General features: G+C 47.0%; 3 protein-coding genes across 6 annotated transcripts; 1 reads left to right on the top strand and 2 right to left on the bottom strand.

Annotated features, from left to right (window-relative positions):
• Positions 1-2,257: 2,257 nt before the first annotated feature.
• Positions 2,258-5,681, bottom strand: Ube2c (ubiquitin conjugating enzyme E2 C). Its single transcript, XM_036185821.1, has 6 exons — positions 4,786-5,681; positions 4,390-4,417; positions 3,790-3,876; positions 3,059-3,263; positions 2,894-2,953; positions 2,258-2,494 (listed from the first exon to the last, which is right to left on the bottom strand). Exons 1-6 carry the CDS (start codon positions 4,884-4,886, stop codon positions 2,436-2,438), a joined length of 540 nt encoding a protein of 179 aa, XP_036041714.1. The 5' UTR covers positions 4,887-5,681; the 3' UTR covers positions 2,258-2,435.
• A 100-nt stretch (positions 5,682-5,781) lies between these two features.
• On the bottom strand, positions 5,782-28,822 carry Dnttip1 (deoxynucleotidyltransferase terminal interacting protein 1). Of its 2 annotated transcripts, none has more exons than XM_036185486.1 (13): positions 28,648-28,822; positions 28,036-28,106; positions 27,057-27,153; positions 24,443-24,541; positions 18,420-18,488; positions 18,147-18,200; positions 17,536-17,594; positions 16,350-16,398; positions 11,832-11,890; positions 11,678-11,738; positions 7,943-8,014; positions 6,507-6,562; positions 5,782-6,408 (listed from the first exon to the last, which is right to left on the bottom strand). In XM_036185486.1, the coding sequence occupies exons 1-13, from the start codon at positions 28,750-28,752 to the stop codon at positions 6,270-6,272; spliced, it is 990 nt and encodes a 329-aa protein (XP_036041379.1). In that variant the 5' UTR covers positions 28,753-28,822; the 3' UTR covers positions 5,782-6,269. The 2 variants fall into 2 exon arrangements, with proteins under 2 accessions (XP_036041379.1, XP_036041380.1); XM_036185487.1 differs by having other exon boundaries at positions 6,051-6,408; positions 16,350-16,395.
• A 64-nt stretch (positions 28,823-28,886) lies between these two features.
• Positions 28,887-43,909, top strand: Wfdc3 (WAP four-disulfide core domain 3). 3 transcript variants are annotated; one of them, XM_036183035.1, is made up of 5 exons: positions 28,887-29,029; positions 30,667-30,749; positions 40,741-40,872; positions 42,976-43,161; positions 43,724-43,909. In XM_036183035.1, the coding sequence occupies exons 2-5, from the start codon at positions 30,671-30,673 to the stop codon at positions 43,738-43,740; spliced, it is 414 nt and encodes a 137-aa protein (XP_036038928.1). In that variant the 5' UTR covers positions 28,887-29,029; positions 30,667-30,670; the 3' UTR covers positions 43,741-43,909. The 3 variants fall into 3 exon arrangements, with proteins under 3 accessions (XP_036038928.1, XP_036038929.1, XP_036038927.1); XM_036183036.1 differs by having other exon boundaries at positions 28,887-29,021; XM_036183034.1 differs by lacking the exons at positions 28,887-29,029; positions 30,667-30,749 and having other exon boundaries at positions 40,035-40,872.
• Positions 43,910-69,853: the final 25,944 nt, after the last annotated feature.

Here is a 69,853-nt window from a genome sequence, read left to right on the forward strand (position 1 = left end):
TCCCACACAGTTCCTACCAAGCCAGAGCTAATAGCCTGTAGGACATTTGCCTGAGAGTCAGGTTCCTTGGGTTTGAATCCTCACTGCCTGTGACAAATTCTACCAATCTGTGCCTCAGTTTCCCCATCTGTAAAAATGGAGATAACGAATATTTATTGGGGGATAGGTGTTCTAGAATGCTTGAGTGTAAAGTGCTTAGAACAGCTCCTGACACTTAGCAAACATCATTTAGTAAATGCTGGCACTTACTTGGTTCTGGAGATGGGGCCCAGATGCATGCTAGGCAAATGCAGTGCCACTGGCCACATTTCTAGTCCACTGCATACAGCATATGTATCTTTACTATTATTAAGATCACCCTTATTGCCTCTGAGACAGGATCTCTCCATGTAGTCATGGCTAGCCTGGAACTCACTCTGTAGCCCAGGCTGGCCTCGAACTCACAGAGATCCGCCTGCCTCTGCCTCCTAAGTGCTGGGATTAAAGGTGTGTGCCACCATGCCCCACCTGCCACCACTCTTGAAACTTATTGTTATTTTATTCATTACTGTAGCTCACCCTCTCCATCCCTGTCCTGTCTTCTCCCATGGAAACATTTGTATTCTTTATGTAAATGTTTTACCTACATGTGTGTCTGTGCACCACATGTATGCTTGGCACCTGAGGAGGTCATAGATGGTATTGAATTCCCTGGAATTGGAGTTATAGATGGTTGTGAGCCTCCATGTGGGTGCTGGGAACCGAACCCAGGTTCTCTGCAAGAGCAACAAGCACCCTTAACCACCCAGTCTTCTCTCCAGCCTCTCCACTTTCTTTCTCTTTCTTTTTTCTTTCCTTTTCTTTTTCTTTCTTTTTTTTTTTTTTTTTTTTTTTGGTTTTTCGAGACAGGGTTTCTCTGTGTAACAGCCCTGGCTGTTTCTGGAACTTGCTTTGTAGACCAGGCTGGCCTCAAACTCAGAGATCCGCCTGCCTCTGCCTCCCAAGTGCTGGGATTAAAGGCGTGCACCACCACCGCCCAGCCACACCTTTTTTCTTTGCTAGAATTACAGGCAGGTGCCATCATGTTGAATTTACACCTTTTTTTGTGTGTGTGTGAGATAGGGCTTTGATATATACTTCTGCCTTAGAACTCTATATAGATCACTCTGTCCTTAAACAATCCTCCGGCCTCTGCTTCCAGGTGCTGGGATTACAGGGGAGTCATTGCCAGCACCTGCCTCAGTTCTCCTCCCCTTTCCTAGACAGGGTATATCTCAGACTGGCCTCTATGAATCCAGGATGATCTTGATTTTCCTGCCTGTACTTCCCGGAGTGCTGGGATTACAGGCACACAAGGTTAATGTGGTTCCAGGGACTGAACACGGTCTAATGCACAATAGGCAAGTACTCTACCAAATGAAACACATCCTTTGCTGAACACCTTGTATGTTAACTAGACCACAGCCAAAGTAGCCTGGGGCTCACGAGAAATGAAATCCCTCCCAACTTAAGACCCCAAGTGGGTTTGCCCACATTACTATGGGCAAACATGACGGATAAAGCTCTGTGCCCAAGAGAGATGCTAAGCATACAACTAGCTTCTGAGCTGGCAACTCAAGGTTGTTTTTCCACGCATGGCTGTAGGGAAGGGCCCGGGACTGAGCATATAGGCTAGCAGTAGTTAACAGGAGCTGGCTCTGCCTCTCCTCCCTCTGCTTGCAGAACTGACAGCTCGGGCGGAGTCTATCACTGCAGGGAGAGAAGGTGAGTGCTCCCCAACCCTAGCAGTCTGTGGGGGCCTGGGTCCAGAGCTCGGGCCTGGTGTACAGCAACCGAGCCTCCCCATCTATAACAGGTTATAAAAGTAGGTGTCTGGTACACCCCCCCCCCCCACATTCTAAGTTTATGGGTCTGGCTTGGCCTCATCTGTGACCCAATTGGCACTGTGTATTCACAGCTCATGCTGTAACTCCTTGGAAATGGACACTAATTCTGGTGCTGGAATTGAACCCAGGACTTCACAGTTATTTGAATATGCTCTCTGCCAGGAAGCTGTACCTCCAGGCAAATAAGCATTATTGTGACAACAATTTATTTTATTTTAATTTTTGGTTTTTCGAGACAGGGTTTCTCTGTGTAATTTTGGTGCCTGTCTTGGATCTCACTCTGTAGACCAGGCTGGCCTCGAACTCAGAGATTCCACCTGCCTCTGCCTCCCGAGTGCTGGGATTAAAGGTGTGAGCCGCCCACCCCCCAACTTTGAGGCAGCAATTTATACAAAAACAACCAAAGTGTGTTTATTTAATATACATTGTAAGGGCTCAAGCAGACTTAATTTAAAACAAAACAAAACAAAAAACAGATAAAACAAAAATAACAGCACAGCTTAGAAATCAAGGAAAAGACAGACCATCTAAGGAAAAAGATGACACAGGAGAGAAGTTGGACATCTTGTGTCAGGGCTCTTGACTGGAGACCTGCTTTGAGTAGGTTTCTTGCAGGTACTTCTTAAATGCTGGAAGAGAACATGCAGGTCTCATGTGAGTGATGGGGTGGGGAGGTCGGCAGGGCCAGTTCTCCCTGTACTGTAGATAACCCCACCCCCTGCTATCTAGTTGGCTCCTTGATAAACTTATTTGCAGAGTTCAGGAAAGGTACAGGAGACAGGGTTTCTCTGTGTAGCTCTGGTTGTCCTGGAGGAACTCTCTGCAGACCAGGCTGGCCTTGAATTGAACTCAGAGACCTGCCACCTCTGTGTGTACACCCCCCTCCCCACTCCTCACTCCTCCCCCAGGTCAGGAGACACTATCCAAAGATCCCTTAATCTGTCAGAGTTTGGAGGAAGCAGCAGGGTGGATGCTGCAGGAGCCCAACCCGTCTGGAGGGCGCCTTTGAAGGCTGGAGAAGGACCTACCTGTGGGGTTTTTCCAGAGCTCAGCAGCATGTGTGTTCAAAGGGCTATCAATGTTGGGTTCTGTGGAAGGAGTCAGAACGGTCAGAGGGATAAAGAAGGTTGATTCAGGGGAACCCTAGCATTCCCAAGGTGTGTTGTGCAGGAGTGGGTGGTCTCAGAAGTTACCTCCTAGCAGGCTCTGGATAGAGAGCAAGATGGTTCTGACGTCATAGAGTGCGGACCACTTGTCCTTGAGGATGTCCAGGCAGATGTTGCCCTGGGTGTCTACGTTGGGGTGGTAGCAGGGCGTGAGGAACTTGACAGTGGGCGCATTGTACGGGTAGCCACTGGGGAACTCGAGTGACAGCTTATACCTCAGGTCTTCATACACCTGGCATTTGGGGAAAGCAGGGCAGAGGAAGTCCCTTGCTCACCCTGTGCACCCTCCCCCAACCCATCCCATCCAGCCCCACATTTCATCCAAGTCCTAAATAAGGGCCATGCAGGCAGTAACTTTTGAGTCTGAATCTGGCCAGCAGACAATGTGTTAAGTTGGTCCCTGGTGCTTTCTTCCTATCTGGGGGATATCAGTGACCTTCTGGTCAAAGGACGGAGACATGGCATCCTAGCAGAATCGTGCGATTGGTATCTTAGTCAAGAAAGTGAAAATTCAGATTTGGCTCAGATCCAATTTCTGATGTAAAACCAGATCTGCAGCACTGGGAAGCCGCCTGTTCTACCTTCCCACTAGCCAAGGCCTCCCTCCAGCCTTGTGGTCTACAGAGGGTGCTGCCTCAAGAGCCCTCTCCATCAAACTCAGAGAACATGGGCACAGGGAACCGAAGCCAGCCAGTCCTTGGAGTTCATCTCCTCTGCCACACTCAGCCAAGTGGCACCCACCCCAACACCACACTTACTGTGCCGGCTGCTCCATGGATGGTCCCTACCCATTTGAACAGGTTGTCTGATTCAGGGAAGGCGGAAATCCCTTTGTCACCAGACATCTGGGGGAAGAAAACACTTTCAGGCATAGCAAAAGGGATCACTGGGTGAGCGCCTGCCCTAGTATCATTATTGTCAGGCCCTAAACAGAGCAGCCAGAGAGCCAAATCACAGGTTGATCACTAGGCAGGAGGAAGGGGTGGAGCAGGGCAGTACATGGAATTAAATTTAATAAGGCATTAGAACATGTGGATTAATATTTAGAGTAATGTAGCAAAGGACCACTAGAAGTGAGAATTCCAAGGTCTGATGGGACTAGAAATTCTAAGAAGGGTGGGGATGGGTGAGGTTATAGCTCAGGCCCAAAGTAGGTAGGGAGAGCCCAGATAAGCCTCCTATGGGGGGGAAGGCAGCTTCTGTGATCAAATGAAGGTGAGTGTTTAAAGGATTTCCCATAAGAGAGTAAGTTACACCCATGGGATTAGCAAGGAGCCTGAAGTAGGAAAGAAGGCTACTGATAATTGGGTGGGGGATGGGAGGGTGGGCCAATTGGTCTTAGAACATGCCTCACTCACCATGAGGGTCATCAGCTCCTGCTGTAGCCTACAAAGAGAAGCAGAGGTCACTTGAGGGTATGGATGCTGCCGAGGTGCTACATCACCTACCCGCCCCCCAACCCTGAGGAGCAGCTGTCACGGAGGCCCCCCTCCCCCTTTCTTCAAAGGCAGGTTAACCTCGGGCACTTATCATCTGCTGCATGTTAACCCCAGCGCTCCTAGGGCGTCTTCTGAGAGCCGCCTGGCAGCGACCCCAGCCTCTCATCTATCTCCTGCGTTCCTGGTGCCCCTCTCGTGTCCCACGTCTCACCGGCGACCGGGGGAGAGGTGTCCCAAGTCTCACCGGCGACCGGGGGTAACGGGTGAGGTGTCCCAAGTCTCACCGGCTACCGGGGTGACCTCCGCATTGCTCACCTCTTGCCCACAGGGCCCCGGGCGGCGCCCCCGCTGGGCTCGGCTCCCTTGCGAACGGCGCCGACGCTGGCGGCAGCTGGGTCGCGGTTTTGCGAGGCCATCCCGAGACGCTGGGACCTGAACAGGAGAGTGAAGACCAAAGGGCAAACTGCGGGGCTGCGGGCCGCCGCCCGCGTTTGAATCGCAACCCTCCCGCAGCCAGAGCCAATCACAGGCTCGCTTGGGTTTGATCCAGCCAATGGGACGCCCCGGAGCTCTCTGCCTCCGCGCAACCGCTCGGCCACCCAGTAACGCGCCGCGATTGGACGGCGGGGGCCTATGTCGGACAGGCGATTGGCGGAGAAGGCTGCCACTAACTAATGAACCGGTAGCGGATTGGTGGTCTTTGGACGACACCGACCATTAAAGGGCCAAGGACTCGTCCACGTGGACACCCCACCCCCAGCCTTTTTGGGACCCTGACTCCTGTTGCTATTCTGTAATTAGGCTGCACAGCCAGGTATGAACTTGACTTCTTGATCCCTCTTGCCTTCACTTCTCAAGTGTTGAGATTACATGAATGAGTGCACCAACGCCGGCAGTGGCTGGACCTCTGTCCACACCCCTGGTCCCTCAGGCACACGCCCAGCAGGGCTCACTTTTTCCGGAAAAGGGTGTCTAAGAGCTTGACAGTGTTGTCTTCCCCCAAGCCAGAACTCTTTTCTCTTCACCCTAATAAAATAACTTAATGACTTCTGTTTGGGTCCCAAGAATTTAAAAAGCCTAGGAAGGCAGGTGAACAAGGCTGCCGGTTGGAGCAGACTCCCTATTAGAAAACCTGGGTTCAGGTGGTGCATGCCTGCAATCCCTTGGAAGGTGGAGACCCTTAGGTCATCTCTAGGCTAGCCTGGGCTATATTAGACTGTGTCTCAAAGAAACAAAAAATGCCTTTAATCCCAACACTCGGTAAGGAGAGGCAGGCATATCTCTGACTGAGTGCAATGTTCTCTCCCCACATGTAATTCATATTATGGTTCTCCAGCAGGTTTGCTGTGCTCTCTGCAGGTCAGTGTGTTAGCCTGTAGCAAAGGATAACAAAGGGCAGTGCACCTGTCCTTTGGTAGGTCATCAGACCCCCACGGGGCTAGCCAGCACACTGTGCAACATTCCTAATTGAACAAGGACAAGGGAGACGGGCAGGTGCTCCTTTCCTGGTGTGCCTAGTACTTCAGCCTTTGTTCCATCAGCCCCCACAAGGCAGTTATTACAGCAGTTCACCGTCTGTGTTTATTACAAACTGTTTAATTGCTTCTTAGTCCAATAACTTTAAAAACATAGAACCACATGCCAGTCTGGGTGCTCTGCAGTGAGTCACTACAAACTAGGTCATGGACAGCTTAATGCTGCTAAGATCCAACTAGACCCAGTCCCCAGATGGCCTCAGCCTGTAGGGGAAAGAGGGTCTTGCAGGCAGGCTGCCAAGTGTAGTAATCAGAACACCTGGCTCAAGTCTGGGGAGGAGCTTCAGCAGCTCGATGCTCATTTTCAGTCCGTAGTGTCTCCATGTACTTCCGCATCTTCTCAACCATCCAGGATGGCAGGACAAAGGATTTCAGCTCCTCCAGCTTCAGGTCCAAGCATCCTCTAGGAGAGACATTGGAGAGGTGTAAGGGAGGGTGACGCCTCATCTGTGCCTACTGGGGCAGATGGCAGGATAGGGAAGGGCCCTCCGGTTTTTTTACCTGTAGTCATCACTGGCAGCCAAGTCTCGAATGTCCTCCTCAATGAGAAGGTAGGCCTGGAGGTGAGGGAGAGTCATTAAGGCCTCTGAGTCATTTCCCACCAATTCAAAAACACTCTATTAATGTGTAAGGCCTGCTACTAGGCTGACTCGGGATGCAGCTTAGAGCTTGCCTGGGAAGAGTACGTAGGAAGACACGGGGGAAGGCTCCTTGAGAACATTTTACTCAAACAGGAACTTTACAGGGGAGGAGTAGATACCAGTGACTAAGGAAAATAAGTTGCTCAGGCTGTCCCTGAACTTCATGACTCAAAATGGACCCTGCCTCTTCAGTCTCCCGAGTAGCTGGATTTCAGGAGTGTGTCATGGAACGCGCGCGCGCGCACACACACACACATGACTTGATGTGGTTTATAACAAATGGTGAGAGCTAGCAGAATATGGAGGAGACAGGAGGAAGTGGCGTTCCCCCTGGGGACTCGGTCAGCAGCGCTGCTGTGCAGTGGCTGTAGCACTAAGTCTCCCTGGTCTACACAGTGCCAGTCTTCGCTCCTGGTGCTCACATACAGTATCTGTTTTTGTTTCTGTGGCTGGGATTGGCCTGGAACTCAATGCAGTACTCCCGCTTTATCCTGGGAGTGCTGGGAGTACAGCATGTGCCACATACACAGACAGACAAAACACACACTAAATAATGGGATCAAAAAGTTTTGAATTAATATTTGGGATTAAACTGGGTGTGTCTGTCTGTCAGTCTGTCACACACACACACACACCCCAGGCAAGCACTCTACCCCTGAGCCATATCCCCAGCAGCCTGCCTCATCTCCTTTAATTACTTTTTTGAGATATAGTTTCATGTAGCCCAGGACAGCCTCAAAACTTGTCAGCTAACAGAGGCTGGCTTTAAACTCCTGATTCTGCCTCTACCTCTCAAGTGCTGGGATTACAAGTGTGGTACACCATTCCTGGCCTTTTGGAAACAAAACAAAAAACAAACAAAAAAACTTATTTAAAAAATTTGAGACAAAGCCTAGCAGTGGTGACGCTCACCTTTAATCTCGGCACTCAGGAGGCAGAGGCAGGTGGGATCATCTGCCAGCCTGGTCTAGACAGCAAGTTCCAGGACAGTCAGGGCTACACAGAGAAACCGTGTCTTGAAAAACAACAAGTCTTGTAAACAGTCTTTCCTATGGGCATCTGGTCTGACTGCAACCTTGTTGGAGTGGATGAGAAGGTGAGAGGGAGAGCAGGAGCCCTAGGAACAGGACTCTCAGTCTGCTCTCCAGCGTGGAGAAGGCTTCACAGATCTCCCTTTCCATATTTTTTGCTCTTAGGGAGTCTACCAAATTCGGAGACAAGGTGGCCAAGAGCTGGACTCGTGGTTCCTGGGTTGGGTGGGTCTCTGACAGTGGTACATGTGAAAACAGTGCTCACCATCTTTCCGCCTGTCGCTCTCATATGGTGCTGCTCAGCTAGCCAGTGCTTGTCCTGAGGATCTGCTGCATACTGTGAGGGGTAAAGTTAGTGGGGACACATTAGCTCTTGGCCCTCTACTAGTTCTTACAACAGGACTGTCTTAATTGATGTAAGAGACACCACAACTATGGAAGCTCTTAGAAAGAAAACATTTAATTGGGGTGGCTTGCTTAGAGTTTCAAAGGTTCAGTCCATAATTATGACCAGGAATATGGCGGCATGCAGGCAGATGTGGTACTGGAGTTGAGAGTACTACATCTTGCAGGCAACAGGAAGTTGGTCACACAACAGGAAGACAGTCACACTCAGGGAAGCTTGAGCAAAGAGGTTTCAAAGCCTGCCCACATAGTGACACAAATCCTCTGACTAGGCCACACCTCTTAATAGTGCCATCACCTTTAGGGGCCATTTTCTTTCTTTCTTTCTTTCTTTCTTTCTTTCTTTCTTTCTTTCTCTCTCTCTCTCTCTCTCTCTCTCTCTCTCTCTCTCTCTCTCTCTCTTTCTTTTTTTTTCTTTTTCCCCCTTTTTTCCAGAGCTAAGGCAAGTGCTCTACCACTGAGCTAAATCCCCAACCCCTAAATGGGATTTTTGTTGTTGTTGTTGTTGTTTTTATTTTTCGAGACAGGGTTTCTCTATGTAGTTTTGCGCCTTTCCTGGAACTCACTTTGGAGACCAGGCTGGCCTTGAACTCACAGAGATTCGCCTGGCTCTGCCTCCCGAGAGCTGGGATTAAAGGCGTGCACACCACCGAGGCCCATTTTCTTTCAAACCACTACAGAGACCCTGTCCTAGACAGGTGTGTATGCCCAAGGACTCTTAAATCTCTAGAGAGCAGGCTGAGCCAAGCCCAGAAAGCCAGGGGTTGCAAACTAGTTGCTAGAGATTGGGTACATGTCCATTCTCTCTTAAGTCCCTGAGATAGTTTAAACCTCTTAACTGTAAGCCAGCACCAATGAAATGTTTTCCTTTATAAGAGTTGCTGTGGTCATGGTCTCCTCACAGCAACAGAAACCCTAACTAAGGCAGTCCCCTTTCTTTCTTCCTTCCTTCCTTCCTTCCTTTTTTTTTTTTTTTTTTTTTTGGTTTTTTTCAAGACAGGGTTTCTCTGTAGCTTTGGAGCCTGTCCTAGATTAGCTCTGTAGACCAGGCTGGCCTCGAACTCACAGAGTTCTGGGATTACAGGCAACATAGCATCCCTGGAAACAAGTGACAGTTATTTTACTCACCACTTTGTAGATGATAGAAGTCTGGGTGGTAACTTCCTCCAGACTCAGTTTCCTCATTTGTCTTTTGTTTTTTGTTTTTCGAGACAGGGTTTCTCTGTGTAGTTTTGGTGCCTGTCCTGGAACTCACTCTGTAGTCCAGGCTGGCCTCGAACTCACAGAGATCTGCCTGGTTCTGCCTCCCGAGTGCTGGGATTAAAGGTGTTCGCCACTACTGCTGGGCCTCAGTTTCCTTATTTGTAAATGGAAAGTAGTACAACCAAGCACGGCTGTCTTAGCTAGGGTTCTATGGCTGTGAAAAGATACTGTGACCATGGCAACTCTTAGAAGGAAAACATTTAATTGGGGTGGCTCCTTACAGTTCAGAGGCTTAGACCATTATCACAAGGGCAGGAAGCAAGGCAGCATGCAGTCAGACATGGTGCTAGAGCTGAGTGTCCTTACATCTTGACTCAAAAGCAACAGGAAGTAAACTCTTACTAGGTGTGGTTTGAACATATATAAAACCTCAAAGCCCACATCCACAGGGACACACTTCCCCCAACAAGAACACACCTCCTAATAGCGCTGCTCCCTTGGGGGGCTATTTTCTTTCAAACCACCACAATGCCTGTAAGCCCAGTATTAGGAGGAGGCAGGAGGATCTGGAGTTCAAGGTCATCCTCAACTTTATGGTGAATTTAAGGTCAGCCTGGGCTAACTAAGACCTTGTCAAGAGAGAGCCAGTATTTATTTTACAGGGTTCTTTTTGTTTTTTCCAGACAGGGTTCCTCTGCGTAGCTCTGGCTGTCCTGGACCTTGCTCTGTAGACTCTGTCTCCTGGGATTAAAGGTGTGGGCCACTACACCTGGATTTTCTTTCTTCCTTTTTTTAAAAACAGGGTTCTTGTTAGGAACAAATGATAGTGCAAAGTAGTCAATGCAGTGTGTGACACACAAATGCTCTGAAGAGCTAGGTCATAAAGCGGGCAGGCTGTTGAAACAGAGAGGTGGGGATCTCAGCTACATGGCTGCTCGCTTGGAGGTGGGGTCTTGCTAGATGGCCCAGGTTAGCCTGTCCAAGAATTTATGGCAATTCTTTTACCTCTGCCTTTCAAGTGCCTGGGCAACACGAGACCTACGGAAAAAGTCTGGAAAAAGTCCAATATATTCTATACCATTGTTAAAAGTAAGATGAAGGAGATCTCTTCTAGTATAGATTAGCTACTAAAATGTCATCCATCAGATTGACAAGTTTTTCTGTAAAAATACCAGTCAGTTGCCAGGTGGTGGTGGCACACACCTTTAATCCCAGCACTTGAGACAGGTGGCTCTTTGTGACAGCATGGCCTACAGAGTGAGTTCCAGGACAGCCAAGCCTACACAGAGAAACCCTGTCTCAACAAACAAACACCCCCACGCCAGTCAGTAAGTAATTTAGGCTTCCTAGTCTCATCCTTTTGTCTTTTTTTAAAATTTTTAACTGGGTGGTGGGGGCACACGCTTTTAATCCTCAGCAATCAGGAAGCAGAGGCAGGAGGACCTTTGTAAGTTAGAGGCCTGCCTGGTTTACATAGTGAGTTCCAGGACAGTCAGGACTACACAGAGAAACTCTGCTTCAAGAAACAAAACAAAAAAATATATATATTTGAGACAGGGTCCCAGGCAGCTCAGGCTGGCCTCCAGATCACTAGGTAGCTGAGGCTGGCCTGAATCTCCTGCTGCCTCTTCCCAAGGGCTGGGACTTTAGTCATGTGCTACTAGACTCGCTATTTTCTTGTTCCTCCTTTTTGAGACAGGGCTACCACCTTGGTTCTACTCCATTCATTGCTTTATGTCCAGCACTGTATGAGTGTTCAGCACTTAATATGCACTCAATACATATTTGCCCAATGTTTGTAGCAGAGCATGACCTTGAACTCCTGATCCTCCTGCCTCTGCTTCCTATGTGCTAGGATTACAGGTGTATACGTATCATCATACCAGGTGAGAGGGGTCTATATTTCCATGATTAAAAACTAAAAGCAGGGCCAGACACGAGTGCACGCCTTTAGTCCCAGCACTCAAATGGCGAAGGCAGAAGGGTCTCTGAATTTGAGGCTAGCCTGGTCTACAGAGCCAGTTCCAGGACAAGTGGACAGACAGGTCTACATAGAGAAACCCTATCTCGAAAAACAAACAAAACAAAACAAAACCCTACAAAAAACTAAAAGTAGAAAAGAAGTCGGGCAGGGTGGATCATGCCTGTGTTCCCAACCTTAGCTTGAGTACTGGAGTGCAGGCTATACTATTATTTCAGGGATATTCTCATCAATCAGGCAATGGAGCTCTCCAAACTGGGCTTGGCACAGCTGGGCAAAAGGTGCAGGAGATGGCTAAAGGAAACTAGAACCCAGATGTGTTGACTGCCAGGCCAGTGTATGTCCACGCTTCTCTGTGCCTTGTGGTTTCTAAGCCATCTACAACCATGCAGTGTTACGCCTCTGTCCTACCTTAAAGAGGTGTGGGTGCTTGATGTAGATTCTCCCTCTGGTGCCTCCCATCCCTAAGGCCCTGAAAAACGAAAGATGAGTGGCAGCAGATGCAGATCCTGCTGATGGTTCTTGAGGTAGCCCTCCCTGTTAGTACTGAGGGTCTCAGACTTACTTGTTGGCTCGAGACCCCAAAACAAAGGTGGTAGATTCATTCAGCCGAGCTGGGTCCCACTGAAAGAAACAGGACAGCAAGGTGGGGGTTTAATGTGCTGTGCAGGGCAGACCCATCCTTCCCCCCTTTCCTCCTCCCTCCTTGTCCACTGTCAATAGCTTACTGTTGGAGTAATGGAGTACTTACAATATGTTAGGCCCTTGCTAGACATCGAGGATAGAGAGGTGTTAAGATACAGACTGCTCCCCAGGAGTCCCAGACACACAGACTGAAAGAACAGTGTCTGATGGGCCATGACACGACTGGGCGCACGCCATGAGAGGTGTCAAAGGGACGGATGGAATAGCCACAAAGTCTCTCTTGAAGAGACAATGCCTGAAGTTACCTCTGGGAAGGTGAGTGCAAACCAAACAGGGAGCGGGAGGAAAAGGCACCCTAGACAGTGTGGTCCATAAAAGCTGACGAGTGTCAGTCTGGAGTACTGGAGGGACTGTACTTCTGTGTCTGAAGGAGAAGTGAGCGGCAACTGAAGAGGCCGGAGAGAACAGCCCAGAGAACTGGAGGCCCTCGGCCACACTGATGTTTGTGTCGTGTGATCCAGAGCCTGCAGGGAACCACGCAAAGCGAGAGCCTGGTGTCCTTTCCTGACAGTTTACTCTTTCAGCAGTGTAGGGGATGGGCAGGAGTGCTGCTGGGGCAAGTCAGAACTTCCAGTAATTAAAGGCCCGAGCTTCGGCAACAGTGAGGAGGAGAAGAGGGGACAGGACTGCAGTACATCCACAGGGGAAGGCTTGACTGCATGCAAAGAGGTGAGGGAAGACAGCAGGCAAAGATGCCCAAGATAAGGAATAGGAAACAAGATTTGGAGAGTGGGCTGGGGGTGTAACTTAGCAGAGCACTGTTCACAAGGCCCCAAGTTCAATCCTTAGCACAATCATCACCACAAAAAGTGGAGCCTGGCATGGTGGTACACATCTATAGGCCCAGAACTGGTGAGGCTGAGAAGGATCCTGAGTTCAAGGCCAGCCTGGGCTACAGTGAGATCCTATCTCAAAATAATAAAACAACAAGAAGAACCATTTTTTGAGGAAAGATCCTCATTACAATTTTTCTTTTTTCTTTTATTATTATTATTTATTTAATGTGTTGTCTGTGTGAGGGTGTTGGATCCCTGGAATTGGAGTTATAGACAGCTGTGAGCTGTTGTGTGGGTGCTGGGCATTGAACTCAGGTTCTCTGGAAGAGCAGCCAGTGTTCTTAACTGCTGAGCAATGCATTGTTCCAACCCCTCTTATTACAATTTTGGGTCTGCTGTGTTTGAGAGCTTGTGGGGGGCATAGTTACTGAATGACCTCCCTCTGCCAAGGAAAGTTGTCCTCTTGAAATGAGAGTGCAGCTTCAGGAGGGGTGCACATGGAGTGGTGAGCATGGTATAGGCCAGCCTGCCAGATCACTTCAACTCCAGTGACCAATGGGGTGACATATGTTATAGCCAGATTGCCCTTGCATCCTAGATAAGCTGTGTTTGACACACCCATGCAACTTCAGGCAGAGAGGACTAGCAGACAGGAAGATACACAAGGTTTAAAGCAGACGGGTATGAGAAGGACAAAGAGACTTGGGAGATATAAGACCTGGTCCTGAAAACACAAGTGTGGATGATTAGGACCCCTATGCCCACCTGGAAAGATGGCTCGGGGTTAAGAGCACTTGCTACGTTTGCAGAGGACCAAAATTAGAATCCCATCACTCATATCAAGCAGCTCACAATCACCTATAATTCCAGCTTCAAGGGAATATAACACCCTCTTCTGACCTTCATGTGCATCCATGTACATACACATAAAAATTTATACTAAAATAAAAAAGATCCAGGGAGCCAGTGAGATGGCTCACTGGGTAAAAGCACCTGCTCCTTGTCTGATGACCCGAGTTTGATCCCCAAGACCCACAGAGTGGAAGGAGAGAACCAACACCCTTGGGATGTCATCTGACCTCCATATGATCATTTGTGTGTACACTCAGTAAATAAACATAAGTCATACAGAGCAGCTTTGGGTGAAGTGGGCTAGGGAGACAGTTCTGGGGATGCCTATTATATAGGTCATACTGAGGAAGAGCTCCTCTTAGGACCAAGAAGGGGGGCTTAGAGAGGACAGATTCATGAGAATGTAGTATCAGCAGCTCTAAGTTTTAGAGTTCTAGAAATTTCGTTAAGATTTTAGGAGAAAATTCATGACGACTATAGGGAAGTAAAGGGCACACGAGGCGGCTGTGTCGGTTAGTTTAATGTCAGCTTGACAGAGGTTAGAGTCTTTTGGGTAGGGACTCAAGCTTTGGTGCCTGTCCTGGATCTCGCTCTGTAGACCAGGCTGGCCTTGAACTCACAGAGATTTGCCTGGCTCTGCCTCCCGAGTGCTGGGATTAAAGGTGTGCGCCACCACCGCCCAGCTGGGTAGAGGGACTCTTTAACTGAGAAAACGCCCCTATCTGCCTACAGAGCATTTTCTTAAGTAGTGATTTATGTGGGAGGGCCCAGCCCACTGTGGGTGCTGCTGTCCCTGAGCAGGTGGTCCGAGGTGCTATAAGAAACCAGGCTGACAGGCGTGGTGGTGCACACCTTTAATCCCTGGCACTTAGGAGGCAGAAGCAGGTGGCTACTTGTGAGTTTGAGGCCAGCCTAGTCTATATGGTGAGTTCCCAGAAAGGCAGACCTACATAGTAAGACCTTGTCTTTAAAAAAAAAAGCAGGCTGAGCAGGCCACAAGGAGCAAGCCAGTAAGCAGCACCTCTCCATGGCCTCTGCATCAGCTCCTGTCTCCAGGTTCCTGCCTTGAGGCCTGACTTCCCTTTGATGATAGACTGTGTTGTGGAAGTATATGATGAAATTAACCCCTTCATCCCCAGGTTGCTTTTGGCCATGCCATTTTACCACAGCAATAGAAACCATAATTAAGACAGTAGCTAACTTTTTTTTTTTTTTTTTTTAAATAAAGTTCTAAAAAGGAAAGGGGATACCTTTACCTCCTTCATTAGGTTTCCACATTTCAATAAAGAATTCTGATCATAAAAGGAATTGCAAAAATATCCTGGAGCTAGTAGAGGCTAAAGGTGTCACCAGATTTTGGGTCTGAGACTTGGCTCTATCACCCAATAGCTGTATGACTAGGCAAACCTCAAGTTCGTTGGGAGGACGAGATAACTCTAGAAAACAAGATCACTTCTGCCCATGGGGTTCTCAGGAAAGGAAGCAGAGGTCCAGAACAGGAACACAATCTGTATCTCCAAGACCATCAAAGAGAGTAAGTGAGATGAGAGACAAGGGATTCTGGGTGGTGCCCTCACACACGAAGTAGTGTTGGTGGCTGAGTGAAGACTCGACCCTCTCACTCAGAGACTTCGTTTCCCCCTTGAACTTGCAGTGCTCCCCTGCCTCTGCCTCCCATGTGCTGGGATTATAGGTATGCAGCACTGTGCTGACTTTTACATCAAACTATGGGCCTCATGCATGTCAGGCCTCCAGCCCAGCTTTTTTCTTTTCCTTTTTTTATTTTTTTTTTGTTTTTGTTTTTGTTTTTTGAGACAGGGTTTCTCTGTGTAGCTTTGCACCTTTCCTGGAACTCACTTTGGAGACCAGGCTGGCCTCGAACTCACAGAGATCCGCCTGGCTCTGCCTCCCAAATGCTGGGATTAAAGGCGTGCGCCACCACCGCCCGGCCTTTTCTTTTTTTATTTATTATGTATACAGCATTCTGTCAGCGTGTATCCCTGCAGGCCAGAAGAGGGCACCAGATCTCATTACAGATAGATGGTTGTGAGCCACCATGTGGTTGCTGGGAATTGAACTCAGGACCTCTGGAAGAGCAATCAGTGCTCTTAACCTCTGAGCAGTCTCTCCAGCCCCAGCCCAGCTTTTTAGTTTCCCTCTAATTCCAATAAAGAACGAAGTCATGTCATCTGCAGGAAAATGATGCAGCTGCAGCTTATGACATGAAATGAATTAAGTCAGTCTCAGCAAGATAATACTTCATGTTTTCTCATGTGCAATTCCTAGATTTCTATATAGATACATCTAAAATGATGTAAGTATAAATGACATGAATGTAGAAGACAAAGTGCTTAGGGGAATAAAGGGGCTACTGGGGAGGGGTCGGACAGAGAAAGGCAAAGTAGCAGAGTATGGAGAGGGCATGTTCACAGTGTATCACACATGTGTGCAATGGGTAAAAATAAAGCAGAACAAAAAGAACTCTATTTTCTTTCCTTGGCCATGCTAGGGATTAAACCTAGGGCCTTCCATATGCCAGGCAAAGTGCTTTACTACCAAGCTATCCCAAGCCCAGCTCTTTATTTTGCTTCTAATTCCAGTTCCTCCTTGGAATACTGTCTGGAGGCCACGGTGGTTAAAGGCAGATGGGGAAGACGGCTCGGGAATGGTGTGAGCATATCATGTATCACCTCCAACCTCTTTACCTCACTGGGCCCAGAGCCTCTTCACTGTCAGTCAGAAAAGCATACCTTGGGACCTTCTCGGCGAATTGGTTCACAGGATTTTGGTTTCCATCTGCTTGGGAGGAAAGAAGACAGGTGAATTCTCCAAGAGATGGAGGGGGGGACAGAGCCTGGAAGTTTACTAGGGGTGATGATGGCGCACTGTTTTCTGGCAACTCATTAGAAATATATTTATTATAAATATATATATAATAAAGCCTGGACCAGAAACCACTTTAGAACCTAGTGATGGGCAAGGTCAGGATTCCCCACATTGCAGCTTTCTCGTCTGTCAAAAGGAGATAAGGGCAGCAGCTGCCCTGCCCACTTTGTGTTCAAGAGGATTGAAAATGCCTGGTCTACTTAGTGAGTTCCAGCTCAGAAAGGGCTATAGAGTAAGACCCTGCCTCCAAGACAGGGCAAAAAGGCTTCAGGAAGGATGCTGTAACTGGATACAGATCACGCTAACTTTGTGCAAACTCAGACTCACAACACCAGGATTGAACCCTGCTGTAGCCCATAGGCTGGATGATGGTGTTAAGACATGGTAAATCCATCAACTGTGACAAATGTGCCACTCGGTGTCAGGTGTTGTCAAGGAGAATCTTTACACATGTAGGGGGCAGGGAGGGTTTCAGGTAGCTCTGTATCTTCTACTCAGTTTGTGATGTATCTAAAATGCTCTATAAATAGAATTTAAAAGTGCTTTTTGATAATGACCAATCTGTAGTAATGCTTTGACTTTTAATAATTGTATGACCTTTTTTCCATGCCCCACTAGGGTATATAATCTGCTAATTGAAGGGGTTGGGGATTTAACTCAGTGGTAGAGCGTTTGCCTAGCAAGCGCAAGGCCCTGGGTTCCGTCCTCAGCTCTGGAAAAAACAAAACAAAAAAGATCCTCAAATAATCTGCTAATTGCCCTGTTCTTTAGAGACTAGCTATGAGCTGGTGCCTAGACCAGCTCTAAACAGTCAAACATGAATCAGGTCTGGTACTGAATCAAGCTGGAACTGTTCTGGGTTGTGAAAGCAGCATAAAACAAGTCCATCTTGCAGCCCCCGTCCCTAACCTATATTGGGCAACCCTCTCCCACAGTACCTTAGACCAATGGACCTGCGTCCACCACTTTCACCTCTGGCCTCTTCCCACTCATGGTCACTCCCTCCCTCAGTTCCCTTCAGCTCTTACAGCACTGGTGGCCCCTACTCACACCATGCCAGCAGCTGCCCGGTCATTTGACAGGACGTGTCCAGGAGGCCGACCTTTCCTCTGCACAAAGAAGAGCTGTCAGAGCCCTCCCCTGTGGGTAGCATCCCTGCTCTATGCTGGGCCAGTCAGTTAGTGGAGACAGTTGTCCAGACAGTGTAGAGCCTTGACCATGGGTAGCATCCCTGCTCTAGTGTGATGGGGCTAGATCAGTTAGTGGAGACTGTTGTCCAGAGAGTGTAGAGCCTTGACCATGGGTAGCATGCCTGCTCTAGTGTGATGGGGCTATTTCAGTTAATGGAGACTGTTGTCCAGAGAGTGTAGAGCCTTGACCATGGGTAGCATGCCTGCTCTAGTGTGATGGGGCTATTTCAGTTAATGGAGACTGTTGTCCAGAGAGTGTAGAGCCTTGACCATGGGTAGCATCCCTGCTCTAATGTGATGGGGCTAGATCAGTTAGTGGAGACTGTTGTCCAGAGAGAACAAATGACCTTGGGAGTGCCCTGGAAAGCAACTGTTTTTCACCTTGCCCCCCATGCCTGGAAAAGCCCAAGCCTTCTTTTGGAACAGAAGGGCCCTTTCCCAGCTGTAAGCTCCAAGGACATGCTTGCTTACCTTTTTGGGAATAGGGCTTCCTCGGTGGGACTCCTCTTCTGCTTGCCGGCCACGCTGAAGGGAACACATGGGAAGGGAATCAGTATGAGGCCAGTGCCTGGGAGCTGCAGGGACCCTAGACCCTACCCTCTAGCCAACACCTGACCCAGCTCTCAGAAGTTCTTTGGGACCTGGCCCTACCTGTGATGGTGTGACATTTCCTGGGTCCACATAGTTTACCTGCCTCCCACCTGACCCTCCCCTCCCAAGGCCTTAGGGCACAATGATTCTGACCTTGATCCCTGGAAGTTCATGGGTCAATCTGGGTATTACTTTTTCTCCATCTGAAAAGAGTAGCTTTGCCTGAAAGGGAAAGACAAGTATTGCCAGTCATTAGCTTGGTGGAGAAGTGCAGCAGTTTGTAAACACAACTCCAGAATGGTTAACTTTCCCATAATCAACACAAAGGCATGGACACTCACATTATTTTCAAAGATGAACAAGCCAAAAAAACATTAGCACATGTGTCCATTTATAAAAAGTGGCTATGGAACACATGCTGTTTCTGCTTGTAAACCATGGAGGAAAGGGGAAGGAGCTGGTGAGACACCTACTTACCATCTTTTGTCATGATCATTGTTGAAGAGCTAGTAAACAAAGGCTGGAGTGTGCTCAGTGTATGTGAGGCTCTGAACCTGATTTGCAGCCTAACAGCCAGTTCACATTAACATCAGCACTCAGGAGGTAGAGGCACGAGGATTGCTGCATGTTCAAGGCCAGCCTGGGCAACAGTGAGGCAGTGTCTAAGAAAACCAAAGGGGTGTGTGTGTGTGTCTGTGTCTGGCAGGGAGGGGTGAAAAACCCCAAGGAGAGAAGACTTGGCTTGGCAAACAGGGAGAAAGAATGCCATAAGAGCCAGAGTTACAGAAAGTTGTGAGCTGCCATGTGGGTGCTGGGAATTGAACTCAGGTTCTCTATAAGAGCAGTATGTGCTCTTGACCACTGTGCCTTTTCCCCAGACCCCATACTTTCACATTCTTTTAAAGAAAGATTTATTTTTATGAGTGTTTGTCTGCATGTATGCCTGGAGACATGTACACCATGCCTGATGCCCAAAGAGGCCAGAAGAGGGCATCAAATTCCCTAGGGCTGAGGTTCTAGACAGTTGTGAGCTAACATGTAGATATTGGGAATTGAACTCAGGATCTCTGGAAGAGCAGCTGGCACTCTTAACCTCTGAGCCATTTCTCCAGCCTCTACTTTTACATCTTAATGCAGCAAGTTATTACTTCTCAGTCTTTTGGCTAAGATCAAGTGCAACAGCTACTCCATCAATAGGATGCAGTAGGGAACTCTTCCTGAGTTTGTCAATACCATCAACACATTTAGTCCTCATAACCTGTAGAGGCAGAACCTTCATTTTACAGCTGAGAAAACAGTGAGGGAGGTGAGTGAGGGAGTGCCTGAGGTCACACAACCAGTCAGAGGATTTGTACTGGGGTGGTCTCGAGCAAGAAAAAGTTTGCATTCCTTTTTGTTGCATTAATTCACTGTGTGTGTGTGTGTGTGTGTGTGTGTGTGTGTGTGTGTGTGTGTGTGTGTATGCAATGGAGTTATGTGTGGAAGTCAGAGGACAACTTACAGCTGTCAATCATCTTCTTCACCATGTGTTGCCAGGCTTGGGCAAGCACCTTTAATTACTGAGCCACCTTGCCAACCCTTGTTTTGAGACAGGGTCTTTCCATGAAGCCAAGCTCACCTGGGACTTGCTAGGTAGCCAGCCAGGCTCGCCTCTAGGTTAAAATTGCCATGCCTCTGCCTCCTCATTGCTGGGATTATAGGCTTGGAATATGCCCAGCTTAGCCTATACTCTTAACCATCTTGCAAACATCTCTTGTTATATAAACCAGGCTGGTCTCAAACCCATAAACATCTGCCTGGCTCTGCTTCCTGAGTACTGAGATTAAAGGCATGTAGAAACATCTCTTAATGAACATATGCTACCTGAAAAAATAAAATGAACAATAAATAAAAGCAACTACCTTCTAGAAGAAAACCAAACAATTAAGAGAAAACTCAAGACAACACTTGGCCGCTGAGTTCAGCCATTTCTGAAGTGGGAGGAAAGGTTAGGGAGGTTAGGAAACACACTGCAAAGGGCAAGACGTGCCACAAGAAGTGGAAGCAAGTGCACCAGTACCCACCCACCAAAGCTAAAGTTGGGCAGGGGAGTTGGCTCAGTGGGTAAGGGTGCTTGCTATTCAAACCGACCACCTGAGTTCACCTCGGAACTCACTAAGGAGAGGAGAACTGACTTCTGCAAGCTGTCCTCTGACCTTCTGTGCCGACATTAATGTAAAAACAATTACCACCACCACCACCAAACTAAAACAATCCTAGTGTAATCATCATCATCTTTGGTCTTTCTTTTCTTTTCGTTTTTTTTGTTTTTCAAGACAGGGTTTCTCTGTGTAGCGCTGGCTGTCTTGGAACTCACTCTGTAGACCAAGTTAGCCTCAAACTCACAGACATCTACCTGCCTCTGCCTCTTGACTGCAGGGATTAAAGGAGCACACCACCATGCTCAGCCATGTATTTGTTTGTTTATTTAGTGTGTGTGGGTGTTTTGTCTGCACACAAGAGGGCACTGGATCCCATGGGACTACAGTTATAGACTGCTGTGAGCTGCCATGTAGGTGCTGGGAATTGAACACCGGACCTCTTGAAGAGCAGCCAGGGCTCTTAACTGCTGAGCTATCTCTCCAGCCCATTTTTGATTTTTTTAAAGACAGTATCTTACCGTGTAGCCCAGGCTGGTCTGGAACTCACTATGTACGCCAGGCTGGCCTCAAACTCACAGAGCTCCTCCTGCCTCTATTTCCTGCGCCCTGGTACTACATGTACACGCCATCACATCGGTTCTGTAAGGAAGAACCCTTTCTGACATGACTATGACTGTAGTTAGCATCTTGTTCGCTCATGGTGCCTGTGCCGGACTGGGAGTTTAACACAATGTGCCATCCAATGCCCCCAGCAAAGCCCTGATGATAAGAGCGGCTCCATTTTCTGCTTCAGAGACAAGAAAAATGAAGCTCAGACACTGAAGGAACTTGCTCTAACTTTCCTGTGCCTTCTGCTCTGACTCCAAGTGATCAAAACTTCCTGGGTTCCACGCCTGTGCTTCTCAGCACTTCAGCACTGCCAGGCTGATCTGTGTGCCACGTATGTGCATCAGGAGACTGGAAAGCAGCAATGCAATGATATGGATCATGACTGCTTTTTAAAAAAATAATTTCAGGGCTGGAGAGATGGCTCAGAGGTTAAGAGCACTGACTGCTCTTCCAGAGATCCTGAGTTCCAATTCCCAGCAACCACATGGTGGCTCACAACCATTTGTAATGAGATATGGCATCCTTTTCTGTATACATAATAAATAAATAAATCTTAAAAAAAATTATTTCAGCTGGGCAGCGGTGGTGCACGCCTTTAATCTCAGTGCTCGGGAGGCAGAGGCAGGTGGATCTCTGAGTTTGGGGCCAGTCTGGTCTACAGAGCGAGATCCAGGACAGCCAGGGCTACACAGAGAGACCCTGTCTCGGAAAAACAAACAAACAAAGCAAAAAAGGGTTGGGGATTTAGCTTAGTGGTAGAGCGCCCTTGCCTAGTAAGCCCAAGGCCCTGAGTTTGATCCTCAGCTTAAAAAAAAAAAAGTATTTATCGTGTGTGTGTGTGTGTGTGTGTGTGTGTGTGTGTGTGTGTGTGTGCGCGCGCGCGCGCGCGCTGTGTTTAGGCATATATACTTTAACACATGTGGGGCAGAGGGCAACTTTGTGGAGTTGGTTCTCTCCCCCTTTAGGTGGGTTTGGGGGTTGAACTCAGGTTGTCAGGCTGTTGTGAGTGCCTTACCCACTGAGCCATCTCCCCCATCCCTTCTTCATCTTTACCTCTTCTCTAAATCCTTCTCCAGTCTTCTCTTTCCTTCTGTAATGCTAGGGACAGAGCTCAGGCAAGCACTGTGCTGCCGAGTCACACTCCAGCTCAGAGTCTTGTCGAAAGGCAAACCCCATCAGGCCACTCTTGTGGTCACACATCCACATCTTCCACTGGGCTTGAGTGCTCTGCCCACTTCTGCAGCCACTCACGTACTACCCCCTCTACCCCGTGAAACTGCTAACACCTGCCGTTCCTGCTCCTTAGATACACTATCCCCCTGTCCCCCTGGACTCCTCATCTAGCAAACTCTCACCAGACAACCATTTGTCAAGTACTATCAAGGGTAAGGACTATGCCCATTCTGCACATTGCTGGGGCCTGATACTAAGAAGCACAAAATAGTTTCTCAATAAATAACAAGTGGAGAGATAAATAAAAAGGTGGGGACCAGTGAGAGCTCAGGAGGTAAATGCACTTTCTGCCAACCTCATGAGCTGAGTGAGTTCATGTTCAGGACTCACCTGGTGGAAGGAAGGAAGAACTTCAGAAAACTGCCTTCTGACTATGTACTTGCCATGGAGCATGTGCACATGCACTCAGCACTTGCCATGGAATAGATAGGCAGACAGACAGACACAGACACAGACACACAGACAGACACACAGACAGACACACAGACACATAGACACACACACGCACACACGAGAGGTGAAGATCTTCTCAGTGCAGTACTGCTTTGGCTCAACCTCATGACCACACTATTAGCAAATGTCTGCTGTTCCAGCTGTTCATCTTCAACACTCCTTCCTGGAGTGAAGAAGCTAGCTTCTCAGGAATTTGGTAGCTTAGAGTTCAGTCTCTGAGAGGCAGGTCCGTTTTCACTGTTCTGCAGGGTAGAGCTGTGCCCTTTTAGAGCTCAGGTCCAGGCAGTGGCTTTGCTCCTTTCTGGGGTTCTGAGTAGCTTTGCTCTCACAGTCTAGCAAAGCATGTGGTCCATGCTGACAATCCCCATTGACAGCAGCAGCTGACACAGATGAACAGGTTCTCTAGTGTCTTGGAATACAGTCATTTATAGAATGATGCCAGCTCTCGGATCACACCTGAGATATGGAAGGTGTAAAGGGTGCTAGGTCCCACAGGCCCCAAAGGGGCTAAGACTACTTCAAGGGACCCACCAACCACTTGCACAGGTGAGGTGCATCATGAATTACACCTTGTTTTTCTGGCTTGCCCCCTTTTTTTTTTTGGAGCTGAGGATCGAACCCAGGGCCTTGCGCTTGCTAGGCAAGGCTCTACCACTGAGCTAAATCCCCAACCCCATAAATAATCCATCCATGGCTTTTTTTTTTTTTTTTCCGAGACAGGTTTTCTCTGTGTAGCTTTGCACCTTTCCTGGAACTCACTCTGTAGCCCAGGCTGGCCTCGAACTCACAGAGATCCACCTGCCTCTGCCTCCCAAATGCTGGGATTAAAGGCGGGCGCCACCACCGCCCGGCGTAAATAAACATTTTAAAAAAGGCAAGCCAGCTGGGCGGTGGTGGCGCCCGCCTTTAATCCCAGCACTTGGGAGGCAGAGGCAGGTGGATCTCTGTGAGTTCGAGGCCAGCCTGGGCTACCAAGTGAGTTCCAGGAAAGGTGCAAAGCTACACAGAGAAACCCTGTCTCGAAAAACCAAAAGAAAAAAAAAAATGTTTATTTACTTACTGTGTATGTGTGTGGGTATTCATGTGTAGGTCAGAGGACAACTTCCAGGAGTGAGTTCTGAGAAATTAAACTCAGGTCATCTTGCTTGGGGGCAAGCATCTTATTGGCTCTGGTTTGCCTTTTAAATGTTTTTCTAGCTTTATTGTGGTAAAACTGACAAACAGATATTACATACATGAGGGGTACAATGTACATGAAATGATTATCACCGTTTTATATCATCACCACACACAGTTCCCACTGTGTGTGTGTATGTGTGTGTACACTTAAGAAGTACCTTCTTAGCAGGCTCCAAGTGAACAAGAATGTCCACAACTGCTGTCACTATTCTGCATATCAAATCCCAGAATGAACCGACCCTAGAACTGTCAGCTTCCTTAGCTTCCCAGGTAACCACTGCTTCATTCTGTCCTTCTGCGAGTTTGCTAAGCACAATTTCCTCTTGTCAAACAGGACTGAACAAAGAGTCCTTACGGGGCTTTTCTCAGACCTAAGGGAGATGAGGCACCTGGCACGGCACCTGGCACGGCACCTGGCACACTTGGGCTACTTTTCCTCATGTCAGCAACTGTCCTGAGCTCTTCCTGGGTAAGTCTTCCTGAGGTCCCCAGTCCCACTGGTGGGAGAGCACTTTTCTTACTGATGTAGTGACACACCCTGTCTGCACCCCTGGCCCTCACCTGCTCCAGGCAGCTCCGGCAGGCCTCCTGAATCAGCTGCTCTGCGTCCACTTCTTCCCCGACATTGTCTCTCACATTCAGTGCTGCCTTTTGGAAGAACTAGGGGAGGACATCAGGACAAGTCAGAAGACCTGAAGTCTGCATTAACCAAAGGGAATATATGTAATGTGCTAATACTGTGGATGGCTGTTGGCTTTGCTTATGCACAGCCTCTCAATTTCATAATTGCACCTAAAGAAAGAAGGCTGTGCCTGAAGCAAACGGGCCAATGCAGGCAGAAAACATCAAGACAATGGGAAGTCATGGATCTTCAGTACTCAATCCCTTATCTGTGGGACAGGGAAGGTGACCTGTCCAAGAATCCCAGGATACCCGCAACACCAACAAAGGCTAAGTAGGCAGAGGCTTTCTCTGCTGGGTGAGAGGGAAAGCGTGATTCTAAAAATACCAAGGACCAAACAATGAGGCCCCAAACATCTGAGAGGTGCTTGGGAACACATTTATTTAACTGTCCAAGTTGGAACAAGGAAATGCAGCTTTTAAAAAAAAACCCAAATTGTATCTCTAAGAGAAAGTATTGGTTCTCTCTTGGATACAGGAAAATTCTGGAAACTACAAACATCTTTAGTCCCAGCACTGGGGAGGCAGAAGTGTGTCTCTGTGAGTTCCAGGCCATCCAGGACTATGTAGAGAGGCCCTGTCTCAAAACAAAACCACCACCAGCACAACCAGGGAGAGCACATGAAGTGATTGCACAGGGCATCACCATTCTGGAGAGCAACTTCCTTTCCCTAGTACTCCTTTCATTCCACCTCAAGGAACCCACCCCTCAGAAATGCTCTCAAGTGTCTAAAGATGAATAAAGATGTGTCAGTGCAGTGTAAGATTTTTAAATTGAAATTACATTATCTATTTATGTATTTATGTAGTATGCACGTGGAGGTCAGAGGACAGAGTATGGGAGTTGGTTCTTTCCTTCCACGATATGGGTCTTGGGGATTGAACTCAGGTCTTCAGTGTAGTGGCAAGTGCTTTCACCTGCTGAGCCATCTCATTAGCCCCACTGTAGTATTTCTTGGACATGAGAAAAACTGTAAACAACCGGAATCTCCTAGAAACTAGCTAATTAAGTTACGGTATATTGACAAAAGACCGACTCTGTAACTATTATCAAGAATTAGGGTGAGCTACTGTGACGATCTAGAAACATTACCAAGATATATTACGTGAAGTCAGTCAAGAGAAGGGTGTGTGGAAGAGACATGGCTGGAGGACTGTTCGGTCTCTATTGGCAGTTAGCTATTCCTGGAAGGTGAGTCTTAGTGACTTCAGATTTTATTTTTAAAATATTTAGATTACTTTGTAAGGAATATTTTCTCTTTTGCTTTTAACATCTAAAAATTAGTACTATTGTGTATGTGTGTGTAAGCACGCTGGTGCCACAGTGTGTGCACAGAGGTTAGAGGACAATTCTGCAGAGCTGGTACTTTCCTTCCACCATGTGGGTTCTGGGATCCCACTCTAGGGCGTCAGGCTTCAGGACAAGTGCCCTACCCACTGAGCTGTCTCAGTGGCCTGTTTTCTGTTTTTAGAACAGGGCATCACATTGCCCAGACTGACCTCCAACTTGATATGTAGCTGAGGATGAGTCTGAACTCCTCATCTTCTTGTCTCTACCTTCTAAGTGCTAAGATTACAGGCATGCACACATCTGGCTTTAGAGAATATTTTATCAAAAATTTGAAATAGAAAAGTTGAATTATCCAATGAATTTCTAATACCCTTTCATCACCCTCCACATACATAGTCCAAAGTCCTTTTTAAAAATATCTTTTTATAATTTTACAACATTTTTGATTTATATGTTGTGTATGAGTGTTTTGTCTGCATGGATGTCTGTGTACCACATGTGTGCCTGGTGCCTGAGGCGTCAGAAGATGTTGCCGGTCTCCTGGAACTGGAGTTATGAGCCACCATGTGGTTGCTGGGAATGGAACCTGGGTCCTCTGCAAAAGCAACAAGTGCTCTTAACCACCGAGTTGTCTCTCTAGCCCTGATTTTTTTTAAATCTTAAATTGATTTATTTTTACTTCAAAGGTATTTCTGGTAGCTGTAGGGAGGGTAGGCTTAAAAGAGGAAAGAACAGTCATATCTGGACAATAGCAAATGTAGACCAGACTGGCCTTAAACTCACACAGATCTGCCTGCTTCTTCCTTCTGGGTGCTGGGATTAAAGGCATGCCTGGCCTTTTCTTTTTAAGATTCCCCCCACCCCAAATATTTATATGTACATATCTGTGGAATATACACTGTGTGTATATCTGCAGAGGCCAGAAGAGGGCACTGGATCCTGGACCTAGATTACAGGTAGCTGGGAGTGGCCTGATGTGGGTGCTGGGAACTAAAAAGAACACTCTGCAAGAGCAGCACACCCTCTCCAGCATCCATGCCTTTTTTCCTCAACCAAGGGGTCTCACTATGCTGTCCCCGCTGGCTGCCCACTGCTGCAGCCGCCCCCCCCCCCCCCCCCCCCCAGGAGCTGGGTCCACTCTGAGCCTGGCTGTACTGGCTGTTTTAGCAGTGCTGTTAGCTTCAATCCCCATGCTCCTCTCACCTTCATGTACTTGTTGAAGACACTCTGGATCTCCTCATTGATGCTTGGCTGCAAGACAGCACGGAGGAGATCCATAGAGATAGCGGGATCTGTGAAACTGCATCGAGGAGGAAGACAGTTAGAGACGGGAGTGTCCCAAACACACTCCCCAGATTGTCCGGCAGTACTGGACAAAACCAGCTTTGTGCTCACATTCTGGGCAGATCACAAAAACACATCATTTTATTTCATCATAGCTCTCTCTGTGAAGTGAGAATTACTTTAAGTGTTTAATGAGTGGTGGTGGTGCACACCTTTAATCCCAGCACTCGGGAGGCAGAGCCAGGCGGATCTCTGTGAGTTCGAGGCCAGCCTGGACTACAGAGCGAGCTCCATCCAGGACAGGCTCCAAAACTACACGGAGAAACTCTGTCTCAACCCCCCCCCCCAAAAGTGTTTAATGAAATATATATATTAAGACAGGGTCTCCTTGTGTAGATCAGGCTGGCCTCAAATTCAGAGATCCATCTGCCTCTGCCAAGTGCTATGATTAATAAATGATTTTCAATACCCCAGGCCAAAAATACAACTAGAATACCAAAGGCCCATCCTGGGTTCTTTTCCTTTCCTAGGCTAGGCACTTAACTAGTAGCCCCACATCACAGCTGAGAAAACAGAGGCTAAGAGAAATTAAGGGATTGTTCAAAGTTATCTGGTTAATAATCGTCAGAGCCTGCATTACAACAGTTGTCTGAATCTTGGTTTTATGTTCTCTGACTTACAGAGATGGAACACATTAGAGATCTTAGTAGACGGTTGTTTTCCTTCTGGAAGTGGAACTGACTTAAGGTCACAGGAAGAATCACAGCCTGAGTTCCCCCCTCCCCGCCCCCAGTGCTCTTTCTGCGGGTTGCTGATATCAGACTCCTGCAATGGGATCCCAAAACACTCACCCAAGTCCACATAACCGGATACAGGTCTTACCCAGGGCCAGCCTTACCTTGTGGTCATCTGAGAGCGGCGACCCCTTCGCTGCACCTGCCGGTGTTTTATCATTATGTTCCAAGGGTTCTGCGGGGACCAAGTGGGCAAATGTCACCGAGGCCCCTCATAGTGGGGACGAGGAGAAAGTGGATACAAAGCTAAACCTAGATGTTTTTGCTTCTCACTTCTCCTACCATGGGGTGAAAGGGAATTCAGTGGCTGGAAGACCTTGCCAGAGTGGAGGACCTGGGAAAATGTTTTCTGCCTCAAACGTCCAAAGCTCGCTTGTTCTGGAAGGGCAAGAGGAAGTGCAGCAGTGTTTACCGAGGGTCTGCTCTGTGGCGGGGGATGCTAGGGCGCTCTACCCGCCTTTATCAGCCCATCCCACCACAACTCCATCAAGCTGGGGTTACTGCTGTTCTTTTCACAGAAGAGAAACCTGGCGCTCAGAGGTGGTCACATCAGGCCCACGTCACCTAGCTAGAATCTGAATCCAGGTCGTCGCACGGAGAAAACGGCACCCCCAGGGCCGCACAGCCGCCGCGTTCTCTTGCCCGCGGGCCCGGAGCCCGGGGGGAGCCCGAGGCCCTGCCCGGCCCGAGCCCCAGCCTCGCCCGGGCGCCCTCACCGTGAGAACCGGCTGTCCCGCCGCGCCCGCGTCGCCCAACTCCAGGCCGCCTCGTTCCGCCACGCCGGGGCCCCGCGGCTGCTCGGTGTCGCCAGTCGCCCCCATGGCGCCCCCGGCCCACAACAACCTCAGCCCGACTCAGCCACCGGAAAGCGGCGCCTTGACGTCACGGGAGCGCCCGGGCCACCCGGCCGGAAGCGCGACGCGGGTGCCCTGTCCAGTTGCTATGGGAACCGAACTGCCGCCGGGGAGCCGCGACGCGGTGGATTTCCGGATCTTGGGTGTGGGGGACGAGGTTGGGGCTTCCAAACCCCTGGAAGACGACGGCTGGGGACCGAGTGTGGGTGTTCGGATACCGTCCAGTCAAGGGACCGGTGCGGGTGTGAGCAGCTTAGACTGCAGCTGGGGAGCACAGGGTTTCGGATGGGGGCTGTCCGAAGTTCAGTCTTGAAAACTGCAGGAACATCTGATAATTTGGTACAAGGCCCCAGAAAGCCAACAAAAGGAGGGCCGCTCGTGCCGTTCCAAATACCCACTAGCCTTGGGGGTCTGTCTCTTTTGTCTGAAGACATCAGAATGGAGGTTGAGTTTTGGCTTGTGAAGTAACTTGCACTGTTCTAGAGAGTTGGCTTTCCCTCCCCTAGATGGTTGATTCTGGGATAGGTTAGGGATGAAGGGTTTAGCAACTGTGGTGTTTTCTAGAGCCCCACTGAGCACTGTCTCAGAGGTGTCAGTGAGAGAACTGGATTTATTTATGGGTGATAACGTTACTTCGTGCAGGTTACAGTAATCAGGTAGCGTAAAGTGTTTTGAGTTTTGCATTAGGAAAGATGTTGTCTTATGATTGTTAACCTTGGCTATGGGCAGGTGTGATGTTGTACATAATCCCAGAACTCAGGAAGAAGTAGCAGGAGGCTCAGGGGTTTGAGGCCAGTCTGGGCTGCATAGCAAGACCCCGTCTCAAAGCAAAGGGCTAAGAACATTGACTGTGGGACGGGATCTTTGTTCTCCTGCATTCTAATTGCATGGTCCAGTCTCACTCTCTTCCACAAGGACCAAGTTGTAAACTGTTTGTGCATTTGTATTGATGCTGAAACACTTGGATGCTGCTTTTCTGTGGTTCTGACAGTTCCCAAGATGGGACAGAACGCTTCGGTTACACCACTAGCTTAATTATTTTCTTATTAAGTTGTCTTTCCAGTTCTTCCCTTTGTCAGGGGCTAGGTAGGGCCAAAGGCCCTTCCAGATCCTGTGGACAGAAGGAAGAACACTGAGCTTTTGTTCCCTGCCAGAACCATTCTTGGCAAAGCCAGCAATGGTCTGGTGCCAGGGCTCTGGGGGGCCGAGGCCAGGGCCCAGAGATCGACGGTTCCATGTAAATGTGTAGTTAAATATTACAGACCCTGAGATATGAAATATTTTGCTTTCTGTACCAGAATGTACCTTGCAAAAGAGGAGTTGAGCTCCCTGTAACTCTCCTGTTGGGTGAACTTCACTGATTTGTTTTCTGCCTCCCCAGTGAGGGTGTGTAAAGAGCTGTGATACTAAATAAACTGGCTGGTTTGAGTCAGTAGCCCTCCCAGCCCTCCTGACCCCAGCTTTGGACTGTTTATTTTTCTCCTCTCTGGTCTGCCCTCTCAGAGTCCCAGTGTGAACCCAGGAAGAACAGGTGGTCTGGTTCACCCTCTGTCATTTTCCTTCCAAAGCCCTCTGGTCTCTCTTTGACTGTTAACCCAATAGCTACCTCTCCTTTTTCCTAGCTTCCCATTGGGATCCCCATCATTGTCTAAGAGTATTATGTATATTGTATGGCAGTATTTGGTCCCTCCCATCACACGTGCCCTTTGGCAGTGCCAGGAAGATTTCCACACTCCAGCAGCCAATCACTGTTGTTATTGTGGGGAAGAAGACATTCCTGGGGGGTTATTACGTAAGAAACCGTTGGGATTGGATTGACAGCAGGTACCCAGTCCTGTCCTTCCCTCTGCTCTGAACTGAGCTCTCAACTCTCAACATCAGCAGGATGCTAAGCTACTTCTTCCTCATGAAGGCACTTCTTGCTCTTGGGTCCCTGGCATCCTGGGTAACTGCAAGAGAGCATGGTGAGCTATCATTTGGGGTCCTTGGTTAAAAGTAATAGACAGTTACTAGGGGAGGGATCATCTCCTGTCTTCTAAGGTTTCTCCTTTGTGGAGCCAATCGTCACCTGTAGGAAGAACTGGATGGAAAGATTGTCGGGACAGTAAGGACAAGCTGGCTTAGTTTTTTTGTTTTTGTTTTTTTGTTTTGTTTTGTTTTTTGTTTTTTGAGACAGGGTTTCTCTGTGTAGTTTTTGGTGCCTTTTCCTGGATCTCGCTCAGTAGACCAGGCTGGCCTCGAACTCACAAAGATCCGCCTGCCTCTGCCTCCCGAGTGCTGGGATTAAAGGTCTGCGCCACCACCGCCTGGCTGGCTTGGTTTTTGTTGCACTCTCTGCAATAAGGAGTTAGGTCTTATAAGGATATACCTTCCAGCTATCTTCTAGAGCTCATCAAATGAGGACAGGGCCATGCAGCAGCCCCCTTTCTCTGTCTGTCTTTCTCTGTAGCACTACTGGTTTGCCTGTTTTTTAGTAGTTGTGGGGGTGCGTATCTGTGTGGCAAGGAGAGAAGGGGCTGCAGAGATAATCTGCAGAGGAATGCACAGAGATGCTGAGCTCCTCGAGATAATTTGGCTCTCCTTCCCTATTTTTTATTTTTTTAAAGATTTGAGTAGATGGCTGGGCAATGGTGGCTCACACCTTTAATCCCAGCACTCGGGAGGCAGAGGCAGGTGGATCTCTGTGAGTTTGAGGTCAGCCTGGTCTACAGAGCGAGTCCCAGAACAGGCTCCAAAGCTACAGAGAAACCCTGTCTCGAAAAACAAAACAAAAAGAGATTTTGTAGATGTTTCTCTGTATGTATGGCATGTGTGTACAGGTGCCTGCAGAGGCCAGAAGAGGAGTGGGATCCCCTTGAACTGGAGGTATAGGAAGAACATTAAATGTTCTTAACAGATAAGCCATCTCTTCATTTCTTCAGCCTCCACTGGTAGAGGCTGACCCCCATCTCTTTAGGCCTAGGCAATTATCTCAATTTCGTATGAAATCTCTTTCATTAAAAGAGGGACAGTGCCTTCCTGATCAGAACTCATGGAAATATCTGTGCCAACTTGATAGGTCATGTCCTGCTGGGCAGAAATGCCGCAGCACAGGCTGAGCCAAGGCCCATCAAGCAGACCTCATAGGGGTATGTTGTCATGATGGGCAAGATCTCAGTGTGTTCCCTGGCCTTATCTCTTGGATGGATAGAACCAGAGAGCTTCCCACGTTCTAGATTGTCTCCAGCACTTTATTGACTGAATTATCCCCCCAACTTATGCCTTTTAAAAAACATATTTTAATCTGTATGTGTGTGTGCTTATTCAAGTTTATATGCACCACAGGTGTGTGGGTGCCCTCATAGGCCAGAAGAGGGCACCAAATGTCCAGACAATTTGGGACTAAACCCTGGTCTGCTATAGGAATAGTAAGTGCTCTTACCCATGAGCCATCTCTCCAGCTCCTGTGTGTCTGTTTTTGAAACAGAGAGGAAAAGAGGTAGTCCCAAAGTCATTCAGAGACCATTCTGTTCTAACATGTGTACCACACATAAGGCATATCCAGTACAAAGAGATGCTGTACATTTGGCTGCAACAAGAGATGTGTAGTCTTACTCTTCATACAGAAGCTAGGTAAGTTCCACTCTTCCTGCTCCACGGGCAGATTAACTTCCTCCTTTGTCAAACATACACACACTATCTGATGCCAGGGTACTAAATCATTCCCTGATAACTGGTTTAAGTTTACTTTGAGAAACAATACAAATGCCAGCTATATTCTGAGAACTGAACAAAGACATACAGAGTACCCAAGTCACGAGCACTTGTTGGATTAGTCCTAGCCGAGCAGAGCAGGATGCCAAGAGGCCATGCCACATATTCTTCTGTGGAGACTGAGTAGGAAGTTGCTGACTAATTCCTAATCCCCATGTCAGTTGAGAGATTCTCTACTAAAATGTACCCCAAGAACCTATACAGAGACAGCAGAATAGAATCTTGATGTCTGCAGAAGACAGCACACACTCTCCTGTTCACCTGCTTCCGAGACTTTCTGCTCTCTCTGCACACATGCAGGCTAGTGTCTTGTTAATAGTCGAGACAGATTTTCTTTTACTCTGCAGTGTTAGGGAGGCTTTGGAAAGAGACCCCTTCTTCAGACTCTTACAGGGTCATCATGACCTACTTCTCTACTTATATATTTCGGCTTTTCCCCACAAACATCTATTGAATGTTTATTGTTTGCTACATCCAGTGATGAGTTCTGGGTACCCTGTGCTGGACAAAACATGCAAATAAATACCTGATTTTGAATTGTGATAAGGACAACAAAGAAGCGATAAAGGATGTTGAGAGAATAATGGGCACTCACACTGGGCTGGGGGTTAGGGAAAGTATATCTAGAGGGTAGTGACATTTAAGCTGCAGCTGGGAGGAGTTAAAACCAGTCGAGGGAAGGGTGTGGCTGGATATTGAAGAGAGAATCCTATGTAGAGATGTGTGGCTAGGCACAGAGACGGGAGGATAATGCCAGTAGAAGGTAGAGACCTTTGACACCAGGGAGGTGGCAGTGGGAGTGGAAAGATGACACATTTCTGCTGTAGCCATGCTTCCTTTACCAGTCCTTTAGAGTCACTCAAAGTTATTAGAAGTTGTGGTGTCACCGGGTGTTCCACGCCTTTAATCCCAGCACTCGGGAGGCAGAGGCAGGTGGATCTGTGAGTTCGAGGCCAGCCTGGGCTACAGTGATTTCCAGGACAGCCAGGGGTACACACGGAGAAACCCTGTCTTGAAAAACCACCCCCCCAAAAAAAAACAAGAAAAGAAAGAAAGAAAAAGAAGTTGTTGGTGGTGTCTGTGTGGAACTAATTATTTTCCTGCTATTTTAGATTTTTCATGGCTACTTTTGCTTATTTATACTTCTCAGTATTCTCAGGATCACATTTCCTATCTCTCTTCATTTTCCAAACTCCTTTTCTGGGAGTGACGTTAGATGTATACATTGGCTTTTGGAGAGCTAACCCAGATATAATATGCAACCTTATGCCTGCTTGTTGCTCAGACTTTAGGGTGTTTTATAGATTTAAAATATTTCTTGATACATTTTTTTCTTAGGTGGCTTATTTTCTGAAATGAGGTCATTTATTACTTTACTTTTGTTCTGAGACAGTCTCAGGTAGCCCAGGTTGGACTCCAATACTCTGTATAGCCAAGGCTGGCCTTGAGCCCCTGGTCTTCCTGCCTCCACTTCCTGAGTCCTAGGGTTACATGCATGTACCACCAAACCTGGCTCTTTTCTTCTTTCCTTCTTGTTTGTCCTTTCCTCCTGTGCAGACAGAGCCTCACTGTTTGGCTCAGGCTTGCCCGGAACTTGTGACTCCCGTGCCTCTGTCTCCTGAATGACATTCTGTTGTCTGCAGAAACTGGAGCCAGTCTCTCACCTGAGAACACAGTGTGTCAGGGTTGCAAGCATAGATTTGGGTTGTCTGAGACAAGTGGATCCCCAGGCAAGCTTCTCTTTCTCTGTAAGGTGGAAAGAGCCTGGAGAGTTGTTATAATGAGTTAAAGGGTGTGTTAGTCCTTCAGTATACATTAGATTCTTTTCTTTAGGCTCCTAGTGGGGGCTGGGGCTGGGCTATAACATTCTCTCCTCCTCTTCAAGCCTGACCTTTCCCCCTCCTCTTTAATAGTCTGTCTGTGTAGCATATGGTGGCTTTGAATTTTCAGTCCCCCTGCCTCAGCTTCCCAAATGCTGCAATTATAGGCACATATGACACTGCAGCCGGCCCAGGAGTACAATAGTCCCTCTCCCACTGCCCTGCTGATCACCCCCTCTCTGAGACCCCACAGCACATGTCTCCCTTCCTTTCCACTGTATCTCCCTGGTCGCAAGCTCCTTTTTAGTACATGGTGGTGTGATCTGTACTTGGTTTAGACAGCTGTCTTGGATAGACTGCTCAGAAGAGAGACTAGAACATTGTAGTCCTTGTCAGGATGCTCCGTTCCCAGCTCTCAGACCAAACCTGGGAATCTGTTGTGGGCAAGGCACTCACGGTCAGCTTGTAGGGCCTCATACAATCTTCTCAGTGTTTGGCGCTCAAGTCTGAAATGTGGGGTTAGGGTGAGGCTGCTTCCCAGGTGTGGTACCTTTGTGAGCTACTCTGGCCTTTGGCCAGTAGAGATGGGACTTTCTTTTCCCTTGGGGTTAGGCAGGCTGGCTGGAAGCAGTCTGAAGATCCCAGGGAGCCCACAGGCTGAGCAGGACCGGGTGGAGTTAAGTCTTTACCTACTTCTTCAGCATCTATAGCCTCTGTTGTAGAGCAGGGTTGCTCTTGATAAGACTAATTCCCAGGAAGCTCTCCTTCCTGAGCTGTGAAAAACCTTTGACATCCTCACAGGTACACTGTAGCCAGAGCTGGTCTGTTTGACAAAGGTGGAGCACCAGTCCGCTTGCCTGAGGTAGACACTGGACCCTGCTCTCAGGGATAAGTTCTGGTCTGAACGTGGCCTGTGGTGACTCTTCTGTTTGCTCAGTGGGCTTGGGCAAGTGTGTCCATCTCTTTCAGTCTCCCCTTGTCATCTTCATGGAGTGATGGCGAAGTCCGGAGGAAGTGTATTTGAAGAGTCTGCGTTATATCTGCCAGGTAGTGCTCAGGACCTCCAACAGTTAGTCCAGCGCTAGCTGGTGTGTTTCCCTCTCCACTCGTCTGCATTTTGACCCGCCCACAGACTCGTCAATCACTTATTTACACTCCGTAAAGAGAGTCAGCCCTGCCATGCATGTGGGTACCGATGGTGAACAAGCTCCCCACCTTTGGTGGAGGGTTGTGAAGAGGGAGCCGAAAAGACAGGCTGTGAGATTTGTTCCTAACGAAGTCAAAGGCTATTGTGATTGGAGAAAACCAAAGAGGGCAGGTCCAGTTGAGGTTGGGGAGGTGGCAAGGCTCTGAGTTGGGGCAGCTTTGGGCTTCCTTCCCAGGTTTTATTCTAAGTGCAGTGATTCAAGCCAGTGGGTTGGCTTACTGGGTAAAGGCCACACAAACCGGAGGATCTCAGGTCAACCTAGTGGTGGAAGCAGAAGACTGACTAGAAGTTGTTCTCTGACCAGCACAGGCACACTGTGGCATTCATGCCCCAATAATCACACAGATATCACACACACACACACACACACACACACAAATAAATACAAATTGAAAAATATTTGTAAAGAAGTACCTGTGTTTGAATCTTAGATGGTCTTTTAATAAAAAACCCAGAGCCACGTACCAGGGTGAAAGCTGAAAGATCAGAGAAGCAGAACAGCCAGCCACTAGTTCTGACATCTACGAAATCCTCAGTCTAAAGAGAGTGAGTTCCTGTTTCCTCACGCCTTATCTATCCTTTTTGCCTTGCCATATTATTTCCTGGGATTAAAGGAGTATGTGCTTCCCAGTGCTGGGATTAAAGGTGTGTGCCACCACTGCCTGGCTCTGTTTCCAGTGTGGCCTTGAACTCACAGAGATCCAGACAGATCTCTGCCTCCAGAGTGATAGGATTAAAAGGTATGTGACTGATCTCTATGTCTATCCAGTGGCTAGCTCTGTTCTCTGATCCTCAGGGAAGTTTATTAGGGTATACAATATATCACCACAAATCCCTAAGCCATGTATGGTGGAAATTCTCATAATCCTGGCACTGGGAAGGCAGAAGCAGGAGGACCAGGAGTTCAAGGCCATTCTCAGCTACATGTCGAGTTTAAGGCTGTCTAGGCTGCATGAGACTTGTCTCAAAAAGCCAAATATATATATATATATATATATATATATATATATATATATATATATATATATATATATATATATATATATATATGGGAGTCTAAAGAGGGAGAGGTCTATTCCAGTTTTCATGTTGAAAAGGCTGTTCTGGTGTGCAAAGAATGTATGAGGGCAAGTGTAGATGATGTAAGACCAGGTGAGCAGCCATCATGGCAGACTGGGTGAGAGATGATCATGGTTTAGGCCAAGGAGCTCACCATAATGCTGATGTGGAGATGTGGAAAAGCAGAGACCTAAAGGCAGTTGACAGGACCAGGTAAAGAAGTAAATGGCTATGGATTCTGAGGGATAGGGTGTGTCGAGGATGGTGTGAAGTATCTGTCCCAGTGACAGGGTGGCAGTGACACTCTTTGACAGAAGGGGTTCCCAGGGAGGTACAACTGAAGCTGATGCAGGACTAAAGCCCGTTTACTGACTACAACTTCCCTGCTCTTTGGGAGAGGTGCAGATGGAGGGTGGGGGTGGTCATCCCAGTTCTAGCTACCAGTCCTGTTTCTTGTCCTGATCCCTGGCAGCATAATTTGTTGTGAGCTTATTGAGCCCCAGAACTGAGACATCGAGGACAGAGCATTCTATCCAAAGACATCACAGGCACCATGTTTTACAGGGTTCCTGGGGACCGGACAAGGATGGGCGCTTAGCACTTCTCAGGAATCTGGTTTCAGGAGAGCATGAGGGGGTACAAACACTTAAAAATGAAGATGGAGGCCGGGCGTGGTGGCAAATGCCTTTAATCCCAGCCCTCGGGAGGCAGAGGTGGTCTACAAAGTGAGTCCTAGGACAGGCTCCAAAAGCTACAGAGAAACTCTGTCTTGAAAAAACAAACAAACAAACAAACAAACAAACAAAAATGAAGATGGTAGGGCTAGAGAGATTCCAGAGGACCCAGGTTCAATTCCCAATACCCATGTGGTAGCTTATAACTGTCTACAATCCCAGAAGGGATCTAATACCCTCTTTTGGCCTCTTTGGGCATCAGGCATGCATGTAGACATTCATGCAGACAAACACCCACACACATAAAAATAAATAAAAAGGGATGTGAAAATATGGGGGCTGGCACAGTGGTTAAGAGCACATACTGCTCTTATAGAGGACCTGAGTTCAATTCCCAGCACCCATATGGCAGCTCACACCTGTCTGTAACTCCAGTTTCAGGGCTTCTGATACCCTCACACAGATGTACATGCAGGCAAAACACCAATGAACATAAAATTGAAAAAAACAAAAACAAACACCAAAAAACCCCACTGAAGATGGCATAGTCTGATTTAGAGGTAATGAAGTCCCATGGAGTCCACGTGTTTGAGCTGACAGGAATCGTTTGACATGGATTTGAGTTATGAAGGACGATGGTAGTGCTGAGCAATGGTCAAGGGGATGTGATCTGGTCCTCAGGACCCCAGCCTACCTTATAAGGGGTCTCTATTCCTTGCTTTTGAAATTTGACAAAACTCTAGGGAGCTAAAGGGAAGCTGGGCTAGGAGAGAGCAGAGGTAAGGTCTCTGCTGTGTCTGAAGAGCAGAGGAGCAGAGTCTCCTGGCCTTGGTCCCAGCAGAACTAAGGTTGTTAAAATGGCTACTCCTAGTAAGTATGGTGGCTCTCTTTTTAGGTTCATTGTTTGACACACTGAGAAGCTGGTGACAGTGTAGTTTTCTTCTGGGGTGATTTCTATCCAGCTTTCTCAATGGTGGAGTAAAGTTTGTTTTTGTTTAGTGTGTTGCAGTGTTCGTCAAGTGGATGATGAGTAGGTGTCATGAGATACATCAGGTAGTTACAGTAACTATGTTTTCCAAATTAAACATTCAGGGCATGTAGTTTTGATATGACATCATAACAACACAGAATATTCCTGTGCAGGAAAATCCCAGAACACAAGACTATTATGGTTCATCTTTGGGGTCCAACACTTGCTCTTTCCATCATGGCAGACTCCCTGGAGCCAGCCATGTGTAATCATACATAATCTGTTGCTTTGGAGGCTCTGGGCTAGGCATGTTTTGGTTTTCTACGAAACTTAATTACCTCCACATTTAAAGAACTGGAATGAATCATGGTGAATTGGTTTTGGCTTGGATGCAGTCTTCTTTGGGTGTGCCTGTTCCTGGGGCCAAGTTGCCTGCATCATTTAAAGATGTCGTGGTAGAATGTAATTCATTGCAAGTCAGGATGCTAAGTTTTGTCCTGCTTAGCTGCTAGCTTACTCTAGTTCTGGATCAGCCCTACTCTCCTCTCTGGATTTTGTTATTGTCACAGCAGTGATGAAGGGGCACATCTGGAATGTATTTGGCTACGGACAACAGAACATTAACAGAATAATGATTCACTGTCCTCAGTTTACAAGAATTGTGAAGTGGATGTTAGAGCTGCCATGGCAACTCAATGATGGTACCAAGAAGGAAGCATCTCCCTCTCACTTTGCCAGTCCTCGACTTGGTACTCATGCTAGTGGCTTCCTACTTCAAAGAAGGCTGCCTTACACCTTCACAGCATGTATGTCTTTGGGAGAAGAAAGAAGTGAAGTGGCAGGGGCTAGAGAGATGGCTCAGTGGTTAAGAGCACTGGCTGCTCTTCCGCAGGACCCACTTTCAATTCCCAGCACCCACATGGCAGCTTACAACTGTAACTCTAGTTCCAGGGGATCTGGTATCCTCACAGAGATGGTAGGCAAAACACCAATACACATAAAAATAAATTATTTAAAAAGGATACAAAAGCATCTTATTTTGTGGTCACCTCTAATTGCAAGAGAATATGGGGGAAGCAAGTCATTTGGGCCAGACTCATTGCTTCTCAGACCAGACCTGGGGGTTTATGAATGAGTCTCATTTACAGTATAGCAAACTGTCCCCAGATATAGTGATCAGAAACAATCGTTAATTCCTCATCACATCTGTAAGGGTGACCAGGCTCTACTGGACAGTTGATCTCCCCACGTGGTATAGGTGAGGTCATTCATACATGCCGCTGTGAGCTCAGTAGAGCTGGAATGTCTGGGATGGTATTTCTTATTTACTTATTTGGTAAATTCTGAGACAAGGTTTTACTGTGTAGCCCTGGCTGTCCTGGAACTCACTCTGTAGATCAGGCTGGCTTCAAACTCACAGAGATCCACCTGCCTCTGCTTCCTGAGTGCTGGGATTAAAGGTGTGCATCTAGCTTATTTATTTATTTTAATTAATTAATTAATATCAACTAAATTTCTGCATATTTGTGTGTACGTGCACATGTATGTGGAGACCAGAAGTCAACTTGGAGTATCATCCCTCAGGAGCTGTCCACCTTGTGTTTTTTTTTTTTTTTTGGTTTTTCCAGATAGGGTTTCTCTGTAGCTTTGGAGCCTGTCCTGGACTAGCTCTGTAGACCAGGCTGGCCTCGAACTCACAGAGATCTGCCTGTTTCTGCCTCCCGAGTGCTGCGATTACAGGCATGCGCCACCACTGCCCAGCCCCATCTTGTGTTTCTTGAGTCAGGGTCTCCCTTGCTGATTCGGCTAGGCCGACTGGTCTGTGAGCCCTAGATGTCTGCATGTCTCCACCATCCCACTGCCACCACACCCAGTCTTTGGCATGGGCATTGGGGATCAAATTCAGTAAAGCATGGCAAACGTGGCACCTGAACCTTCTCTTTAGTCGCCGGGAATGCGTTTCTCCTGTGTTCCCTGTCCACAGTGCATCTCATCACACCGCACTTTAGCTCAGGCTGCTTTGCAGCACCGTTCCTGGCTTCTGAGAGGGGTGTTCCAGGAGGACAGGCTCCTGTGTGCAGGTGCTCTCAAGTTTCTGCTTGCACCATGCTTGCTAGTGCCTGTCTGGTAAGTGTAAGTCATAGGGCGGAGTGTGGAAGGGCCTTCGCCAGGGCACAAATCCCAGGAGATATAGTTGACTGGGGTCAAACACTGTATGTTTGTCACAGCGTCAAGGAAGGGAGAGTGAACATAAGGTACGCCATTCTTTGCTCTGGTGGATTGGAGCTGAACAGTGTTTTTTCATGTCGCAAGCACCAAAGCCAGTGTAGTTCATGGCCAGAGAAGTAGAATGAATGTGGAAATATCGGCGTGTATTGCATGTTAAAAATCTACATTTACGTCCAGTGAAAGGTGTGTTTTATGTTCCTGGCTTGAGCACATCTGAGTTTCGATGCTTTGATTCTATGGCAGAATTAAGTGGTGGATGTCCTGCTGACCCTCTTCCATGTGAGGAGCTGTGTGATGGGGACACATCTTGTCCCCAGGGACACAAATGCTGCAGCACTGGCTGTGGCCACGCCTGCCGAGGAGACATTGAGGGAGGTATGTTGGTTCTTTGGGAGGAGAGTCACAAGCGCATGCTGGGTGCCAGGTGAGTTTGGAGGAGCTTCCTGTGGACACCTTCCTGGGGGAGCCAGTTGTCTTTACCATCCCCTGGCCTCCAACCCAACCCAACCCTTTCTTCTAGGGTTAAAGGTCAACGTTGGCATGGAAAGAACTAGAGGTGGGAGGTGTGGTAACGAAGCTTCGGTCTGGGCTCTGCTTTGTGCATGGGGTAAACATCCCCTCTTCTGGGGTCTATTGCCTCTGTCCAGTAAAGAAGTTGCCTACTATCACTGGTTTTTCAGATCAATTTTTGTTTGTTTTTGAGAAAGGGTCTCATTATGCAGCCTAGGCTGGTCTTAAACTCAGAGCCCTGGCTTTGTCCCTGTGTGCTGGCCTTACAGGCCTGAGACACTTACTGGTCTCAGATCTCTCTCTCTCTCTCTTCCCACCCCCCCTCTCTCTTTCAATCTCTCAATCTTTTTTTTTTTTTTTTTTAAGATGGTCTCATGCAACCCAGGCTGACTGAACTTCCTATATAGCTCATGATGATCTTGAACTTCTGATCTTCCTTTCTCTGTTACCTGCATGCAGGGGTCCCAGGTGTGTCCCACCATACCCAGTTTATGCTCTGCCTGGGACTGAACCCAGGCCTTCATGGATGTGGGGCAAACACTCCATACAGAGCTACATTCCCAGCCCATTAGTCTGTTTATATTCCTACGCAATGTCCAACCATTTGTCTGTACATACATGCAGCTTGTTAGGGAAGACAAGTGAGGAATTACAGATGCTCCTTGATTGTAATGGGGTTTGACCTGATAAATTCACTGGAAATGGCGAATCTTGTAAGTTGAAAGTCCATTTAATACTCTTGTCCCAGTCAGGGTTACTATTGCAATGATGAAACACCATGGCCAAAAACAAATTGGGGAGGAAGGGGCTTCTTTGGCTTACAGTTCCGCATTGAAGTCTATCATGGAAGGAAGTCTGGTCAGGAACTCAACAAGGCAGGATCCTGGAAGCAGGAGCTGATGCAGAGACCATGGAGGGGTGCTGCTCACTGGCTTGCTCCCCATGGCTTGTTCAGCTTGCCTTCTTTTGTTTTGTTTTGTTCTTTGAGGCAGGGTTTGTCTGTGTAACAGCTCTGTTGTCCTGGAACTCAGTTTGGAGACCAGGCTGGCTTCCAAATCACAGAGATCTGCCTGCCTCTGTCTCCTGAGTGCATGCACCACCATGCCAAGCTCAGCCTGCTTTCTTATAGAACCCAGGACTGCCAGCCCAGGGGTGGCACCACCCAGAATGGGCTGGGCCTTCCCACATCAATCACTGATTTAGAACATGTCCTACAGTTAGATCTTATGGAGGCGTTTTCTCAATTAAGGTTTCCTCCTTCAGATGACGCTAGCTTGTGTCAAGTCGACATAAAACTAGGCAGCACAACTCTCGACCCACCCAAACCTTCTGCCTTTGCAACACAAACAGCCCACTGCAGGGTGTCAGCTGTATGCTATGGTAGTCCTATGGCCGACTGTGAGTTGTAGCTGCTGCTGCCCAACACTAAAAGCAAGTATCCCATTGCGCACGCGCGCACACACACACACACACACACACACACACACACACACACACACACACACACACACTATGCATACTCCACACACATACACATGCACCCACATACCACACACACATTATAATATACCACACACCACTCACCACACACACACACACACACACACACACACACACACACACACACACACACACACGATAATATAACCCCGCCCCCCCACTGATGCACAAATCAGGGACATCAATCTTCTAGAGTGCCAGACCAGGCAGTGACATGGAACTTAATCATAGGGAGAAGGCAGGACCTTATCTCTCTGCACTCTACCAACTTCTCAGGAGCTGGCTTTGGGAGTTTGATACCTCCTACGTCAGAGGTGTCTCAGCCCTCCAGCTCCTCTGCCTCCAGCCCCATCGAGTTGAGAGTCCGGGTTGATTCACCTGGGGCCTGAGTCTAAAAGCTGTTGATGGGAATTTGGGAAGAGAGGAGCCAGCTCCCTGCACCTTTCCCTGTGCTGATGCTCTCCCCAGGGCGGGACGGCCATTGTCCCAGAATTCTGGTGGGCCTGTGTATTGTCAGCTGCATGGTGGATGAGAACTGTCAGCCTGAGGAAAAGTGCTGCAAGTCAGGCTGTGGCCGCTTCTGCGTCCCCCGACTCCAGCTGCCCCAGCTGCCCGCAGACTCCAACCTCACCGATGGGTCTACATCCCAGCCAGGTGAGTATTGCCCATGGCGATCTCTGACCAGCTATGAAGTTAACAGGTTCCACTGCTGTTAACACTCCCTGTTAGCGCCTGGGAAGGTGGCTTCTGAAGGTTAGCGCTCTTGAAGGCCATGAAGAACGTGGTCAGAAGGATCATGAGTCATAGACCACACCCCTCATATGGACACTGTGGGATTACCGTGTTTACAGTGGGTGTGGCTCTCTGGTGAGGGCTTTCTGGGAGAGATAGGATTTGATCCAGGCTCTAAAGCCTAAGCAGATGTGACATGTCCCAGAGGGTGGGAATACATGTGATGTGTTGGGGCCATGAGGGCTGGGGGCAGGGCAAAAAAACCCAAAAAACCAAAACCAAACCAAAACAAAAAACAAAAACGAAAAACAGAGCAGATACCATTCCTATTTGATAACAGGAGATACGAGACCTACTTCTAAATGATAAGAGTCTTCAGAACCAGTTAGGAAGTCCATCGAGGCTCCCCAGGGGGGGAGGGAAACAGCTGGGCAGCTGGAGCAGGAAAGGTACAGCTGTGACCTGAAATGTCTTCTCCTTGCAGAGTTTCAAGCACCCTAGCTGTTCTGACTTGTCTGGAATCTTCTGGGAGCCAAGAAGGGGTGATGTCCTGGGGCTTGTGACACTCCCACGGATATCAGGCCTTCTCCTCTTTGCTTCTGCTGCCTGGAGCACACGGCACAGCCCTGGGGACAGGTGCTTCTCTTTCCCAATAAAAGACTGGCATGGACCCTCTTGTCTGTACTGTGTAGGGGCTCAGATGAGGTGGGGGAGCGAGTGGGTCTACCTGTGCATGGCTCTGGCATTGTGGAACCTATGGAGTAATTGGTATGTGTGTGTGTAAGTTGCATGTGCACAGTGAAGGTGTAGCTTTCTTTCAGACGACAACTTTGAGGAGTTGGTTCTCTCTTTCCATTGTGTGGGTCCTGGGGATTGAACTCAGATCATCAGGCTTGTGTTCATCCCCGTCTCTTTCCAACGTCACCACATATTTTAAAAAGGCTTTCTACTTTCCTCTTTTGTTGTCTGTCAGATACTAAAAATGTCATTGTCTTACACCAAGTGTGTTACAAGACAGTTTTTGTTTGCTTTTTTGCTTTTTGAAGTTCATGTTTCCCAGGTTAGCCTCAAGTGTCTATGTAGCTGAGGCTGGCCTTGAACTCCTGATCTTCTTATGCTCACTTCCCTAGTGCTGGGATTGCAGGTGTGCACCACCATCTCCTGCTTTGGTTTTCATCCGTTATACTCAAGGTGTGTTTCCACTGTGAATCTTAGCTGAGGGTGATCTTTGACGTGGTTTCTGATTCTTCCACCTTGTGGCACCAAACAAATCAGCACATTACCTCCAAGAGCTGAGATTTCCTGGAGATTGTAGTGTCACACATAACTCTTGGCTAGTTTATTTGACCAGTCATCTCATGTTGGACATAGATACTCTTTTACACACACACACACACATACACACTGTAATAAATATAAAAATGCTAAGTGAAATTCTGGATATTACTGTGTTGAGAACACTCATTTTTCTGAGTAGACATGTGTTGGAGTTGCTGATCTGATGACAAGTGTCTGCATTGTGCCATGGTGGCTGGCTCAGGACAGTCATGACTCTGGGAAGGGCTGATATCTCATGGACTACTGACCAGTTGCTGAGATCCCTCATCCATTGTTTTGCTTATCATTTCATTGTTTACTTAAACATCACACAGAGGGAGGGAGACAGAGAAGGAGGAATGGAGGGAGAGAGAGAGACAGACAGACACAGAGAGACACACCCACCCACACAGAGGGAGAGAAAGAGAGAGGGAACAAGAGAGAACTTAAATTTCCAGGTTTTTCTGCAATCTCTAGGCTGTTCTTTTACTGTTGTGTCTTAAACCAAAGAAGCCACGCCAAGCTTTTCTTCCTCAGGGGTTAAGTCCCTTTCAGCCTGAATTTTGTGAAGCAGGTCCCTGTGAGTCCTGATCCTACTAGTCGTCTGCCATCTTTGCACCCCAGATTAACCTTTGAGCAGACTGCAAAGCCACCCTCACTTGGCTCCCTCAGCTTCCTTGCAGTGGGTGTCTGACCCCCACGTGGGGGGCTGGAAAAGACCCGTACTCTCTGCCTCTTTCCTTGATCATCTGAGTCATCTGTGCCCTTCCCCAGCAATACCAAGGGGCACCAGCACCTCTTGCTGTTCGGAATCTCACTTTTTTTTCTCCCATGGGCATGACATCAGTAGTGAGTGGGGGTGTAAGGTGATAAGGGTGGGAAGTTGCTCTTGAGTTGAGTCAAGATCTGTTGAGTCAAGGGAATCGGTGTGTAGACAGACCAGCTTCACACAGATTGTGAAAGGATTTCTTTTTGGGCTCTCTGGTTACTGAGCCACCAGAGGGCAGCAGAAATCTAGGTCATAGACCAGGAATGGATAGGTTAGAAGGCTAGATAAAGGCAAAACTCTGTGGTCTGAGTTTCTGTATCTCTACTGAACCACACCTAGTAAATCAGGGTAGCAGATCATGCCTTCTCTATTCATGATGTGACATATTTCTTCTGGTGGGCAATATTTATCTTGGGGATGTTATCCATCACATTTCAGTGTTTCTTCTTCTTCTTCTTCTTCTTCTTCTTCTTCTTCTTCTTCTTCTTCTTTTTCTTCTTCTTCTCTTCCTCCTCCTCCTCTTCCGCCTCGTCCTTCTCCTCCTACTCCTCCTCCTTCTAAGTATTTTAAAAAAAATTATGGTGGGCAGTGGTGATGCACACCTTTAGCCCCAGCACTTGGAAGGCAGAGCCAGGGGGATCTCTGTGAGTTCGAGGCCAGCTTGGTCTATAGAGCGAGTCCCAGGACAGGCTCCAAAGCTACACAGAGAAATCCTGTCTTGAAAAAACCAAAAATGGGCTGGAGAGATGGCTCAGCAGTTAAGAGCATCTGGCTGCTCTTCCAGAGGTCCTGAGTTCAACTCCTGGCACTGTATACATAATAAATAGATTAAATCTTAAAAACAAAACAAAACAAAAGTATTATGTGTACAGTGCTCCATCTGCATATGTGCCTGCAGGCCAGAAGAGGTCACCAGATCTTATTACAGATGGTTATGGGCCATCATATGGTTGCTGGGAATTGAACTCAGGACCACTGGAAGAACAGCCGGTGCTCTTAACCTCTGAGCCATCTCTCCAGCCCCCTTCAGTGTTTCTTACACAAGGCCACAGGGTTAAATTGTTGAGTTCAAGAGCAGAACCACCTTTCTTCTAGGAGGTGAGATGGGCAGGGGGTGACTTGCAGGCATGCCCGCTCCTGCCAGGCTCTCTGGTTGGTGCTCTCTAGATTGGATGCTGGTGATTAGGAAGCCGGGATGCACATTCCGGGGTCTTCTTGTTGGTAACCATTCTTCCTCCTTTGTCTCCCTTTCTTCAGTTTCGCTGTATCTTCAAAGCTCTTTATGTGCCTGGGACTGTGAGTCTTTTTGTGTTTTCTCCTCTTTCAGTGTTAGGAAAACTGCTGGGATATTCAGAATAACGTACAGGAGATCTTTCCAGCCACAGACATCTGTCACTAACATGCCAGTGAATGTCCCTCTAGACTTCATTTATGGGTGGTGATTAGTTCATTTTTCTTTGCTGACATGACATCCCCCAAGGCAGGCTATTTTATGGGAAAAAGAATTTTACTTTGGCTCTTGGTTCTGGAGGTTTGAGATTAAGAGGCCACATCTAATGATGGTTGTGCTGAGGTGTTACAAAACATCAGAGGGTAAGAGACAAAGAGTGCGTATATGTCTATATGTCTGATTATTCTCTCTCCTCCTCTTCCTTCCTCCCCCTTTGTTTTTTTGAGACAGGGTTTCTCTGTGTAGCCCCAGCTGTCCTGGAACTCACTCTGTAGACTAGGCTGGCCTTGAATTCAGAGATCTTCCCTCTCTGCCTACCCAGAGCAGAGATTAAAGGCATGCACCACCTCACCTGGCTTGTTTCCTTTTCTTACAAGTGCATTAGAATTCGATGAAGGGAATGCTACTCTTATCCAAATCCTATTCACCTTCCAAAGGCTCACCTGTAAGCACTATAGTCAAATGAAGTTTCAAGTTTGTCTTAATGTAGGCAAACCCTCGGCATGAGAAGTCTCTGGGGCCGTGTAAACTAGAGTCAAAGCATAAGAGTACACATCTGGATTTGGCTTGTGTAGCAATCACAGGAGGCATGCCGCATGTTCCTAGTGTTCTCTCATAGACATATGTCATTTGGCAGTGTGCCATAGCTAGACCTGTGTTTTTTTTTTATTTAAAATTTTTTTCATTTTACATACCAACCCCAGTTCCCCCTCCTTCCCCTACTCCCGCCTCCTCACCTCCCTCCCACTTTACCCCCATCCACTCCTCAGAGTGGGTAAGGCCTCCCATGGTAGTCAACAAAGTCTGGCATACCAAGTTGAAGGAGAGTCTAGCTCCTCCCCATTGTATCAAGGCTGAGCAAGGTATCCCACCACTGGGAGTGGGCTCCAAAAAGCCAGTTCATGCATCTGGGATAATCCTGGTCCTGCTGCCAGGGACCCCACAAACAGATCAAGCCACACAACTGTCACCTACATTCAGCGGGCCTAGTTTGGTCCCATGCAGGTTCCCGAGCTGTCAGTCCAGAGTCAGTGAGCTCCAACTAGCACTGGTCAGCTGTCTCGGTGGGTTTCCGCATCATGATCTTGACCCCCTCTTCTTCTTCTTCTTCTTCTTCTTCTTCTTCTTCTTCTTCTTCTTCTTCTTCTTCTTCTTTTTGAATGCTGAATGACATTTATTGAAGGAGGGAGGAGGTCTTAAATACAGGCTTACAGCACAATGGGAGAACCCCAGAGGGCAGAAGTTCGCTTCTGATTTTTTTTTTTTTTTTGAACTGAGGATCGAACCCGAGCCTTGTGCTTGCTAGGCAAGCGCTTTACCACTGAGCTAAATCTCCAACCCCACTTCTGATGTTTTACAATCTTGCATCTAATCTGTTAACGCCCAATATGCTGGATACACAGACAAGGAGCTTCCCTTAAGCATTCAGGAGGGTGAAATCTCCCAGGGAATTAGCACAGGGAGGATATCAAGGTCAAGGTCAGCAAGCAAGGCAACAGTTACGCAAAATGGGGGGGGGGGGGCGCAGGGCAGGACCCTACAGGTCCCTCCCTTTTACTAAAAAATGAGCTTCTGACTTAGGTTGTGTGGGATGTCAGCCCTTACTTGTCATGGAGACACTTGTCCAGGCCACCACACAGGCATTCTGTCTTAGGTTGGTGAGTGCCCCCCAGATATTATTATACAGGCTCAATTGTGTGAGAGCTGCAGAGTTAACTGTTGCCAAAGATCTCTAAGTGGCACTGGGCTTGCAATCTGTGTGTTCGACACAGAAAAGACCAACAGAAGTCTTAACCCACTCATAGCCGGTAGGCTAAAGGCAACTGAGCCATTCCCTTCCTTAACGAGCCTTACTGCAATTGGAGACCTTGTAAGATGGTATCCCAAAAGCAAATGGAACTTGAGTTTGTAAATTTATAATTTTCAAAGCCAATTGAAATGTATATAACTATTGATTTAAATTTGTCATGCCCAATAAAATGAAAGATTAATTAACTGAGGTAGCTACTTTTGCTGCCAGGGTCTCCACTGTGCTAGCTGTAGTAACCAGTTATGAAATGGCAATCCCAGAAACAGTAGTAGTGGTTAGATCTGTGTTTTAACTGTAAAGGGATTTTTATTTCTTTAAACATTTAACGGCTTCTATTTAACAAGATCCTGCAACTCTGTAGCTACCACTTGTCCTGTGTCTTAGTTTCTTTTCTATTGCTATGAAGAGGCACCACGACCAAATACTTACAAAAGAAAGCATTTAATTTGGGGGCTCATGGTTCCAGAAGGTTAGAGTTCATGACCATCACGGTAGAGAGCAGGGCAGCAGGCCGCACACATGGCACTGGAGCGGTAGCTGAGACCTTATATCTGATCCACAGGCACTGGGCAGGAGAGAGAGCTAATGGGCTGGCAAAGGGTGTTGGAACTCCAAAGCCCACCCCCAGTGAACACACCTCCTCCAACAAGGCCACTCCTCCTCCAAGGCCACACCTCCTAAATTTTCCCAAATGGTTCCACCAACAAGCATTTAGAGACATGAATTTATGAGGGGCCCTTCTTATTCAAACCACAACATCCTGTTTGCTGAGACCTTTACCAAATGTTTCAGAGACTTTTGTCTTATTTCAGCTAAGTCCATTGGCACACTAGACAATAAAGCCGGGCAGAGGTGTCGCACGCCTTTAATCCCAGCATTGGGGAGACAGAGGCAGGCGGATCTCTGTGAGTTTGAGGCCAGCCTGGTCTACTGTAGTGGGTAGCCATTCCAGCCTTGGCCTGGAAGTTCCAACCCCCATTGAGGCTTTGGTAATGGTCATGCCTACAAGGTGGGGCTGAGAGAGGACGCTGAAGACCCAGGATCGAGAGGAGAGGCCTCTCTTGGTTCCAGGACCCTGGACGCTGGAGGTAGACCGAGCAGAGTTCTCCAGAGAATGCCACTGGACTGTGCCATACCTTTCCCAGACCCTGCAACCTATCCCTTCATTTGTAAGCTATGCCACAAAATAAAACTCCCTTTTAACTACGTGGAGTGGCCTTAATAATTTCACCAATCATCTACAGAGTGAGTTCCAGGACATCCAGGACTATGTCACAGAGGATCCCCCCCTCCAAAAAAAACTACCAAAATCCAAAAACCTCCTTTCTGCAATACTTTTTGGATGAAGGATTTTTTTTTTTTTTTTGAGACAGGGTTTTTCTGTGTAGCTTTGTGCCTGTCCTGGAACTCACTCTGTAGACCAGGCTGGTCTCAAACTCACAGAGATCCACCAGCCTCTGTCTCCTGAGTGCTGGGATTAAAGGTGTGCACCACCACCGCCCATCAGATTAAGGATAAATTTTTATTGATATTTCTTGATGCATAGCTTCTCAATTGTAATTAGGGTTTTCTGTTCTGTTGGGGCCATATCATAGATTACATCTTCCCATTTTTATTTTTATTTTTTTCCAAGACAAGGTTTCTCTGTGCAGTTTTACATCTTTCCTGAATCTTGCTCTGTAGACCAGGCTGGCCTTGAACTCACAGAGATCCACCTGCCTCTGTCTCCTGAGTGCTGGGTTTAAAGGCATGCACCACTGCCTGACCTCTGTCTAATCTAGTGGCTCTGTCCTCTGATCCTCAGGCAAGTTTATTAGGGTACACAATACATCACCACACATAGAGGCTTTTCTAGCTGAGGCTTCCTTTCCTCTGTTTCTTCTTAGCACTAAAACTCAAAATCAAAACAAGAGTCTAAGGATGTGGCTTGGCTGGTACCATGCTTGTCTAGCAGGCACAACACCTACTGGATGTGGTGTTTTACATGCTTGCAACAATAGCACTTGGGAGGCGGCTGCAGAAAGATCAGAAGTTCATGGCTAACCTGTAGCATAATTCTTAAATGGTCTTATTAATAAAATCAAACCTGGAGCCAGGTATTGGGGTAAATGCTGGAAGATCAGAGAAGCAGAACAAGCCACAGCTTCCTCACCTCGCCAGTGCCTCAGCTGATCCTGTTTCCTGAGACTGGAAGCTTCTGAGTCCTCAATCCGAATGGGTCTCAGCTGAACTGCTGCTAAAAGCCTAAAAGCTTAACCAGCCAAAAGCTTCTAGTTTCTGGTCTGCATGCCTTACATATCTTTCTGCTTTCTGCCATCACTCCCTGGGATTAAAGGCTCACTTCTTGGGATTAAAGGGGTGTGTCACCATGCCTGGCCATTTCCTATGTGGCCTTGAACTCACAGAGATCCAGAGGGATTTCTGCCTCTGGAATGCTAGGATTAAAGGTGTGAGTGCCACCATTTTAAGGATTCTGTCCTTAATTACATCATCAGCCTGGGACAGTGGCCCAACCTAAAAAGCGGGTGGGCCCTCTGTGTGTCTCCCTTTTCTCTTTCCATTCTCTTCCCTCTGTGCCGTCTCTCTGGTTCGTTCTCTATTGGTGAAATTATTAAGGTCACTCCACGTAGTTAAAAGGGAGGTTTATTTTGTGGGGTAACTTACAAATGAAGGGATAGGTTGTAGGGTCTGGCAAAGGTATGGCGCAGTCTGGTGGTGTTCTCTGGAGAACTCTGCTCGGTCAACCTCCTGCATCCAGCCTCCCAGAACCAAGAGAGAGAGCCCTCCTGGGTCTTCCTCCTCCGCCCCGCCTTGTGGGCGTGACCATTACCAAGCCTCAATGGGGGTTGGAACTTCCAGGCCAATGCTGGGATGGCTATCCACTACAGTTCTCATCTCTCCCTCTCTCTCTCCCCCTCCCCCTCCCCCTCCCTCTCCCTCTTTCTCTCCCTCCCTCTCCCTCCTTCTCCCCCTCTTTCTCCCTCTCTCTTCCAATAAAGCTCTAGAAAGGTAACCATGGCTCGTGACTTTCCTCCAGCACTCCCCTCTGTTGGCATGACTGCCGTGGGCGGCAAAGGCCAGCCATGAGCAGCACCGATTTAACCAACAACCATTTTCTAGCCTCTGTATCTAGTGGCTGTTCTGTTCTTTGACCCCAGATAAGTTTATTAGGGTGCACAATATTTTGGGGAACACAATACCACCACACTAACCTTGGACATAAAGGAAGTTTGAGGCAGAGACTGTCTCAATGGCAGTAACAACAAGAAAAAATAATTCAGCAACAACAGAAAGCCAAACAGGGGCTAGAGAGATGTCTCAGTGCTTAGGAGTGTTTCTTGAACAACCACAGGACCTGAGTTCACGTTCTATAACTCATGTAACAAGAGAGGTATGGTCTCAAATGCACCTGCACTGTAATATCCCTGTACTGTGGGATGTAGAGACAGGAGGACTGTTAGGACTTGTTGGCTGCTAGCCTAGCCAAAAAGTTTGAACTTTAGGTTCAGGGAGAGACCCTGCCTCAAAGGTATAAAGTGGAGAGTGGCCTCCATGTACATGTGCACAAGTGAGTATACCTGCAGACACATGTGCACATATACCGTCCCCTCCCACTGAGCCATATAAGCTTGTCCCTATATCCACTGGATAGCCCAGACCATTTGGAGTTTGTCTTGCTGGATCAGTCTTGCTTTGGTCCAGCATTTCTTCACTACTCTCCCTTTCTTCTCTTTTAGAATGCTAATGATTGTTTCATACCACTGTATGTTAGAAGTGTGTAATTTGCCCTTTGATCTCACAGGGGTTACAATTAGGAGTTTTCCTTGAGTATCAAAAGAGACATTGGACTTTGAAACTATGTGGAGACTGACTATAGGAACTTTTGAAGTTAGACCAAGTGCATTTTGCATTATGATATGGCCACAAGCCTATGGGGGCCAAGGAGTGGAATGTGGTGGTTTGGATGAGAATGGCCTCCATAGGCTTGTATATTTGAATGTTTGCTCCCAAGTTGGTGGAACTGTTTAGGAAAGATTAGGAGGTGTGGGCTTGTTAGAGGAAATGTGTCAAAAACTTATCTCATTCCTAGTTAGCTCTCTTTGCCTCATGCTTGGGATCAGATGTAAACTCTCAGTTGCTTCTCCAGTTCCATGCCTGCCTGCTGCTGCCATGCTGTGATAATCATGTTCTAGCTCCCTTTACTTCTTCTCTCCTTACTTGCTTTACTCCCCCAGACCCTCGTGCCAGAAGCCATCAACTGTGTTGTGTTAATATCTGTGGCCCATGTTACCATCAGAGGCCATGAGGATGTCCAGGGTCTGTGTGCTGCCCCCTGAAGCCATGTTAATGGAGGGGTTCTCAACCTTGATCTTATTAACATGTTTTAAGATTTTATTATTTACGAGTGTGTATGTATGTATGTATGTATGTATGTATGTATGTATGTGTGTATGTATATGTGTATGTGTGTGTGTATGTTGTGCATGTGTGTGTATATATGTGTATGTGTGTATGTATGTATGTCACAAGCTAGAATCGTCATAAAGGAAGGTATGGTGATATTTTGTTTGTGCTTTAGCAAATAAAGCTTGCCTGAAGATCAGAGTGCAGAGCTAGCCACTAGATAACCACAGAGGCAAGGCAGTGTTGTCACACACCTTTAATCCCAGCACTTCGGAGGAAGAAGCAAGAAGATCAGGAGTTCAAGGCCACCCTGGGCTATACAAGATCGATCCAGTCTAAAAGAGAAGTAGAGCCAGGCAGTGGTGGCACAGACCTTTGATTCCAGCCCTTGGATCTGACACCTTTAATCCCAGCACTAGGGAGGTGGAGACAGGGAGGGATATGGCTGGGCAGAGAGAGGAAGTGATCATGCCGGATGGAGACAGGGTCAGCTCTTTTTTTGGCTGAGGAGTTGGTGAGGTAAGAAGTGTGGCTGTGGCTTGCTTCTTTGTCTTTCTGATCTTTCAGCATTCACCCCGATATCTGACTCCGGGTTTTTATTATTAAGATCAATTAGAATTTACGCTACAGGAAAGGAGCCTCAGTTGAGGAAACGCCTCCATGAGATCCAGATGTAAGGCATTTTCTCAAATGTGATCAATGGGGAATGGCCCAGCCCATGGTGGGTGGTGCCACCCCAGACTGGTGGCTCTGGGTTCTGTAAGGAAGCACACTGTGGTATTTATGAAGTGGCGCTGTTTACCTTGCAAGAAAAGCCACGAGGTACAACAAAACCCACTATAAGAGTTTATTAGGAGAAGGGAACAGTAGTGGGTGCTTAGGCCTATGGGGAATGATTGTGCAGGAAGAGAGGGGAAGGGGTATGTGGGACCTACTTTTATAGATTCCCCTGCACATGCACATATGGGCTTACATAGCTACACCATGCATGCACATAGATCACACATTGCACAGATTACATAGGATGGAAAGCCCTGGGATGACTAATCATCTTGCCAGTGCATGTGTGGTCATGGGGGAGTGGCTAGGAATTCTATCACACTGAGCAAGCTATGGGAAGCAAGCCAGCACCCCTCCATGGCCTCTGTATTAGTTCCTGCCTCCAGGATCCTGCCCTGTCTGAGTTCCTGTCCTGACTTCCTTTAGTGATGAACAGCAATGTTCAAGTATAAGCTAAATAAATCCTTTCCTCCTCAACTTGCTTTCTGAGCATGGTGTTTCATCGCAGTAATTGAAACTCTAACTAAGACAAGTTGGTATCAAGATAGTGGGGTATTGCTGTAACAGACCTGACCATATTTTTGGGAGGATTGTGGAAGGACTTTGGAACTTTGGGCTAGAAGAGCCATTGAGTGCTAAGAGCTCAGTGGAGTATTCTGTGGGAAACTGGGAGATAAGAATGTTGAGAGCAGTGCAGAGGGTGGAGGCCTGGCTTGCGAAGTTTCAGAGGGGATTTTAAAGACACTGTCAGGACCATTTGTTATTTTGGATTAAGATTCTGTGGTTCAGCTGGGCAGTGGTGGAACTCACTTGGTAGCCCAAGCTGGCCTCGAACTCACAGAGATCTGCCTTAGGCGCATGCCTTTAATCCCAGCACTTGGGAGGCAGAGCCAGGTGGATCTCTGTGAGTTCGAGGCCAGCCTGGTCTACAGAGTGAGTTCCAGGACAGGCACCAAAACTACACAGAGAAACCCTGTCTCGAAAAACAAAAAACAAAAAATTCTGTGGTTTTGGCTAGCTGAGGCTGAAGAATCAGCTGTGATTAACAAGATACCAGAACTACTAAAGCAAAATTTTGCTTTGCTGGGATCTGGTATAATAATAGAGGGACCGGGGCTGGAGAGATGGCTCAGAGGTTAAGAGCACTGACTGCTCTTCCAGAGGTCCTGAGTTCAATTCCCAGTAACCACATGATGGCTCACAACCACCTGTAATGAGATCTGGTGCCCTCTTCTGTGTACATAATAAATAAAATCTTTTTTTAAAAAAAAAATAGAGGGACCAGCCTTAATATTACACATCCAGGGGCTCAGGAGAGAGAACCACGAACAGCGAGGACTGTTTTCGGGAATAGAGTCTCAGCACACGGAGCTCTTAGTCCAGTCATTTATTCTTCTAAATCTTCTTCTTCCTCTTGCTCCCTGGGAGTCCTGGTAAAGATACATTTACAAACAGTAATCCCTTGGCAGTTCAAAGCCTGGCTTTCAGGGTCAAATGGAGGGGTGATAAGAATCACAAAGAGGGGCAGTAATTGTTAATTATCATTTGCAACCCCAAAGGGAAGTGACCAATGGGGAAATGAATTAACTAAAGGCTAAATTTGGGTAATATCTAAGAAGCGGGATCTTACATGCTCAATTATACTCTTAAATGTAATTGGTAGAAAATGTTAAGAATCTATAAGTTGCTAGGTCAATGGGAGAAAATAAAACTGCCTTCTTTTTTCCTGTGGCTCCTATCTGTCCAAGCAGTCTGCCGTTTTTTTTTTTTTGCAGGGTGAGGGAAAGTGTGCTCAGTCGCTAGGCAACCTGTGCACAGCTAGATGCCTCTGGTGATAGTTAAAGGGAGATCTAGAACTAGAGGTAAGATTTGGGAAATAGGAAGTTAAGCTTAATTGGCACATCCACCAGGCCTTCTCAAACAGGTAGTCTGGATACTTAAGTCTGTTCTTAGAGAGTTCAGAGGTATCTCTGATAAGGTACTTTTCTCTGTCTGGGGATGGTCCTGGCCGGATGCTGCCAATGACGAAAATTACAAGAAGGCTTGAACTGGGGTTCTGGCTGTGCATAGCTGTCAGCACACAAGGTTATCTAAATATTCCTTTAGTAGAGGGGAAATGGTGCCCAATCAATGATGGAAAAGCTACAATAGCACACTGTTGTGGGATGTTCTGTATGTTAAATGTGTTGCTCTGATTGGTTAATAAATAAAACACTGATTGGCCAGTAACAGGCAGGAAGAATAGGTGGGACAAGGAGAGAGAAGAATTCTGGGAGGTGGAAGGCTGAGTCAGAGAGACGCTGCCAGCCACCGCCATGACAAGCGAGAGCCACGTGGCAACTTATAGACTAATAGATAAGGGTTGATTTAAGATATAAGAACAATTAGGAAGAAGCCTGAGCCATTAGGCCTAACAGTTTAAATAATATAAGCATCTGTGTGTTTATTTTATAAGTGGGCTGCGGGACTGCCAGGGCTTGGCGGGAGCTGGAGAGGAAACTCTAGCTACAGCACACAAGAAACTCATAGCAGAAAACAACTGATAATCAAAAGCCAAATATCACCAAGGCTCCTTGGGCCTCAGCTTGACCTCTGGAAGGCCCTTGGCTTCTTCCAGGTATTAGCTTTGTCATAATCAGCCAAAATCCTACTTTGTATATTTTTGAGGCTTGTAGCACTGGGATACTTGATATTACTGGTCGGCTGGAGCTAAGAAATCAAGTGTTGATTAAGCAGAGGCCAGCATCACTGAGGTGAAATCTTCTGGGAAGCTGTTAATATTCTGATCCTGCCCCTTAGCACCACCCTGTGCCCTGACCTAGAAGCCTATTCTTAAGGGAAAACTCCACCCATTTCTCTCTCTTTTTCCCCTTCTGCTTCATTCCCAGGAGGTGTGCACCCTTGGACTCCCCTCTCTTTCTCCCTCCCCTCCCCTCTCTGTCTCGCTCTCTCATTGTCCAGCATGTATCCCTGCGCTTGTGGGATACCCTCTGGGATCCCCCCCTCCCTCCTCCTGGTATAAAATGCCATCCTCAGAAATAGATGGGTGAGAAAGTCTCCTGAACTGGAGTAGGGATGGGACATCTGACAAGCAGCAGTAGACCCATGCCTGTACTGCCTGCTACCTCTCTGAGCCCCACCCACATTAGCTGCAGCAGAAAAATGAACTGCTTAACAATACCACCTGCTACCTCTCCGGTGTGGGAAGGCCCCACTGGATCTCCCACCACCACCCATGCTGCCCTTAGTAAAGATGGCGGTGAGGTCATATGACCTGTCTGTTTTGACCTTAGCCAAGATGGTGCCTCCCAGGGATATCAAACAAACATGGACATGGCATAACAAATTACAATAAGATTAGGCACAAGCCCTCATATCAAGGTTGGATGAGGCAACCCAGTAGGAGGAAAAGGGTCCCAAGAGCAGGGAAAAGTCAGAAACACCCCTTGCCTTGCCCTTAGGACTCCCACAAGAACACCATGTTACAAAACTATAATGTATATGCAGAGGACCTACCTCAGACCCATATAGGGTCTGTGAATTTCACTCAGTCTCTATGAGCCTTGTTTAGTATAATCTTAGTATAATCAGAGAGAGAAAAACATTCCACAATCCCATAAATGGGTACCAGGTAAATCAACTCTATGGTATCAGGCCAGAGAACAAAATTTTATTTGAACGCAGCATAGTTTGGGACACTGGACTTGGAGATTTGACCCAATTATTTATTTATTTATTTTTGAGCTGAGGATGGAACCTCGGGCCTTGTGCTTGCTAGGTAAGCACTCTACCACTGAGCTAAATCCCCAACCCCTATTCTTAGAGGCTACTAGAACCTTCTTGTTTCCTTTGCCCACACCACCCCTGTGTTGTAGTGGTCCCTTGGGAGATAGAGTGAATGCCAAGGCTCTAATCTATGGTTTCTGCCACTTCTCAAGGGTTTCTCAGAGCTGTGCCCTGATAGGATGTGTGGTTGCTGGTGTTCAGACTGAGCTGGAATCACTGGAAGCTGATTCATTTGGGAGCATAGCTCTTCATTGTGGGGCACTAGGGTACTGGTTCATGTATAGATTCTTTTGTGAGGCCCATTGTTGACAAGAATTTAAATCATCAGGGCAGAGGGTAGTGACTCTCCACACTGTGACAGCTCAAGACTTGGGACTCCCAGCTGCAATGGTATGACTTCTATAGTGCCACTGGGATGCCAGATGAAAGAAGATAAGAGCTGGTGGCAGTGCTGGTGGCGGTGCTGGTTACTGGCAGAAAGTCGTGAGCCATGGCCGTGACTACCAGAGTTACAGAGAGCTTTATTGGGAAGAAGGAGGGGATAGGAGAGAGGAGAGCCAGGCCTGGACGGAAAGAAAGATGGCAGGGGGAGGGAGCAGAGCAGAGAGAGCAGAGAGAGTGTGGGGTCTGCATCCAGCTTTTAAGGTGCATAAGTAGTCACCAGCACCCCTGATGATGTAAGACGAAAGACCCCTGAGCTGCACATGTGCAGGAGTGAGGGCAGGATCCCAACACCAGAGACGCTTCCCTAGAACATAAACATGCTTGAAGGTGGATGGCCAGCTGATTTGTGGCGGATTCGAGAACTGAATGACAAGTATTTTGATCCGTAATGAAATCCAGAAACAAAGTCAGCTAGAGAGCAAAGAGGAATGCCACAGTGACTGGCTCAGGAAGGGAAGTGGGCCGATGCCTGTAGGGGTCATATATAGTTTATGTCAGAAGCATCTTGGATAGAAGTGATACATGAATTCATTCTGTGGCTGAAGCTCAGGAAATTCTCAATTAAAACTGTACACAGCTAACAAGTGGGGAGGCTTGGCTAGACAAGAAGATGAGCAAGAGCTTTGAATTTCAGATGTTGTCGGGGATTCCGACTTTATTCACTTGGCACAGTTTCAGCATCATTTTTCTCTCGTCCTCTAGTTGCTTGCTGATTGGCTGGCTGGTTTTGGATTAGTCCTTCTGTTAATAAATAAAATCTGTGATTATTATCATCGTCAGTATAGCTAAAAGGACCCATTTAAGTGGTTCTTAAGACATCACCCAAATTCCATAGCTGTCTATTGCTAATGTTCTGTCTAGAAACAATCAATAATAACCAGATGTAATGCTGGGTTGTGGGGATATGCAGACTGGTCAACCAGCACCTCTGCTTGGGAGTGTGAGCTCTCTGTTTAGACACTCATGACGGCATTGTACTGTGACTGGGGTCTTCCTATCCTCCTGACAGTCCCTTAGCTTTTTCTTTTCTTCTTTTTAACCACCAATAGCAACCTTTGAGAGTCTCAAAGACCCAGGCCATTCAATGCCACAGTAGTGAGATGCTGGATGGAGAGTTGGGATCTCTTCATCCATGTCCTTCCAAGTGAAAAGCAAGGTATCAGCTGCTTCGGGTTTTAAATTTCTTTTTTTTCTGACCTCTTTATTAAAAAACACTTTATTAGCTCTTTGAGAGTTTCATATAACACGTTTTAATGCTAGTTATCCCCTCCCCCAATTCTCCCAGATTCATCCCTTACCTCCTCTTTCTAATTTTATGATTTTTTTTTAAAAAATGTAACCTAAGTTGACTTGGAACTCACTATGTAGCCCAGGCTAGTGTCAAACTATTGGTGATCCTCCTGCCTCAGACTCCTGTATTTTGGATTACACAAGTAAGCCACATGGCTGGCTAGGCTTTTCAGCTTGAAAACAACACAGGACACTGTCATTTAAGACTAACTTATTTGCATCTGGAAGTAATTTCTGGAGTCCTTGCTCATTTTCCCTCGATTTTTTTTTTTTTTTTTTTGAGACAGGATCTCTCTGTGTAGCTTTGGAGCCTGTCCTGGATCTCACTCTGTGGACCAGGCTGGCCTCGAACTCACAGAGACCCACCTGCCTCTGCCTCCCGAGTGCTGGGATTAAAGGCGTGCGTCACTGCTGCCTGGCTTCCCCTTGTTTCTTTTCAAGTGTCACGGTAAAACTGTGATCCCAGTCATCCAGCATCATTAATGGTGGAGCGAGGCCCCAGGGGCTTACCTGTTTAAAAACGCAGAAGAACTCACAGAGGTATTTACTTTTAAAGTTGTTCCTGTTGCCTCCACAGCCAGAGAAGACGAAGGGCTCACACAGGGATGATATCTTGTTGAAGTAGTATCTGAACACAGCCAAGGCACAGGTTCCCTTCTTGACAGGGTGGTTGCACATTGCTGTGGATAAGAAGCCCAGGTTCAGAGCCTCTTCCTAAAAGAATCACCACTCTTTTCTTTATGGACTACAAAAGCTCTCCCCCGCCCCCCACGCCCCCTTATAAAATCTGATCTTATCACTGGGTTGCAAGTTATAATGCCTTGAGCGTGCTCTCTATGTGATACAGGACAGTAAGCCTGAGCTGTCTGGAGCCTGGGCCAGTGTGATAAAGGATACTTGGAAAAGGACCACATCCTCCACCTTCCGCAGTATTCCTTATTCACTTTAAGGATCCCTCTTTCCGAATCTCTACATACTTCCTTGGCTCTGAAAGTGAACATCTCCCTTGGTGTCTGTTGGTATTCATCATTCGGAACCTTTCCTTTAGTCCCTTCCTGCTCATCACCAGAGCACACAAACATAGATGTTAAAAAGTCTTTCCACCTGGCATATCTAATCCCAAAGGCTTGGTTTCTGCTGCCAAGTCCGGTAAGCCCTCCCCTCCTCCAGGTCTCTAGTGTCCTCTCTTATCCTGTCTCCCTTCAGTCACCCACCTAGACTCACCGGTTTTCCCTGATAGTGTAGAAGTAGATTCCAGCAGACGCCATAGTGACCATGTTGGAGACAAAGAAAGTTAGTGTTGTTCTTAATAAAGTCTAGCTATAGTCCCTTCCAGGACTGGGAATTCCCTATCTCTGCTCTGACTTTCCCAAAGTGCCCATCAGAATTCAAATTAAAGGCAAATTAAATAAGTGGCATGGGAGTGGAGATGATGGTCTTGGCCCCTCTGAATTAAAGGAATTTAACACAGTGGTCCTATGAAGATGTATTGAATAGAAACGAAACTCATGCCACACACAGACACAGACACACACACACACACACACACACAGAGAGAGAGAGAGAGAGAGAGAGAGAGAGAGAGAGAGAGTGAATCTCTCAGATACCCCAATATTAATTCAATTTTTATGATTCTCAATATTTTACTTATTTATTTATTTATTTACTTATTTACTTATTTACTTACTTACTTACTTATTTATTTATTTATTTATTTATTTTGTCACTGAAACTCTCTGGGAGAGATTTGAGTTGATTTTATTTTTCTGTCTTCCTCTTTCTCCAACCTCTAGTGGGAACTCAAACTAATCAGAAGCCCTAGACCCCTGGAGTTTGATGTAAGAGGAGGGTTTGGCTGATCATCAGCAATACCATCCAGATTACCTGGATTTCTTTCTCCTTCACTGTTTTCCTCCAGTTCAAATGTTCACTTTTGCTTACCTCCAAGATACCCACTTTCACACAGTTGTCTTCTGAGTCCTTTAGCTTGTAAATCACTAGAAAGTATCTGCACAAGTAGGGAAAATGTGAGGAGCCACAGGGTAAGGCGCATCCCTTGAGCTTCCATGGTGTTCCTGACAGCAGACGTCGAGACTGGTCTAAAATGATATGTCCTGGAGGCGGAGCCTCCCCTTCTCTGGGAAGTTGAACCCATATTCGAATTTAATTTCCCCAGGGCCTAGACAGGGCGCTGGTGTATCCAGAATCAGTGTAGTGAGCAGGACAGTAAGTACTTGGGTACCCAGCCATGGAGTTTGAAAGACCATGTATGACAGAGCCCTGAGGATGAACCCCACCTCTTTCTCTTCATCTAGGGGTTACAGCTGCTTAGGATTCAGGCCATCAATATTATTTTAAAAATTAGGACATAAACGATGGGTTTCACCATAGGGTTTTCGTTTAGTTGCCCCTCAGTCTCCCACCCCCACTCCCCTTATCTCCCTTCCACGCCCACCCCTCTTGCCTTAGTGTCTCATGGATTTGATTACGTTCATCCTTATTAAAAACCTCCCTGAGGTCATCTTTTCCCTCAAGTTTCATGGCCTGTTCCTGCTTGTACATGTGTGCACATGTCTAGAACTTGTCTGTTCTGAGAATAGCCATGTGGTTGTTGTGTTTCTGAGTCTGGGTTCGTTGCTTGAGATAATAATTTGTACTTCCCATCAATTTTCCAGCAAATGTCCTGATCTCATTTTTTTTTTTAATAGCTGGATGAAACTCTGCTGTGTATATGTACTAGCTTTCCCTCCCTTCTTCCCTCCCTCCCTCCTCTCCCCCTTCCTCCCTCCCTCCCTCCCTCCCTTCCTCCCTCTCTCCCTTCCTTCCTTCCTTTTTTCCTTCTGGAGACAGGGTCTCTTTACATAGCCCCAGCTGTCCTGAAACTCTCTAGCCTCAACTTCACAGAGATCCTCCTGCGGCTGCCTCCCAAGTGCTGGATACAAGCATGAAACCCCCTCCCCACTACCTTTTCTTCATCTTTTCCTCTGTTCACTGACATATAGGCTGTTCCATTTCCTAGTATTGTGACTTACAAACTATTGGCTTGTGTGCTTGGTGCCTGCAGAGGCTAGTAGAGGGCACTGGAACCCTGGGACTAGAGTTCCAGATAGTTGTGAGCTGCCGCGTGGTGCTGGGAATCTACCCTGGTCCTCTGGAGAGGATTTGGGATATCCCACCTGCATTCGGTTAGTATTTCTCGTATGCAGTTTAGGATTACTTCCACTAAGAAAGGCCAAAATGACTTCACTGAGTTGAGATATGAGAGTGACGCCTGCTCATACAGTTAAAACAAAAAGAGGTCACAGTTTTGCCTGGCTTGACTGACCTTACGTAACAGTAAAAATAAAGGATGTAATAAGGTTCCATGAAGCACTCAATTGGGCCGTTATCTTAGGTAGGGATTAGCAGAATCGAAGAAGCCGGGATTTAAGAATGCTAATGACTGTTCATCCTGCCTTTTCAAGTCAGAAGTGAAGATTCGGTTCATTCCAGAGCAAAACCTGCAGATTATCAGAAGAACTGGCTGGAGGCGGGCAGCAGTGGAAGTGTGGAAACGCTTGGGAACTCAGCGTTTGAAAGCACAGGCACCGCTGCCGGGCTCCCTCGACCTGTGCTGGAAGTGGAATGAACAGTAGTCTCCAGTGTGCTTTTTAGAGTGTGTGGTTGGATGGTAATATTTACTGTTTAGTCTAACTACTGCCTAAGTCTAAGGGTTTTTTTGTTTGTTTGTTTGTTTGTTTTTTTAAAATCAGGATTCACATAGAACTGTAAGACTTTGGATCTGAGACCTGGAGACTTTGGGTGCTGGTCAAGGGAGTGGACTTTGGTTATCTTTCTTTGGGGAGTGGCAGCTTCCTTTTGTTATTTTAGATAGAGGCTATACCAAGGTAATGGCTATCCATAGTAGTTGCAATAGCAACCCAAAATGATCATTTGAAATAATCTGTATCTTTTTTAAATTTAAAATCCCTTTTTATTGTTTCTTTGAGAATTTCATAAAACCTATTTTTGATCTTATCCCCCCCTCTCCCCCAACTCCTCCAAGATTCACCAACCTTCCCTACCCCACCTAACTTAGTATCATAGTTTGTTCCCTTTCACACCCATCAGCTCAAATTTGTGCTACCCGTATATTCTCGGGTATGTGGCCTTCCCTGAAAGAAAGGTTGGCCACACCTTTAAAGGAAATGGACTCTTTCTCTGTCCCAGCTATCAGTTACCAACGCTCTGCTGGGATCAAGACTTCCAGCCTGTCACCTTTCTCCATGCTTTGGCCGGTTTGAGCTCATGCAGGTACTGGGACATCTGGACCCCCCCCCCCCCCCCCTTTTTAAGTTATCCACCATCTCTGGCTCTTACTTTCTGCTCCCTTTTCGCAATGATCTCTGAGCCATGGGAAGAGGCACTGTGATATAAATGTCTCATTTACGGCTGAATATTCTACAGTCTTTTACTCTCTGCATCTTGGACAATTGCAGGTCTCTGTGTTAATCTCTATCTCCTGCAAAAAAGAAGCTTCTAAGATGAGGCTTGAGGGATGCACTAACTTACCTGTATAACAATAAGCCATTAGGAGTCAGTTGGATGCCACATACATTTAGCAGAATAATAATGATAGGTTTTCCTCTATAGCCCATGATCTGTGCAGCCGTAGGTTCTTGGTCCCGACAGTGGTGCCAGCTCTGGGTTTTATCTTGTGGAGCAGGTCTTAAATCAAATCAGAAAATGATTGATTACTCCCAAGACATCTTCGCCACTGCTGCTCCTGGGGGCGGTCATTATTGTAGCTTGTAGGGGTCACAGCTGAGTGAGATTGATGATTCATTCTCTCCACCAGTGATGGGCATAGCATCTTCCAGCGTTATGAAAGCTAGCCAGTAGAGATGAATGTTCCATGTGAGTACAAACTTGATTTCTCCAGATTGAGTGACTCAAGTTGTCTTACCACCGAGTTCTGGAGGATTAACAAAAGTACTGGCAATAGCCTGCAATGTTTGGGGACCTCATTGACCAACAACTCCCTAAGAGGTAACTGAGGTAATGCTTTTTTTTGAACTGGGCTTCTTTTTTGTTTTGTTTTGATTTTTTTGTTTGTTTTTCCAGACACGGATTCTCTGTGTAGCCTTGGCTGACCTGGAACTCTCTGTGTGGACCAGGCTGGCCTTGAACTCAGAGAAATCTTCCTGCCTCTGTCTCCAGAGTGCTGGGATGAAAGGTGTGCGCCACCACCGCCCAGGAGAACTGGGCTTTTTATTTGTTAGTTTGTGGTGTCTCACAGGGGCATTGCCACCCTGTTACAGTGTGACATCATTTGAACTATTATTGTGGATATGTTTACATTATAGGTCTCTACAATGTTAAGTTTCCATAGGACTCTTTTTTAAAATTAATTCCCCCCACCCCCCAGCTGAGGATCGAACCCAGGGCCTTGTGCTTGCTAGGCAAGCGCTCTACCACTGAGCTCAATCCCCAACCCCTTAGGACTCTTTAAAAAAGCCTTTAGTGTTAGTTATCTCTTCCTGTTTTCCTCCTCTACGTCACCCTCCCATCCCCTACCCAGTTTAATTCTTCCTGTTCCTCTAACCCATTAGACCACTGCATTCTATCTCCCTCTCTTGAAAGCTCCGCTCACCACGACCCCTTAGTTATCTCCTTATCTCAATGGGTATTCCAAATGAATCATACATATCTGAAAATTCAAAGCTAACATCCACAAATGAGAGAAAACAAGGCACTTTTATCTTTCTTTTTTAAAGCTTTTTAAAAATTAAATATATTTATTTATTAAATTTTTTTCCATTTTACATACCAACCCCAGTTCCCCCTCCCTCCCCTTCTCCCGCCTCCTCATCTCCCTCCAACTCTATCCCCATCCACTCCTTGGAGTGGGTAAGGCCTCCCATGGTAATCAACAAAGTCTGGCATACCAAGTTGAAGGAGAGCCTAGCCCCTCCTCATAGTATCAAGGCTGAGCAAGGTATCCCACCACAGGGAATGGGCTCCAAAAAGCCAGTTCATGCACCTGGGATAAGTCCTGGTCCTGCTGCCAGGGACCCCACAAACAGATCAAGCCACACAGCTGTCACCCACATTCAGCGGGCCTAGTTTGGTCCCATGGAGATTCCCGAGCCATCAGTCCAGAGTCAGTGAGCTCCAACTAGCACGGGTCAGCTGTCTCTGTGGGTTTCCCATCATGATCTTCACCTCCTCCTCCTCTTCTTCTTTTTCTGAATGCTGAATGCCGTTTATTGAAGGAGGGAGGAGGTCTTAAATACAGGCTTACAGCACAATGGGAGAACTCCAGAGGGCAGAAGTTAGCTTCTGATTTTTTTTTTTTTTTGAGCTGAGGATTGAACCCTGAGCCTTGTGCTTGCTAGGCAAGCACTCTACCACTGAGCTAAATTCCCAACCCCACTTCTGATGTTTTATAATCTTACATCTAAGCTGTTAATGCCCAATATGCTGGATACACAGACAAGGAGCTTCCCTTAAGCATTCAGGAGTATGGAATCTCACAGGGAGTTAGCATAGGGAGGATATCAAGGTCAAGGTCAGCAAGCAAGGTAACAGTTACCCAAAACGGGGGCCAGGGACCTATAGTTCCCCCCTTTTACTAAAAAATGAGCTTCTGACTTAGGTTGCATGGGATGTCAGCAGGTCACCTTACCTGTCATGGAGACCCCTGTCTAGGCCACACAGGTGTTCTGTCTTAGGTTGGTGAGTGCCCCCCAGATATTACCCGTCTCTGAATACTCATTATCATACAGGCTCAATTGTGTGAGAGCTGCAGAGTTGCTAACTGTTGCCAAAGATCTCTAAGTGGCACTGGGCTTGCAATCTGTGTGTTCGACACAGAAAAGACCAACAGAAGTCTTAACCCACCCATAGCCGGTAGGCTAAAGGCAACTGAGCCATTCCCTTCCTTAACGAGCCTTACTGCAAATTGGAGTCCTTGTAAGATGGTATCCCGAAAGCAAATGGAACTTGAGTTTGTAAATTTATAACTTTCAAAGCCAATTGAAATGTATATAACTATCGATTTAAATTTTTCATGCCCAATAGAATGAAAGATTAATTAACTGTGGTAGCTACTTTTGCTGCCAGGGTCTCCACTGTGCTAGCTGTAGTAACCCATTATGAAATGGCAATCCCAGAAACAGTAGTAGCGGTGGTCACCGCTGTTATAGCAGCAACAACAGCAAGATCCTCTCTTCTTAGGTCCATTTGCTTGGAAAGCCTTTTCCCAGCCCTTTACTCTGAGGTAGTGTCTGTTTTTGAAGTTAAGGTGTGTTTCTTGTATGCAGCAGAAGGATGGATCCTGTTTTCTTATCCATTCTGTTAGTCTGTGTCTTTTTATAGGTGAGTTGAGACCATTGATATTGATGGATATTAATGACCAGTGATTGTTAGTTCCTGTTATTTTTGTGGTCATGTTGTGTTGTCCTTCTTTGGTGTTTATTGGTGTAGGATTATCTATTGCCTGAGTTTTCATGGGTGTGTTTAGCTTCTTTAGGTTAGATTTTTCCTTCTAGTGCTTTCTGTAGGGCTGGGTTTGTGGACAGGTATTGTTTAAATCTGGTTTTATCATGGAATATTTTGTTTACTCTGTCTATGGTGATTGAGAGTTTTGCTGGGTATAATAGTCTGGGTTGGCATCCGTGGTCTCTTAGTGTCTGTGTAACATTTGTCCAGGACCTTCTAGCTTTCATAGTCTCTATTGACAAGTCTGGTGTTATTCTGATGGGTTTCCCTTTATATGTTACTTGATCTTTTTCCTTTGTGGTTCTTAATATTTTTTCTTTGTTCTGTATGTTCAGTGTTTTGAGTATTATGTGGTGAGGGGACCTTTTTTTTGATCCAGCTTATTTGGTGTTCTGTAAGCTTCTTGTATCTTCATAGGTATTTCTTTCTTTAGGTTAGGAAAGTTTTCTTCTATGATTTTGTTGAATATGTTTTCTGTGCCTTTGAGTTGGTATTCTTCTTCTTCTTCTATCCCTATTATTCTTAGGTTTGGTCTTTTCATGGTGTCCCAAATTTCTTGGATGTTTTGTGTTATGACTTTTTGTCTTTTTTTTTTCAAGACAGGGTTTCTCTGTGTAGTTTTGCGCCTTTCCTGGAACTCAGTTGGTAGCCCAGGCTGGCCTTGAACTCACAGAGATCCACCTGCCTCTGCCTCCCGAGTGCTGGGATTAAAGGCGTGCGCCACTACCGCCCAACTCAACTTTTTTGTCTTTAGTGTTTTCTTTGACTGATACATCTATTTTCTCTATTGTATTTTCATTGTCGGAGATTCTCTGTTCCATCTCTTGCATTTGGTTGGTTATGCTTGTTTCTGTAGTTTCTGTTCATTTAGTCAGGATTTCTATTTCCAGCATTCCCTCTGTTTGTGTTTTCTTTATTGTCTCAATTTCATTTTTAGATCTTGTATTGTTTCCTTTAACCCTTTAATTACTTTTTCTTGGCTTTCTTTGATTTCTTCCAATTTTTTGTTTGTTTTTTCTTCCATTTCTTTAAGGGAATTTTTAATTTCCTTTTTAAGGGAGTTTTTCATTTCCTCTTTAAGGGAATTATTTATTTCTTCCTTATGGGAATTTTTATTTCCTCTTTAAGAGAGTTTTTCATTTCCTCTTTAAGGGTCTCTATCATCTTCTTAAAGCCATTTTTAGGGTTGATTTCTTCTGATTCTTCTGCCTTGCTATGTTTAGGTCTTACAGGTGTAGAGTCACTAGGTTGTGATGTTGTCATATAGGTCTTCATGTTGTTGCCTGTGTTTTTGCACTGGTGTCTACTCATCTCTTCCTCTGTTCAGTGCAGGTGGTGTCTGTGTCTGAAGGTGCCGCTCTTGTTCTAATTGTTAGTCTTGGTTCACTAGGAGTTCTTTGTTAAATTGGTGCTGTTGGGCTCTGTTTCTTCAGGATCAGTTTAGTCAAATCAGTGTTAGTGGGTGCTGTCTCTGGAAGTGCTTATTGTTTCAGTGGTTGTTAGGTTCGTAGGGGTTAGGGTTTTTTTTGGGGGGGGGGGGGGGGGGGGAAGTAGGGAAAGGTGCTGTCTGGTCGCTGGGGCTCCGATGGGTAGGGCCTAGAAGTTAGAAACCTGATCTGCCAGTCTGGAGATGGGAGCTTACCTGTTCTCAGTCAGTGAAGTGTATACTTACGATTCTGGTGATCTGGTTCGGTGGCTGGGTGGTGCCTTCTTTTGTGTTCTCAGGTCACGTTTTGCGAATTCGTCAACTCCTCAGCTGTTCTTGTTTCCTCAGACTGCAAACTGTAGGTTTCTGATTCCTCTCCTGGATGGATTTCAGCTGAGTGGGGTAGTCTCACCAACACCTCCAAGTTGTTGGGTTTCGTAGGATCGGCAGCTGGGCTACCTGGGTTGGCCTCAGACAGTGTTCAGATCCATTCTGGTCTCGTCCCACGGAGATGGCTCCTTCCCCGGGTGTTGGGATTAAAGGTGTCCCTGTTCCAAGCTCTTGATTAGGAGCTTGTTTTATTAACTCCTCAGCAGGTGATAGTTCAGTTTCTGGTTTTTATTATACTTGCGTCGAGGCCACCGCCCCACCGCTGGGCCTGCCTGCCTCTGCGGCCAGGCCCACTGCTCTGCCTGCCTGCCTCCCATTTTTATCTTTCTGAGCCTGAGTTACTTCACCCAAATGATTGTTTCCAGCTCTACTCATTTATCTGAAAATCTCACAGTTCTGTCTTTCTTAACAGCTGACTAATGCTCCATTGTGTAAATGTACTGTATTTTCTTTCATTTACCTACTGATGGACATTTAAGCTGCTCCTATTTCCGGCTAATTGTGACTACAGCAGCAATGGACATGGATGAACAGGTATCTCTGTAGTAGGATGGATACAGAAACGTTTCATGTGTTAATACACGTGAAAAGGGAATTGTGAGAGCCTGTGCAGAACTTAGCTTGTCTGGGGAGAAGGAAGTGAGGGAAAGGATGATTGCTCAGATGCTAGTGTGGAGGCCCCTGATGGCTGACCAGACACGTGTGTGCGTGTGCGTGTGTGTGCGCGTGTTCCTGCGTGTGCTGTGTATGCCTGTGTGTTTGAGTGCACGTAGACCAGAGGAGAATGTGGGGTGTGTGAGGCCTCCTCTTCTGTTAATCTCTGCCTTATTATCTTGAGACAGGGTCTCTGACTGAACTCAAAGATGGATGTTTCCACTAGGCTGGCTGGCCACTGAGCTCCCAGAATCTGCCTGTTCTTGGTCCCCAAAGCTGGGGTTATAGGCACATGTATGTGGCCTTGCCTGACTTTCTTCACATGCGTGCTGAACTCAGGTCTTCATGACTGCTCAGACCGCTCACTCTTAATCACTGAGCCACTCCCTAGTCCTTAAACACATCTTTGGGTGCATTACCCTCGGATCACACTTAGAGACAGTGGGATAGACTAGAAACAAAGAAGGAACAATAGGGAGGGGGTAGGAATCTAAAGTCTGAGAATTCAAGAGTCAGACACTTTAACCTGGAAAAATAGTATTTTAATTTTTTTCTGCAAAATTTATATAAATCTAGGAAGACTAAGGGCTTAAAGGCTTTTATAGAAAGAGC

This window comes from Onychomys torridus, chromosome 4, assembly GCF_903995425.1.
Source record: "Onychomys torridus chromosome 4, mOncTor1.1, whole genome shotgun sequence".
Classification (NCBI taxonomy): Eukaryota; Metazoa; Chordata; class Mammalia; order Rodentia; family Cricetidae; genus Onychomys; species Onychomys torridus.

Coding starts and splice junctions, on each gene's coding strand:
- Ube2c (XM_036185821.1), bottom strand. CDS start 4,886: ATGGCCTCGCAAAACCGCGACCCAGCTGCCGCCAGCGTCGGCGCCGTT. Junction 3,877..4,389: donor AGGAGCTGATGACCCTCATG/GTGAGTGAGGCA, acceptor TTCTTCCCCCAG/ATGTCTGGTGACAAAGGGAT. Junction 2,954..3,058: donor TATCCAGAGCCTGCTAGGAG/GTAACTTCTGAG, acceptor CTCCTTCCACAG/AACCCAACATTGATAGCCCT.
- Dnttip1 (XM_036185486.1), bottom strand. CDS start 28,752: ATGGGGGCGACTGGCGACACCGAGCAGCCGCGGGGCCCCGGCGTGGCG. Junction 28,107..28,647: donor CGGGACAGCCGGTTCTCACG/GTGAGGGCGCCC, acceptor TGGTCCCCGCAG/AACCCTTGGAACATAATGAT. Junction 18,201..18,419: donor ATGAACTTCCAGGGATCAAG/GTCAGAATCATT, acceptor TGTTCCCTTCAG/CGTGGCCGGCAAGCAGAAGA.
- Wfdc3 (XM_036183034.1), top strand. CDS start 40,623: ATGTGGAAATATCGGCGTGTATTGCATGTTAAAAATCTACATTTACGT. Junction 40,873..42,975: donor CCGAGGAGACATTGAGGGAG/GTATGTTGGTTC, acceptor TGCTCTCCCCAG/GGCGGGACGGCCATTGTCCC.